The following is a 72,089-nucleotide window of genomic DNA, read 5'->3' as shown; positions in this document are numbered from 1 at the left end:
TCTCATCCAAAACTCGGCACCTCTGACAGTGCAGCACTCCCTCAGTACTGCACTGGAATGTCAAGGCTTTTTTTGTGCTCAAGTTCTGGAGTGAGGCTTGAACCTAGAACCTTATAACTCAGAGATGAGTGTTACCAATTGAACCACAGCTGACACTCAAATATAAATATTTTTAAAAATGTCATATTTCTTCTCCTCACTCAAAACTGGGAATGTTAAAGTACAGCATTGTTACCTATGGACCATTTCACATTGATACAATAATTAAAATGTAAAATGTAAATTGGGTACTAATGGCCCAATTGAATTTTTAAAAAATGAAAATGAACTTCTTCAGAGAGTTTCTTCTTGATGTCTTTTGCTAAGCTTTTGTGCCTGATTTTATGGCATTCCAGAATACAATTATCCAATTGTATCTTTAAATGCGCTAGCTGATTATCAGTGGTGCGTTTTCTTAACATCAGAATTCTTTGTATTCATTTAAAGAGAGCGTAGAGTCCATTGAGCCCATGCCAGCTTGCTGCACAGAAAAACAGTCAGTCCCTTTCCTGTGCTCTATCCCTATAGCCCAGCAAGGTTAATGCTTCAAGTGCCTATCCAATTTCCTTTTGAAGTCATTGATCATATTTGCTTTCACCACCCTCTTAGGCAATGACTTCTAGGTCAGTAGCACTCACTCTATAAAAAAAAGTTCTTCCTCACATGCCTCCTGCACCTCTTGCCTAAAACTTAAATTGATGACCCCCCAGCCCTTGTGTAGTCAGCTAATGGAACAGTTTTTCCTTGTCTACCACATCTAAACCTTTTTGTCTTTCATGGGACATGGGCACTGATGGCTAGGCCAACATTTTTATTGCCCTTGAGAAGGCGGTGGTGAGCTGCCTCCTTGAACCGCTGCAGTCCATATGGTATAGGTACACCCACAGTGCTGTTAGGAGGGGAGTTCCATGTTTTTGACCCAGCGACAGTGAAGAAATGGCGATATATTTCCAAGTCAGGATGGAGTTTGGCTTGGAGAGGAACTTCCAAGTGGTGGTGTTCCTAAGCATCTGCTGTCCTTGTCCTTCTAAGTGGTCGAAGTCGCGTGTTTGGAAGGTGTTGTCGAAGAAACATGGGTGAGTTGCTGCAGTGCATCTTGTAGATGGTATACACTGCTGCCACTACATGTCGATGGTGGAGGGGTTGGATGTTGAAGGTGATAGAGTGCCAATCAAGCGGGCTGCTTTGTCCTGGGTGGTGTTAAGCTTCTTGAGTGTTCTTGGAGCTGCACCTGATACAGGCAAGTAGGGGGTAATCCATCACACTCCTGACTTGTGCCTTGTAGGTGATGGACAGGCTTTGGGGAGTCAAGACTGAGCTACTCATCACAGGATTCCCAGCCTCTGACCTGCTCTTGTAACCATATTATTTATACGCTGATCCAGTTCAATTTCTGGTCAATGGTAACCCCCAGGATGTTGATAGTGGAGGATTCAGCGATAATAATGCCATTGAATATCAAGGGGAGATGGTTGGATTCTCCCTTGTTGGAGATTTTCATTGCCTGACACTTGTGTGGTGTGAATGTTACTTGCCACTTGTCAGCCCAAGCCTGGATATCATCCAGATCTTGCTGTATTTGAACATGGACTGCTTCAGTATCTGAGGGGTCACGAATAGTGCTGAAGATTGTGCAATCATCAGTGAACATCCCCACTCCTGACCTTATGATGGAAGGAAGGTCATTGATGAAGCAGCTGAAGATGGTTGGGCTTAGGACACTACCCTGAGGAACTCCTGCAGTGATGTACTGCGACTGAGATGACTGACCTCCAACAATCTTCCTTTGTGCTAGGTATGACTTCAACCAGTGGAGAGATTTCCCCCTGATTCCCATTGACTCCAGTTTTGCTAGGGCTCCTTGATGCCACATTTGGTCAAATGCTGCCTTGATGTCAAGGGCAGTCATTCTCACCTCTGGAATTCAGCTCTTTGGTCCATGTTTGGACTAAGGCTGTAATGAGGTCAGGAGCTGAGTCACCTTGGTGGAACCCAAACTGGCCATCAGCGAGCAGGTTATTGCTGAGGAAATGCCACTTGATAACACTGTCGACAACCCTTTCCATCAATTTGCTGATGATTCTGCATAGACTGATGGTGTGACAGTTGGCAGGTGGGATTTGTCCTGCTTTTTGTTGACAGGACACAACTGGGCAATTTTCCACATTTCTGAGTAGATGCCAGTGTTGTAGCTGTACTGGAACAGCTTGGCTAAGGGTGAAACTAGTTCTGGAGCACAAGTCTTCGGTACTATTGCTGGAATGTTGTCAGGGCCCATAACTTTTGTAGTATCCAGTGCCTTCAGCCGTTTCTTGATATCACTTGAAGTGAATTGAATTGGCTGACGACTGGCATCTGTGATGCTGTGGTCCTCAGGAGGAGGCCAAGATGGGTCATCCACTCGGCACTTCTGGCTGAGGATTGCTGCAAATGCTTCAGTCTTGTCTTTTGCACTGATGTGCTGGGCTCCTCCATCATTAGGATGGGGATATTTGTGGAGCCTCCTCCTCCAGTGAGTTGTTTTGTTGTCGACCACCATTCACGACTGGATGTGGCAGGACTGCAGAGCTTAGATCTGATCCGTTGGTTGTGGGGTCACTTAGCTCTGTTTATCGTATGCTGCTTTCTCTGTTTGCATGCAAGTAGTCCTATGTTGTACCTTCACCAGTTAACACCTCATTTTTAGGTATACTAGGTGCTGCTCTTGGCATGCCTTCTTGCACTCTTCATTGAACCAGAGTTGACCCCCTGGTTTGATGGTAATGGTAGACTGGGGATGTGCCAGGCCATGTGGTTGCAGATTGTGGTTGTATTCAATTCTGCTGCTGCAGATGTCCCACAGCGCCTCATGGATGTCCAGTTTTGAGTTGCTAGATCTGTTCAAAATCTATCCCATTTAGTAAGGCGGTAGTGCCATACAATATAATGGAGGGTGGAGACAGGACTTCGTCTCCACAAGGACTGTGCAGTGGTCACTCCTACCGATACTGTCAGAGACAGATGCATCTGCAACAGGTAGATTGGTGAGGCCAAGGCCAAGTAGGTATTTCCCTCTTGGATTCCTTCACCATCTGCCACAGAACCAGTCTAGCAGCTATGTCCTTTGGGACTCAGTCAGCTCGGTCAGTAGTGGTGCTACTGATCTGCTTGATTGGTGATGGATATTGAAGTCCCCCACCCAGTGTGCATTCTGTGCCTTAGCCACCCCCAGTTCTTCCTCCAAGTGATGTTCAACATGGAGGAGCACTGATTCATCAGCTGACAAGGGTGGTTGGCAGGAGATTTCCTTGTCAATGTTTGACCTGATGCCACGAGACTTCATAGGGTCCAGAGTCGACATTGAGAACTTCCAGGTCAACTCCCTCTGCCTGTATACCATTGTGCCACCACCTCCACTGGTGGCGATGGTGGTGCCTGTAAGGAATGATTCTGAGAGTATGACTATGTCAGGCTGTGGCTTGACTGGTCTGCGAGGCAGTTCTCCCAGTTTTGGTACAAGCCCCCAGATGTTATTAAGGAGGACTTTACAGGGTCGACATGGCTGGGTTTGTCTTTGTCATTTCTGGTGCCTACTTCGATGAGGGGTGATCTGTCTGGTTTCATTCCTTTTCGTAGGCTTTGCAGCAGTTTGATACAACTGAATAGTTTGTGGGTCTGCAGCCACCTGGCCACACCAGGATAAGGACAGACTTCCTTCCCTAAAGTGAGCCAGATGGGTTTTTAATGACTATCAACAATGGCTTTATGGTCACTATTACCAAGACTAGCCTTTTAATTTCATATTTATTAACTGAATTTAAATTCCACCAGCTGCCATGGTGGGATTCGAACTTATATCTCCAGAGCATTAGGCTGGGCCTTTGGATTACTAGGCCAGTGACATTATCACTATGCCAGCACCTCCCATATCACCTTCAACGTTATCATTACGCCAGCTGTCACACTCTTGTACAGCTCTATTGAATCTCCCTTGCTCCAAGGAGAACAACTCCAGTTTCCCCAACCTAACCTTGTTGCTAAAATCCCCACCCCAGCAATCATTCCGGTAAATCTCCTCTGACCCAGTCAAGGACATTCATTTCCTTTCTAAAGTGTGGCGACCAGAACTAGATGCAATACTCTATTTGTAACCTAACCTTTATAAAGATTCAGCATAATTTCCCTGCTTTTGTTCTCCATACCTCTATTTATGATACTCAATATGTTTTTCTAACCACTCTTTCAATATGTCCTGCCACCTTCACAGATCTATGCACATGCACCCCCAGATCCCTCTCTCCCTGCACGCTCTTTTGAACTGTGCCATTAAGCCTATATTGCTTTTCTGTACCCCTCTGCCAAAATGCATCACCTCATACTTCTCTCTAATAAATTCCATCTGTCACTTGGCTGCCTATTCAGCCTACCTTTGCTCTGTTCTTAAACTTTACATCCTTCTGCTCTCTGAAACAAACAGCTTTAAGTAGAACCTGCTTACCAATCTCCTCGTGCTTTTATTGGCAATTTTCTTTATCCCCACATTTCCTAGTCTTCCTAAAAGTATTAATTCTTGTAAGGGTTCAAGCTTACAGGCATCAGCTATGATCTGGCACCATGTTAATGTGACAATTTTTATTGCTGTACTTTGATACTGAGGGCTGAGTGGAGGTAGCATCACAGTTGAGCCCAATGTTCTTCTCATCCAGTATCCCGATAGAAAAATATTCTAAAGGGTACGTGGTCATGTTACTGGTTTAGTAATCCAGATGTCTCGATGAATGACCCAGAGACATGAGTCCAAATCCCACTTTGGGAGATGGAGAATTTAATTTCAGTTTTTTTTATATTTGTTCATGGGAAGTGAGCATCAATGGTAAGGCCAGCATTTATTGCCCATCCCTAATTGGTCTTGAGAATGTGGTGATGAACTTCACCTTGAATTGCTGCAGCCTCTGTGACGTGACTACACCAACAGTGTTGTTGGACCAGGAGACTCTAGGGCTTTGACCTACTGACCATGAAGAAACGGTGGTACATTTCCAAGGCAAAATAGTGTGTGACTTGGAGGGGAGCATGCAAGTGGTGGTGTTCCCATGCCCCTCTTGCCTTTGCTACTATAGGCAGTGGAGATTGCAGATTTGGAAGGTTTTGTGAAGAAGTTTTGGTGAGTTTCTGCAGCCCACTCCTGGAGGCACCTCCTTTGAGGAGGAAGAGAGGGCTAGAAGTGGGAGGAGGCTAGGTGTTCCTATTCAGCCTTCAGGGGAGCGACCTGTGGGAGGAGAGGCGCAGGCACAGGGGGCGCAAGGCCAACAGGAAGTGCAAGGCGGGAGGGGCCGCAAAAGACGCCGCTATCCTGCTGCCAGGGTTTACAGGCAGCGATGTAGCTACCTCAATATGCCTGAGGTGCAGCGCTGAAGGAGGCTGATGCTACCTCCACTCAGCCCTCAGTATCAAAGTACAGCAACAGTGACCTCCATCTGTCAGATGATCGGCCCTGAGATCAGCTCTGACTGTGTGGGTGGGCACCCCATGCCAGTGTCTCTTGTAAATGGTACACACTGTTGCCACTATGTGCTAGTGGTGGAGGGAGTGAATGTTTATGGTGCTGGATGGGGTTCCGATCAAGCGATCTGCTTTGTCTTGAATGGTATTGAACTTCTTGAATGCCTTTGGAGCTGCACAGCATCCTGGAAAGGGGACAATTTTCCATCACACTCCTGACTTGATGAAGGAAAGAGTTTGAGGAACCAGGAAGTGAGTTACTGACTGCAAAAAACCCAGCCTCTTCCTGCTCTTGCAGTAACAGTATTTACAAGGCTTGTCCATTTAAATTTCTGATCAATTATGACCCTCCGGGAAGTTGATGGTGGAGGATTCATAGAATCTTAGATTTGTAGAATGACTACCGTACAGAAAGAGGGCAATCGACTCTTGGGCCAGAATTTTACCATTAGCGTGCGGGTGCACGCTCAACACACTGGAACGTAAAATGACTCGCGATGATGTCGGGCGTGCATCCCAACGTCACCGCGCACCATGGCGATATTTCGTTAGGCAGGTGCACGATGAAAATGGAGGCGTGCCCGCCATTAGTTAACGGGCCAGTTAAAGCCCTTGAGGCACCAATTGTCTGTGATTTTACATAGCCCGAGCGATTTTCAGGGCGTCGCATGGGTGCAACAGGCAGGTGGGTAGGCCACAATTTTAAAAACCTCATCCACGGGCAGGATAAGAAGGGTGAGTGGGCTCGCTAATGCGAGTTGTTATAAGCTAACAACTTTAGCTTATAAGTTGCTGCTACATGCGTGTGTGAACAGGACAACTTCATTTCGCTTCAGTGCTGCTTTGACAGAAATAAGAGTTCAGGACTCTGGAGGAGTCATACCACTTGGGGCCTTCCAGCTATCAGACTGCCTTCTCATACCCTGGGAATGGGGATTGTGGTCTCCGCTGGAGGCACCTCCTTTGAGGAGGAAGAGAGGGCCAGAAGGGGGAGGAGACCAGGTGTCCCTATTCAGCCTTCAGGGGACCGACCTGTGGGAGCACAGGCGCAGGCACAAGGGGCGCAGGGACAACAGGAAGTGCAAGGCGGAAGGGGCCACAAAAGATGCCGCTATCCTGCTGCTACAATTCAACCTTTCTTCATCACACTCTCAGGCAGTGCATTTCAGATCCTAACCACTTGTTGCGTTTAAAAATAGCTTTTCCTCATGCTGCCTTTGGTTACATACGACAAACGAACTAGGAACAGGAGTAGGCCATTTGGCCCCTTGAGCCTGCTCCACCATTCAATAAGATCACGGCTGATCTGATTGTGGCTTCAACTGCACATTCCACCTACCTCTGATAACCTTTGACTCCCATGTTAGTCAAGGATCTATCTACCTCTGCCTTAAAAATATTCATCCTTCTTCCACTGCTCTCTGGGGAAGAGAGTTCCAAAGATTCACGACCGCCTGAGAGAAAAAATTCTCCTCACCTCTGTCTTCAGTGGGAGACCCCTTATTTTGAAACTGTGTCCCCTAGTTCTCGTCTCTTCCACAAGGGGAAACATCCATTCAGCATCCACCCTATCAAGTCCCCTCAGGATATTTTATGTTTCAATAGGATTGCCTCTCATTCTTCTGAACTCCAAAGGATACAGGTCCAGCCTGTCCAACCTGTCCTTGTAAGATAACCCTCCATCCCAGGTATCAGTCGAGTGAACCTTCTCGGGTTATTTTGCCCTTCGTCTTAAATCGGAAACCGTTGGTTCTCAACCCCTCTGCCAATGAGAATAGTTTCTCCCAGGTGTGTAGTGTTGCCAGAGCACTGCTCTGGCACATCCTATTTAAAGGCTTTAATATTCACCGCTGGATGGTAAACGCCCCTTTGCTGATTAACCATCCGTTATACACCCCGCTTGAATTTCCTTTCCACTGATCTCAGTGGAATCCATTCCATTAATTGTCTGACTGGGTTTTCAATCTGTAAGATTGGTGTTGATTTTAATCCTCGCTGCCTCCAATATTGAAGCTTGTTTCCAAGAGTAACACATGCAGGGGTATTTGGTTCATTGATGGCAACAATCAGAATTGGAGGGAAATCCTCTCGCAATCCACGGGGCTGCATGATATGTGACACAGGCAGCTGGCGCGGAGACCATGTTGAGTGATTTCTACCCGAGTTATTATGTGGGGCACAAGGGCAAGTTTGGTCACGAGTTCCTGGAGTTTGAGTTCAGGCTGGACGGTAAGAGTTGACTGGAATGTCCAGAGCTCGCGGTGTGGCTGTGAATCTGGAGCCTGAGGACGTTAAAAGGTCAGGGAGGGAAAGCTGGGCCCAGAGTCCAGGCCTCACGCTGCTGCTGCTGCTGAATGTCTCTGCGTCAATGTGCAGTAGCAGCAATAGCAGTAACCCTCCTGTACAGCTCCATGACTATAATTGTTCAACAGGTTTGAGATTCCCTCAGCTGGTTTGAATAAGAGTGGGGGCTGCAGGATGGATGAGCAAACTGACCATGGCACCGTGATACAGGAAGCCATCCAAGTGGGGGGAGCAAAAAGGAATGTAGTGGTAGTGGGTGTAGTGAAGGGGATTGAAGCTGTTCTCTGCAGCAAAGAGCGAGAGTCCAAAAGGTGGTGTTGCCTGCCTGGTGCCAGGATTCAGGATATCTGCTCAGGGCTGGAGAGGAACTTGCAGTGGGAGGGGGATGATCCAGTTGTCGTGGCCCACGTAGGTATCAACAACATAGGTAAAACTAGGAAAGAGGTTCTGCGTAGAGTATGAGGAGCTAGGCACTAAATTAGAAAGCAGAACCTCAAAGGTAATTATCTCTGGGTTATTACCTGAACCACATGCAAATAAGATTAGAGACATGAATGTGTGGTTCAAAGACCGGTGTGGGAAAAGTGAGTTCTGGTTCATGGGGCACTGGCATCAGTATTGGGGATAGTGGGATCTGTACCCACTGGAACAGTCTACACCTGAACCGTGCTGGGACTGATGCTCTAGTGAACGTCATAACTAGGGAAGTAGAAAAGGTATTAAACTAAACAGTAAGGGCAAGGGATTAAATTTGGGAAGATGTGGTAAACCAAAAAGTAGAGATGAGACAAGAGAGAAAGGTATTAATATGGGAAATGATAAACAGAATTTGACAGGAAGGTATGGAGAGTACAAAACTAAGAGTAAAACAGCAGTCAAAGCTAGAGGTTACAAAAATAATAAAAGGACAAATCTAAAGGCTCTGTATATGAATGCATGTAGCATTCGAAACAAAACAAATGAACTAATAGCGCACAGAAATAAATAAACACGATCTGATAGTCATTACAGAGACATTGCCGCAGGATGACATAGATTGGGACCTGAATATTGAAGGATACATGACTTTTAGGAAGGACAGGAAGCCAGGAGGGGTGGCTCTGTTAATTAGTTATGGTATTAGTGCATTACAAAGGCATGACCTAAGTTCAGGAAACCAGGACTCTGCTCCCGCTGCCTTTTGAGGAAGGGAGATCCAAAGAATCACTACCTTCTGAGATCAAGAAAAGCAATCATCCTAGTAATGACGCCTGAGGAACCTCAATGTATGTGTTTCTCCAGTCCTTAAAACAATCGTTCATCATTGCTCTCTGTTTCTAGTCACTCAACCAACTTTGTATCCATACTGCCACTGTCCATTTTATTCCTTGAGCTTTGGCTTTGCTGACAAGCCTGTTATGTAGCACTTTACTTGGACATTTGATACATACACATCAACCACATTACCCTTATCAACCCTCTCTGTTACCTCATCAAAACACTCAAATCCAGTTAGTTAAACACAATCTGCCTTCAACAAATCCATGCTGGCTTTCCTAAGTTAATCCACACTTGTCCAAGTGACTGTTAATTTTGTGCCAGACTATCATTTTTAAAAGATTTCCCACCACTGAGGTTAAAATAACTGGCCTGTGGTTGGTGGGCTAATCTTTACATCCATTTTTAAACAAGGCTGTAACTTTTGCAATTCTCCAGTCCTCCGCACAACCCCTGTAAGTAGAGTTGGAAGGTTATAGCCAGAGAGTCTGCAATTTCCACCCTATTTTTCTTAACAACTGATCCGGTCCTGGTGACTTATCAACTTCAAGCACAGCCAACCTTTGTAATACCTCCTCTTAATATCAATTACACCCTCTTTCACTGTGACTTTACCAAGGAAGAAGGCATTGCAAAAAAAAACCAGATGCAAAGTACTGATTTAGTACCTCACCCATGCTTCCTGCTTCCATGCATAAATCATCTTTATGGCCCCTAATCGCCCCCACCCCACCTTTTGCTCCTCTTTTATTATTTATATGCCGAGGGGACTTTTGGTATCCCACTTATATCAACTGCCTGTCTCTTCTCATACTCTTTGTCTCTCTTATTTCCTTTTTCACTTCCGCTTTGAATTTTCTATATTTAACTTGTCTCTGGCTTGTATAGCCATATATACTTATACTCATGTAAAAGTCAATCTTGTGTGAAAGTCAGCCCCATGGTTTTGGCCTAAAAGGCTTAATTTTTCAGGGACCTCAATAAAAGTCGACCCTAGTTTTTCAGGGATCAGACTATGTGATTATTAATTACTTACTGGTAATTACGATTGTTCATTAATTTCAAGGCACACGCAGGAACCTATAGGTTTTCACTACGCTCATTCTAGCAGCAATCTTCCAGCCAATCAGCAAGTTAAATGTATAACACATGATCTATCACGATGCCTTCAAGAAAGAAGAACAAGTACGCAGCTCAATTTAAACTGGAGCAAAAGGTGACAGAGTGTGTTTTTTTTATTCTTTCATGGGATGTGGGCTTCGCTGGCTGGGCCAGCATTTATTGCCCATCCCTAGTTGCCTTTGAGAAGGTGATGGGGAGCTGTGTTCTTGAACCACTGCTGTCCATGTGTTGTAGGAACACCCACAGTGCTGTTAGGAAGGGAGTTCCAGGATTTTGACCCAGCGACAGTGAAGGAAGGGCAATGTATTCCCAAGTCTGGATGGTGAGTGACTTGGAAGGAAACTTCCAGGTGGTGGTGTTCCCATCTATCTGCTGCCATTGTCCTTCTAGATGGTAGTGGTCTTGGGTTTGGAAGGTGCTTTCGAAGGAGCCTTGGTGAATTCCTGCAGTGTATCTTGTGTATGGTACACACTGCTGCTGCTGTATGTCAGTGGTGGAGGGAATGAATGTTTGTGGATGTAGTGCCAATCAAACAGGCTGCTTTGTCCTGGATGGTGTCAAGCTTCTTGAGCGTTGTTGAAGCTGCACTCATCCAGGCACGTGGGGAGTGTTCCATCATACTCCTGACTTGTGTTTTGTAGATGGTGGACAGGGTTTGGAGGGTCAGGAAGTGAGTTACTTATCGCAGCATTCCTAGCCTATGACCTGCTCTTGTAGCCGCAGTATTTATATGGCTAGTCCAGTTCAGTTTCTGATCAATGGTAACCCCAGGATGTTGATAGTGGGGGATTCAGTGATGGTAATGCCATTGAACATCAAGGGGTGATGGTTTTTTCTCTTTTGTTGGAGATGGTCATTGCCTGGCACTTGTGTGGCATGAATGTTACTTGCCACTTGTCAGCCCAAGCCTGGATATTGTCTAAGTCTTGCTGCATTTGAACATGGACTACTTTAGTATCTGAGGAGTTGCAAATGGTGTTGAACATTGTGCAATTATCAGTGAACATCCCCACTTCTGACCTTATGATGGAAGGAAGGTCATTGATGAAGCAACTGAAGATGGTGGGGCCGAGGACACTACCCTGAGGAACTCCTGCAGTGATGCCTGGAGCTGAGATGACTGACCTCCAACAACCACAACCATCTTCCTTTGTCCTACGTTTGACTCCAATCAGTGGAGAGTTTCCCCTGATTTTCCCTGCATTACTGAGCATTGGCAAAATGGTCATGTTATCACACATGGAGTCAACCCACTCTATACCCTCATAGAAGTGAAGAAAGGTAGGATCTCAGAATTCAAGGAATTGGAAGGCAAATCAATATTTACTAAAGGCAGAAATATGTGAGCACCCTCACTAGCAACATTGTGTCAATGGGCCATAGGCCTTTCAGCTAGCTGAACCTGCCTGAACTGCAACTCCTCCGTGAAGGAACCCTCACTGGACACTGACTTCCTGGACTCCAGCAATCATATGAACTGATATCCAAACCTCTGGTTCTTTTCTTTTAGGTTATTCACAGTTGTAAAATTCCTCTTTCCTATTTCCTTATTGTGTGCTTGTGTGTGTGTTTGAAGTTGCAACCATTCCTGGGTTTGAATGTGTGAATGTACAATATTTCTGATTTAACCTGAGAGTTTGCTGCGAGTCATTTAAAAAATTGACCTCACAAACTGAAGGTTTTGGGAAACGCCCCAGCCTATTTCAAAAGTTAAAACACTGTTGCTTATGGACAGATGATGAGAAAATGAAAGAGTTCAGTTTTGCCTCTCTCCGCTGTCAGTAACAATGTGAATTCTTTAGTGTTGTTCATTTTTACTCTATTCCATTGATGGACATCTTGTGGTGCAGTGGTAGCATCCCCTCCCTCTAGGCCAGAAATTTCAGGTTCAAGTCCAACACCAGGACTTGTTGGCCATGGTAGGAACATTCATGATGTGGTTCAATGGCTGATAATCAGCCTGAGAATCCTACCACCACCTCCCCACTATTCCCCAAAGAGGATAAAAGGTGTGAAGATATGCTCAAAAAAGTTTATTCCATTGTGATAGTCTTTTTTGGGCCCAAATCAGACATGCAGGTCAATCCCTCAAAAGAATTCTAGGGTACAAGTCAGCCCTGGGACTTTTGGCCCAAAAGATTTGTATCAAAAATTTGACTTTTATACAAGTATATATGGTATCAGCTTGACATCTGTCATATGTGCTCTTTTTCTGATTCCTCTTACTCTCTATCTTATTCATGATCCAGGGAGCTCTGCCTTTGTTTGTCCTTTTCCCCTCATGAGAATGTCCCTTCAATGTATTTGAACTATCTCCTCTTTAAAGGCAGCTCATTGTTCTGTTGTAGATTTACCTGGGCTAGATGCATTTCTCATCCCATTGAAATTGGTCCCTTCCGCAATGAATTATTTCTACTCTGAACTGCTCCTTCTCCTTTTCCATAGCTAACTTATACCTTTAAGATAAAATGCTCATTGTTCCCTAAATGACTCCCTGGTGACACTTAATCCACTTGACCCATTGCTTTACCCAGAACCAGGAACACACTAGTCAAGAAATTCCTCCTGATTACATTTCAGAAATGCTTGCCCCTTACTACCCTTTACATTATTACTATCCCTCTCCATATTTGGATAATTGAAGTCCCCCATTATAATTACCCTATAGTTCTTGCTCTTCTCTGTAATTCCCTCGTAAATTTGCTCTTCTGTATCTTCCCCACTAGTTGGTGACCTATAGAATACACCAATTGTGTACGGGTTCCTATGTTACGAACATATGAATTAGAAGCAGGAGTAGGCCATGTGGCCCTTCGAGCCTGCCCCACCATTCAAGGAGATCATGGCTGATCAGATTGTGACCTCAACTCAACATTCCCGCCAACCCCCAGTAATGTTTCACCCCTTACTTATCAAGAATCTATTTACCCCTGCCTCAAAAACATTCAAAGACTCTGCTTTCGCCACCTTTTGAGGAAGAGAGTTCCAGAGATTCTCAACCCTCTGAGAGAAAGAATTTCTCCTCATCTCTGTCCTAAATGGGCAGCCCCTTATTTTTAAACAGTGGCCCCTAGTACTAGATTCTCCCACATACATTGGAGGCGGTTCAAAGGAGGTTTACTAGATTGATACCTGAAATGAGGAAAGGTTGGACAGACTGGAGTTTAGAAGAGTGAGGGGTGATTTTATTGAAGTACACAAGGTCCTGAATGGCCTTGACAAGGTGGATGTTGAAAGGATGTTTCCTCTTGTTGGTGAATCCAGAGCTAGGGGGCACTGTTTTAAAATTAGGGGTCACCCTTTTAGACAGAGATGAGGAGATTTTTTTTCTCTCAGAGGGTTGTGCGACTTTGGAGCTCTCTGCCTCAGAAGGTGATGGAGGCGGGGTCATTGAATATTTTCAAGGCAGAGGTAGATACATTCTTGTCAAACAAGGGAATCCAAGGTAATCGAGGTTAGATGACAATGTGGAAATCGAAACACAAGAAGATCATGATCTTATTGAATGGCGGAGCAGGCTCAAGGGACCGAATGGTCTACTCCTGTTCCTATTTCTTATGTTCTTGAAAGGAAACATCCTCTCCAGATCGACCCTGTCAACATCCCACAAGATCATATATGTTTCAATCAAGTCACCTCTTACTCTTCTAAACTCCAGCAGATACAAGCCTAGCCTATCCAACCTTTCCTCATAAGACAACCCACCCAATCCAGGTATTAGTTTAGTAAACCTTCTCTGAACTGCTTCCAAAGCATATACATCTTTCCTTAAATAAGAAGTCCAATGCTGTACTCAGTACTCCAGATGTGTACTCACCAATGTTCTGTATAGCTGCAGCATAACCTGCCTACTTTTGTATTCAAATCCCCTCACAATAAATGATAACATTCTATTAGCTTTCCTAATTACTTGCTGTACCTATATACTAGCCTTTTGCGATTCATGCACTAAGACCCATAGATCACTCTGTGTCTCAAACCCTTTAATCTCTCACCATTTAGATAATGTGCTTCCTTTTTATTTTTCCTGCCAAAATGGAGAATTTCACACTTTCCGACATTATACTCCATGCCAGGTCTTTGCTCACTCAGTTAACCTATCTATATCCCATTGTAGTCTCCTTGTGTCCTCTTCATATCTTAGTATCCTAGCAATCTTTGTGTCATCAGCAAATTTAGCAACCATACCTTTGGTCCTTTCATCCAAGTCATTTATATAAATTGTAATCAGTTAAGGCCCCAGCACTGATCCCTGTGGCACATCACTCCTTACATCTTGCAAGCCAGAAAAAGACCCATTTATGCCTACCCTCTGTTTCCTGTTAGCGAGCTAATCTTCTATATGTTACCCCCTAAACCATGAGCTTTTATTTTTCGCAATAACTTTTGGTGTTGCATCTTATCAAATGTCTTCTGGAAACCTAAATAGAGTACACCCTTTATCCACAGCATATGTTACTTCTTCAAAGGACTTCATAAAATTGGTTAAACATGATTTCCTTTTCAAAAAACCATGTTGACTCTGCCTGATTACTCTGAATTTTTCAAAATGCCCTGCTATACCGTCTTTAACAATAGCTTCTAACATTTTCCCTATGACAAATGTTAAGCTAAGTAGCCTGTAGTTTCTTTGTTTCTGTCTACCTCCCTCTTTGGATAAAGGAGTTACCTTGACTATTTTCCAATCTAATGGAACCTTCCCCAAATCTAGGGAATTTTGGAAAATTAAAACCAATGCGCCAGTTATCTCACTAGCCACTTCTTTTAAGACCCTAGGATGAAGTCTATCCGGACCTGGGGATTTGACAGCTCGCAGCTCCAACAATTTTCTCAGTACCACTTCCCTGGTGATTGTAATTTTCCTGAGTTTCTCCCTACATCTATTTCTGAGATGTCACTTGTATCCTCTATAGTAAAGACCGATGCAAAATACCAGTTCAATTCATCTGCCATCTCCTTATTTTCCATTATTAATTCCCTAAACTCACTCTCTATAGGACCAATACTCACTCTGTTAATTCTTTTTTAAAAATAACTACAGAAACACTTACTATCTGTTCTAGCTAGCGTTCTCTCATGCTCTATTTTTTTTTCCCTTTATCAATGTGCTTCCTGAGAGGATGTTGGAGGCATATTCAATTGTGACTTTCAAAAGGGAAGTGGATAAGCACTTGAAGAAAATAAACTTGCAAGGTTATGGGGAATGGGCGAGGGGGTAGAACTAGATGAATTGCCATTATTGAGAGCTGGTGCAAACTTGATGAGCTAAATGGACTACTTCTGTACTGTAACCATTCTATAAGTGCACATTGAACTAAAAACCCACTAATCAACAAACTTTTCCCATCATTAACAAATATCCTATAATTGATCACAAAAGATCCTTATTTACCACAATTAGCTGTTTTTAATCCATTCTCAGGATGTTGGGATTTCTAACGAGGCTGGCATGTATTTTCCATACTTAGTTGGCCAGGTTTAACACAAATAAATGACTTACTAGGCCTTTTCAGAGGGTCTTTGGCATTGGACTGGGGTCATATATAAAGTAGACTGGCAGAGGTGGCAGGTTTTCATTTTTAAAGGGCATTATTGAACTAATTGGTGTTTTATGACTACTTGACAGCTCTGATAATAGCTTTTTAATTCTACTTTTTTTTGGAAAAATTGAATTAAAATTCTCTAACTGCGATGGTGAGATTAGATCTTGCAGGTTTAAAGAGGCAACTCTGTTAAACACAAGTATCTTCAAAGTAGAATATTGGTATAAATGGTCATGCCCTTATAAAGCAGTAGGCTAATGGTATAATGGTCCTTTTATTCTAAAATAGGATTCAACGTTATCCACAACCTATGTAATAGGGGAGGTGCTTGTGGTGTAATAGTATTTAAATAATAATAGCTTCATCCTAGTTAATCTTTGTTTAGTTAGTTGGCACCTAGCAGTGACTATAACCATGAAATGGCCCAGTAGAGATTTGTTCCATGAAATGTTGCCCACACAAAATGGAATGACTAAACTCCTCAAGCCAAAATCCAACCGGTAAGAGTCATGGAATCACAGAATGTTAACAGCATAGAAGGAGGCCATTCGGCCCATCGTGTCTGCACCAGCTCTCCAAGTGAGCATTCTGACCTAGTGCTATTGCCTTGCCTTTTCCCCGTACCCCTGCACATTGTTTCTATTCAAATAATCATCTAATGCCCTCTTGAATTCCTCAATTGAACCTGTCTCCACCACACTTCCAGGCAGTGCATTCCAGACCCGAACCACTTGTATGAAAAAGTTTTTTTCTCATGTCACATTTGCTTCTTTAAATCTGTGCCCTCTTGTTCTTGATCCTTTTATGAGAGAGAACAGCTTCTCCCTATCTACTCTATTCACCCCCTCATGATTTTGAACACCTCTATCAAATCTCCTCTTAGCCTTCTTCTCTCCAAGGAGAACAGTCCCAACCTCTCCAATCTATCCTCAAAGCTGAAGTTTCTCTTCCCTGGAACCATTCTTGTAAACCTCTTCTGCACTCTCTCCAATGTGTTTACATCCTTCCTATAATGTGGTGCCCAGAACTGTACGCAATACTCCAGTTGAGGTCTAATGAGTGTCTTATATAAATTCAGTGTAACCTCTTTGCTCTTGTACTCTATGCCCCTATTAATAAAGCCCAGGATACAATATACTTTATTAACTGCTCTCTTCACCTGTCCTGCCCCTTCAATGATCTATGCACATATACATCCAGTTCTTTCTGCTCCTGCACCCCCTTCAAAATTTCACCCCTTATTTTATATTATCTGTCCATGTTCTTCCTACCAAAATGCATCACCTCACACTTCTCTGCATTGAGCTTCATCTGCCACCTATCTTCCCACTCCACCAACTTGTCTATGTCCTTTTAAAATTCTACACTGTCCTCCTCACAGTTTACAACACTCCCAAGTTTCATATCATCTGCAAGTTTTGAAATTGTCCCCTGTCCACCAAGATCTAGATCATTAATATATATCAGGAAAAGCAAGGGTCCCCATACTGACCCCTGGGGAACTCCACTACAAACCTTCGCCAGCCTGCAAAATATCCATTGACCATTACTCTCTGCTTCCTATTTTTCAGCCAATTTTGTATCCACATTGCTACTGTCACTTTTATTCCATGAGCAATAACTTTTCTCACAAGTTTGTTGTGTGGCACTGTATCAAATGCTTTTTGAAAGTCCATGTACACCATATCAACAGTATTACCCTCATCGGCCTTTACTGTTACTGCTTCCAAACCCCCAGCAAGTTAATTAAACGTAGTTTCCCCTTTAGAAATCCATGCTGGCTTTTCCTTATCAACCCTACTTTTTTCCATGTGACTACTAATTTTATCCCGAATAATTGTTTCTAGAATCTTGCCCACCAGTGAAGTTAAACTGACTGGTCTGTAATTGTTGGGCTTAACCGTACAACCTTTTTTGAACAATGTTTGCAATTCTCCAGTCCTCTGGCATCTCTGCTGAGTCTAGGGAAGACTGAAAAATTATGGCCAGTGCCCCTACAATTTCTACTCTCACTTCCTTCAATATTCTTGGATGCATCTCATCCGGTCCCAGTGCCTTGTCAACTTTAAGTACCCACAGCCTATTCAATACTTTCTCCTTATCAATTTTGTACCCTTCTAGTGACAGAGCTTCCTCGTCTGTCACCATGGCCTGGGTAGCATCTTCCTCCTTGGTGAAGACGGATGCAAAGTATTCATTTAATACCTCAGCCATGGCCCCTTCATCCATGTGTAAATTTCCTTTTAGGTCCCTAATCGGCTCTACTCCTCCTTTTACCACCCTTTTACTACTTATATGCCTATAGAAGACTTTGGGATTCCCCTTTATGTTGGCTGCCAGTCTTTTCTCATATCCCTCTTGCTTCTTCAATATGCTTTTTCTCCTTCCCTCTGAACCTTCTGTATTCCTCTTGGTTCTCAATTGTATTTTCTGTCATAAGCACACCTTTTCTTCTTTATCTTAATATCTAACTCCTTTTTCATCCAGGGAGTTCTGGATTTCTTTGCCCTACCTTTCCCTTTTGATGGAATATACCTCAACTGTGCCTGAGCCAATTCTTTTTTGAAGGTAACTGCCATTCTTTCCTTTCAGTCTATCTGGCCCATGCAGTTCTTGCCCCATCGAAGTCGGATCTAGTCCAGTTAATTATTCTTACTCTGGATTGCCTATTGTCCTTTTCTATCATCATCCTAAAACGTACAATACAATGATCACTGTCTCCTAAATGTCCCCCCCACCCCACACCACCCGACACTCGGTTAGAATTTGATTAGACATAAAATCCTGGTCTTTGCAGTTTTGAATTTTCATTTTATACATGACCTGGAAACCCTGTAAATTCCTGGCATGCACCAAGCATTTGCATTAGATTGTTAGTTTTCAAAGTCCAGTGGAATACTGCACAGTACAGCTATCTGTGTTGGAAAATGTGACGTAGATTAAACCCTTTAAAATTAATGTAGCGTTTTTTATAGGGTTAGATGTGAAGTTACATCTTTTCAAACGAGAAGTGCCATAATTTTAGTGAAGTGAAAGTTAACGGGTTTGCATCTATATGGTGACATTTTGGGAGCTGGATTTTTTTGAAGGGCGGAGGCTTGATCGTGGTGAAGGGGGATCAAAAGTAGCCGCTTTGGTTTTAATTTGATGAGAAGATGAGCTGTCAAACTGGCCTGATGCTCATCCCTATCTCAGTACAAGAGAGGGCCTATGTGAGACACATTGGTTGACGGGCAAGCATTCCTTAGGATAAAGGTTCTGTGCTTTTTTGTTTTGGAATTTAAGCTTCCCAGCGTTCATCTCAGTGCTGCTAGGCTCCTGGGACTACCCGTAAGTATACTCCGCACAGTTTGAGGCGGTGACAGACAGCTGCACCTCTATCAGTGTTCCAAGCCTGTGTTGGGCTGAGAAACTGTCGTTTGCAGCTAATTTTAAGTTAAATGAAAATCCGGTTTGTGAAACCTGCAAATTGGGTCTTGGAAGCCAGAAAACAAAACAAACAGATTTAAAAACTCTAAGGTTGAAACTTATCTAATGCTATTCCAATTAAAACAAATAAGGTAGATCATTCAATTCGGATACAGTTCATATTCCAGAATATGAAACAGAGAATGGTTCATATTCATATGTGTTAAAAGAACAATAAAATTAAAGTGAATTCATTTAAAGTTGTTTTCGGTGCACACTTTAGAATCAGGATTAATATTTCAGTAATAAATTACTTCTAATCGAGTAATTTATTGCCGAAGCAGTGTTTCAAGATGAAAAGCAACACAAGCCAATCGACAACTTCTTTGGACTAGTCGGCAAAGGGTTACACAATCCCTATTCCGAAAAATAAATCATACAACCCAGTTAACAAAGCAGTTTATATAAAACAGTGAATAGGGATGTTGAAGAGATGGTTGTCCAAAACACGTGATAGTTTGAGTTTATTGGAACGCAACGTTTTGCTCTTTGGTGAATTACAGTCAGAAGGGTATAGATGAAAGTTTACTGTATTGTATAGGCGCTGTAAGAACGTTGGAGCGAATAAAACTCATGCCAAATCCTCTATGTGTTGGACAAGCAGTTCAGAGGCTTTCTTAACCTTGTGACCTCCCACTCAGTGTGAGACCGAACTGTAGCCTCTCCTCTGTACCCTGATGTCATATGTTGGAAAATGATTCAGAAGGAAGGTTAGAAGCGAAGAAGGACTGTGAAATGTCTCTTACAGCAGTCATTCAGACATCTGCAGAACCAAGTCATACCACTTGATGACGGCTCTGATTCACCACAACACCCCTCTGTCCGCAAACCGGATACAGACCCGTGAGACTTTACATTTCTGTAAATCACAAGCAGATTTATTGCAAGACTTGGATGCAATTAGCAGCCGATCTCCCCCGTTAAGATAAGATTAAAACTCCAAAGGTTTATTGAATAAAATGTTTCAAAAATCAGTGTAAAAGAGAAAGCACTTTGCGAATTAGGCGAACACGAGTCCGAGTTTATGTCCCATTCAGATTGTGCTAACAGGTGGGAATCGTCACCATTACAAAGTAACAAGGCCTGCGAGGAGTCGAGGGAAGATCATTACACCTCCTCCTCTCTCCTTCCCTCGGTTTTAAAAACATCAGTAATGGCTTTGAATGGATCGAAAGTATTAATCAATTTGTTTAGATGTCTGCCTCTTGCCCGAGCGCATTCGAACACACTATAAATAGCACGCTATCTGCCCCTGTTCAATCACTTCTTTTTCTTTTGATATAAATCTGCACGGGAGAACATGTTCAAATCTTAGCGGTGTTTCCCGAGCACAATCTCAGTTACAGTGCACGGAACAGTTTGGAGGTAGGTGTAAAACTTCATCTCCACAAAAAAGGTCGCTTGTGCTGCCCGTCACACATTCGGTTATTAAACAAGCTCGCTTTAAATAGTTGTCCGCCTTCCCCAGTGGCCCACGACCGGATGCGGAGAAACCTTTGGGACGGCAAATGGCCTATCAATTTCACGTGGATGACGCCATTTAGCCATTAGCTATAACCGGGCAAATCCCTGTACAACTGTGGAGAGTGTGGACCCGGGATGGGACTGTGTGCGCGGGGCTTTTTCTTCTGTTTCCTTTCGCCAACACAGCCTCTGCATTCGTGCATCTGAGTCACTAGCAGAACTGAGGGATTGGGGAAGGGTCTGTTTCTCCCTCTTTCCACCTCCTCACTGATCCCTGACAGCCCAGGACACGGCGCCCTTCACTCCAGGAGCTTGTCATTGATCGGACATAGTGGCTGCAGTTGAGGCAGAGCAGACAAGGTTACTGCTACAGTCTACCCAGCAGCATCGCTAAGGAACAGCTCCCATCTTCCGCGAGGTGAGCCACTATAGAATATGACCTGGTTTAATATATACATACCAGTGTGTATATCCATCCTATTCAATCGTGTCTATTATGCACTTAACTCGTGCCAGACTGGAGTTGGATATCTCTACAGGGTTAACGCTCATTTCAAGCAATTGCAAAAATCTTTCCGATCATTGATCACTCATCCCTCAACACCAAGGGACTGCATTAAACTAGACCCGGTTGCAGCATACTGTTACTGGTGTGAAGGGAGGGGGTGGGGAGGAGGAGATAATATTTAATATCGATCAAAACCCGAGTAGCCTCATTTTAATGTAACTCTCCTTGAGGAAACGGATCCAGCCACATCCATTAAAGAGTCTGTAAAGAGCCGAAAGGCAGTCGGTAAACTTCACTGACAGTGTTTAATGTGAGCACTGGCAACCTGCGGGACAACATCCTCACGTGAATTTTATGGTAAATGTTTAACTCTTTAACTGGGGGGAGGGGGGGAATAGAGAAATACCATTTTCTTTCTTAAATAACATTTATTCATTGTCTACTCTTGTTGCAGCTGCATTTCCATCTTTGTGTTTACAATATAATTTGAGATTAACCTTGTAGCCTTAATTTAAATGACATGTTAATCCCACAACCGGGGTGGGGATGAATGAACATGTTTTGTTAAGTGCTGCTCGAGTTGGGTGGGATTTGGGTTTTGGCGGGGGTTGTTTGGGGGGTGGGGTGGGGGTGAGCGAGGGGCTGGGGTCTCACTCTGCTCCATGTGGTCCCGTTAGTGGCGACTGGGGCCGTTGGTTTGATCTGTGTGTGTGTGTGTGTGTGTGGACGGCGGAGACTGATCAGTTCATGGCGCTGTCTAATGGCCCTGGTACAGTATTTGACTTTTCCATATGTAGTATCCATTTCAAGCCAGCTTGCTGTATCGGATTCAGCACATCCGGAATTGCAAACTCGCTGCCATTCAATAGCAATTGGAAGAGAGTGCTGCTCCTCCGGGTCCTACCGCCCGCCTGTCACTATCCTAACGCTTCAGCCTGACTGCCGAAGCAGACATCTCCTGTAATGAGAACAGAGAATGCTGGAGATACTCAGCAGGTCAGGCAGCATCTCCTGTATCTAGTATGGAAATGTCCGCAATTTGTGGTTCCAGATTTCATCTCTCCTTGAAAATAGAGCAATTGGGTGTATTGTGCTGAGACTATCTCCTTTAGAGTAGGCAATCTTTCTTACTTTTCCAGACTGACCTTGGTTCAGTTTTCATCATTCAGATTGTGCTCCAGAATATTACGAGTTTCGAATTATCGGGACTGACTCCTTTTTGACCTGTACCGGTGGGTGGCTTTCTTTGAACCGTGACCCTGGAGGCACATTTAGCGCCACCTCTGCTCCCAGCTCCCAGCTCACTGCCTTGGAGTCGCCTCAGATTGAAAGTGGGATTGGAGAAAGGACCCGGGGTCCAGGCACCGAGGGCGTGAATCGGGAACCCTTCAGTTATTCCAAGAACTGGGGGGAGGGGGGGGTATTAGAAGGACATTTCATTTCTTTGCGAGATGAACTGAAAGAATCACTCATTTTTCAGATTTTAGCTGAAATTAAAGACGTTCATTCAGTGCCACCTCATTCACAGCACTGATTTGAGTGAATGTGAAAACTATTTCATGCTTGCCCCTTTGAGTGGGAATATTGTTCCCGATAAGCGCAGGTTTTAGTACCCGTACAGCTCCGTGCCATTTGATGGTGCCAAGCTAATACCAGCCTTTCTTCACCTTTCTCAGCTCACACCTGACAATCTGATCTTCGTAAAGGTTAAACTCGGGATGCTGTGTGTGTGATAACCCGGGCTGACTCTGGATGCTGTGTGTGTGATAACCCGGGCTGACTCGGGATGCTGTGTGTGTGATAACCCGGGCTGACTCGGGATGCTGTGTGTGTGAACCCAGGCTGACTCGGGATGCTGTGTGTGTGAACCCGGGCTGACTCGGGATGCTGTGTGTGTGATAACCCGGGCTGACTCGGGATGCTGTGTGTGTGAACCCGGGCTGACTCTGGATGCTGTGTGTGTGATAACCCGGGCTGACTCGGGATGCTGTGTGTGTGATAACCCGGGCTGACTCGGGATGCTGTGTGTGTGATAACCCGGGCTGACTCGGGATGCTGTGTGTGTGATAACCCGGGCTGACTCGGGATGCTGTGTGTGTGAACCCGGGCTGACTCGGGATGCTGTGTGTGTGAACCCGGGCTGACTCGGGATGCTGTGTGTGTGAACCCGGGCTGACTCGGGATGCTGTGTGTGTGAACCCGGGCTGACTCGGGATGCTGTGTGTGTGATAACCCGGGCTGACTCGGGATGCTGTGTGTGTGAACCCGGGCTGACTCTGGATGCTGTGTGTGTGATAACCTGGGCTGACTCGGGATGCTGTGTGTGTGAACCCGGGCTGACTCTGGATGCTGTGTGTGTGAACCCGGGCTGACTCGGGATGCTGTGTGTGTGTGAACCCGGGCTGACTCTGGATGCTGTGTGTGTGAACCCGGGCTGACTCTGGATGCTGTGTGTGTGAACCCGGGCTGACTCGGGATGCTGTGTGTGTGAACCCGGGCTGACTCTGGATGCTGTGTGTGTGAACCCGGGCTGACTCGGGATGCTGTGTGTGTGAACCCGGGCTGACTCGGGATGCTGTGTGTGTGAACCCGGGCTGACTCTGGATGCTGTGTGTGTGATAACCCGGGCTGACTCTGGATGCTGTGTGTGTGATAACCTGGGCTGACTCGGGATGCTGTGTGTGTGATAACCCGGGCTGACTCGGGATGCTGTGTGTGTGAACCCGGGCTGACTCGGGATGCTGTGTGTGTGAACCCGGGCTGACTCGGGATGCTGTGTGTGTGTGAACCCGGGCTGACTCGGGATGCTGTGTGTGTGAACCCGGGCTGACTCGGGATGCTGTGTGTGTGAACCCGGGCTGACTCGGGATGCTGTGTGTGTGATAACCCGGGCTGACTCGGGATGCTGTGTGTGTGAACCCGGGCTGACTCGGGATGCTGTGTGTGTGATAACCCGGGCTGACTCGGGATGCTGTGTGTGTGAACCCGGGCTGACTCTGGATGCTGTGTGTGTGATAACCTGGGCTGACTCGGGATGCTGTGTGTGTGAACCCGGGCTGACTCTGGATGCTGTGTGTGTGAACCCGGGCTGACTCGGGATGCTGTGTGTGTGAACCCGGGCTGACTCTGGATGCTGTGTGTGTGATAACCCGGGCTGACTCTGGATGCTGTGTGTGTGATAACCTGGGCTGACTCGGGATGCTGTGTGTGTGATAACCCGGGCTGACTCGGGATGCTGTGTGTGTGATAACCTGGGCTGACTCGGGATGCTGTGTGTGTGATAACCCGGGCTGACTCGGGATGCTGTGTGTGTGATAACCCGGGCTGACTCGGGATGCTGTGTGTGTGATAACCTGGGCTGACTCGGGATGCTGTGTGTGTGATAACTCGGGCTGACTCGGGATGCTGTGTGTGTGATAACCCGGGCTGACTCTGGATGCTGTGTGTGTGATAACCCGGGCTGACTCTGGATGCTGTGTGTGTGATAACCCGGGCTGACTCTGGATGCTGTGTGTGTGATAACCCGGGCTGACTCTGGATGCTGTGTGTGTGATAACCCGGGCTGACTCTGGATGCTGTGTGTGTGATAACCCGGGCTGACTCGGGATGCTGTGTGTGTGATAACCCGGGCTGACTCTGGATGCTGTGTGTGTGATAACCCGGGCTGACTCGGGATGCTGTGTGTGTGATAACTCGGGCTGACTCGGGATGCTGTGTGTGTGATAACCCGGGCTGACTCGGGATGCTGTGTGTGTGATAACCCGGGCTGACTCTGGATGCTGTGTGTGTGATAACCCGGGCTGACTCGGGATGCTGTGTGTGTGATAACCCGGGCTGACTCGGGATGCTGTGTGTGTGAACCCGGGCTGACTCGGGATGCTGTGTGTGTGATAACTGTTGGCGGGCACCAGGTTGAACCGCGGGTTTAAGCACTGGGACCTCCTGTTTCAAATGATCCCGTGTCCGGAGTGACGGTTCTCTCCTGGGGGGTGGGGGGGGGGTGGGGGGTGGGGATGGTGGTGGCAGCGGCTGGCATCTGTCTGGGCAGGGCTGTTGGACACAGTATCTGAGGCTGCAGGATGATTGGATTGTGTGTTGCAGGCCAGTCTTCCGGCAATGCTTTCCCAAGCCCCCTTTCAATGTAGCAGAAGGGGGAGGGGGTTGCTGGGTAGAGGGGCAGTCACGAAGGGGCTGGGGTATGGGCGGTATTGTGTGCGGGGTGGAGCACTCCCCTTGAAGGAGGTTCCAGTGTAATGGGTGGGTTGGTATCGCCTCACTATCTTACTGACCCTTGTCTGTCTGTCTCTCTCTGTCCTGTCTCCACGCCAGGTCTGACCAATGTGCACTCAGCCCGCGGGCCTGCACCGATCACATTCAGATGGAGACTCCAGCGCCGCTCACTTCGCCTCTCTCTCTCCAACTGGCTCACGACAGGGGGCGGCAGCGGATTGATCCTGACCCCGGGGATATGCAGCAGGGGCCGGTGCTCTCTATAGATCAGATCCGGGCAATCCGAGCCAACAACGACTATGTGGAGCGCCCCCTGATCATCAGGGCAAAGATCAGCACGGGCAGCCCGTCCAGCTCGGGGCAGAAATGGGAAAGGGCGGCCGAGCAGAGCCTGGCTGTGCTGGAACAGCGCCCCTCAGCTCAGCTTCATCAACAGGTCCAACAACACTTGAGCAGGTCAACCAGTACGGTCAGCTCAGCCTCCAGGAGCAGCAGCACCTCCGAGCAGAGACTGCTTGTCAGTTTGATCTCGTCTCCTTCTGGCCAAGGGATTATCAGGGCGCAGCCCAAAGCTGACCTTAAAGGCGACTTGAACAAGCCTGCTGGCGCCGAGGACTGGAGCCAACACTCCCTGCGCTGCGAGCAATGTGGAAAGTGCAAATGCAGCGAGTGCACGGCTCCCAGGACGCTGCCTTCCTGCTGGCTCTGTGACCAGAGGTGCCTTTGCTCTTTCCAGAGCGCCCTGGAGTATGGCACTTGCGTGTGCTGTGTGAAGGGCCTCTTCTATCATTGCTCCAGCGATGATGAGGACAACTGTGCGGACAACCCGTGCTCCTGCAGCCAAGGCCATTGCTGCGCCCGCTGGACCGCCATGGGCTTCATCTCCATCCTCTTGCCCTGCTTGTGGTGCTATCTGCCGGCCAAAGGATGCCTCCGAATCTGCCAGGGATGTTATGACGGTGTCAAGCGACCGGGCTGCAGGTGCAAAAACTCAAATACCGTGTGCAGGAAGTTTTCCAATACACCCTGTCCTAAAACCTTGGAGAAACCTTTATGACCAAGACACTCTTGTTAAATCCGTGACCAATGTTAACCCTGTGGATGTTCAGAAGGCACATTCTCCAAAGCTTCCTTAACTCCTTAGTGAGATTTCCAAGGGAAGATTACATTTCTTCTCACGCCGAGACCCCAGGACATGCACAAGATGATCTGACAGGTGGGGGGTTTGCGGGGTGGTGGTGGGGTGGGGGGGGTGGGGGGGGGGGGAATGCGGTGGTGTGGTTGCTAAACTCTCAGTTGGATATTTGAATAGAGCGGTTTCCTAAACACCTGACGACTAGGTTCATATCTTGAAGTTTGAGCGTTTAGAATCTCCCCGGGGGAAAGGGACCATGCTCCATGTTAAGCACCTTTTTGTGGGTTCTTCCTGAGTTCATTACCGTCAGTTCCCTGTTGCTCACAAACTCCTGTAATTCCTATTGTCAAGGATGTCGTATGATATCCTCACCCCCTCACCAGTCTCAACGATCACTATCTGCACACAATGTGCTTTCTTCACTTGAGGCCCTGGGGCTTGGAGGCTATTTCTCTCTCTCTCTCTCTCTCTCTCCCCCCCCCCCCCCCACCCCACCCCCCGCCTCACCACCACCTCCATGCCCACTGTAACTCCCAGTGCAGGGACTTCGGAACAGCCATTGGCAGATGGTGTGTCCAGAGTGAGCCGCTCAGCTTATGGGAAAACCATGCAAATTGTCTTCACTATCGACGCATTAAATATTTATTGCTTGGCTTAGAAATGTGATATGGCCCACTGGAAATATATTCTCGTTCTCAATCACCAACACCGTTGTTATTTACATATTCGCATAGTTCAGTTGTAGAGAAAAAATTGAAACCGTTTTGATTCTTTGGTTCCTGGATTCTGAGAGCGATGGTTTTTGAAAGGTCGGGGCAGTGTTGGTGTGATTTATCCTGCTCGCCTGTGAGCACCTAAAGCTGATCCGTCTTCGCCTCTCCCTCTCGGATTAATGGTCATTACATTGCGGTTGAAAGCGAGGTTCATATTTGTTGGAAGCTGGGCACTCGGTATGTTTGCATGTAGAGGATCGGCAATGGGTGTGGGGCGGGGGGAGTACTGAAGGAGGTCACCTTCACCTATTCGAAAGTATTTTCGGCTGACATTGTTATTGGTGCGTTGAAATGCATAGTTGTACGATGCCAATACGGTGGTGAGAATGCCGTACCCTCCGCCTCCCTCCTGGAACAAGTGTTCTTCAGTCGAGGGAACCCGTGCGAAAAAGCTTCATTCCACTTCTGCCCTGATGTGCAGTTCGAGCCACAATGGCATTGCCCACGTTGAATCGTGCCATTCGTCATGTCCTGCCAAACGCTGGTATTGTCACTGCCCTCTCAATGGCAGCGGTATCTCTGCTGTATCACGCTTTGCCTTGACTTTCGCTCTCAAACTGGCAGAGGCGGGCAAGTGCGTCTTTGGTGACTACGTTATTTAAGTATCCTCAGGGGCAAGAGAGTCGCCATAATGCCGTATTTTAACAGAATTACTACAAATGGCTTCATTTAGCCATAACCACCCACTCACCGTAAAACTGGAATGACCGTTACACCCTATTCATTGTAAAAGATTATCAATTATACCCGCAATCCATTCTGAAGTTCAGCTTGTTGCGCTCCACTCATAAAGCTGTAGTCATGATAAAGCTCGGTTTACAGATATTCTTAGTGAACCTCATTCCGTATAACTCCCAAGTTGTAACAGTATATTACAGGACAACTGGACCTTGATTTGTCGAGGTTTTTTCTAAAGGATTCATTGTACTTACCCTGCAAAATAAGAGATTGACTCTTGAGCAGTGCTCCGCCGAGGTTGGAGCGTTTCAGGGGAGGTATTCCATGTTTAGCTTTATTTGATGCCTAATTCTACAATTAGTGAAAGTTTTGTGCTTTCAAATAAACTGAGGTGCCGGCAGCAGCAGGATTGTATTCATTAATTACATAGCCATGGCCTTCTGCCGGTTACTCAGATATGCATCAGCTTAATTTCATTGTCACTTTCCTTGCAAAGGACTCTTAATATTTCTTTAAAATGTAGCGTGCCGCTGTGTAGACTCGCTTCCTCCTGAGAGCAAGGTGCTGAGTTCATGTTTCAGGGCTGTTTATTAATCGGAACTACCTGACTCTGCAAAACTTTGTACGGCTAAGTGCATGTAAGCTGCAGAAATGTGAAGTGACATTGCTGTACAGTGTCCTGAATGGCCTTTCCTTCCCTCACCATTGCGTGCTACAGAAGGGAGCCCTGATGTCCAAGATCCACAGGCGGATGGCACACGGACAATGGGAGCGGTTTGCAGGAAGGGAACTCGTGTCAGGATAGTTTGTGTGGAGTTTTGGAATCGCTATCGTAGCCAAGTGGAGATTTGCTCATGGGGGCTATGGTTGTAGTTGAACACGTATGTGATTCTTCACAACTGGCTAATGTAGACAGGCCATTAAAAAAAGCAAACGACCAAATCTTTTCAGATGTCCCAAGGGGTGAACCGTCCTTTACAGTGTGAAGTCTGTGATAAGAATAGTAGGGGTAGATTTAAATCCCAACCTGCTCTCCGTGGAGGATCTTTAATCAAAACGGTTTCATGAATTATGTATTTGTATTTTTAAGCATGAACATTCTTGGAACAAATTCTGTCCTTTATGTAAAACTGAAACTGTAGTAATTTATAACACAAACTGGCCCACACTGAGTACAGTAGCCAGGGGGGCCGCTTTCTTTCAGCAGTGTCTTATGATTACATCGTGGATGGCAGGTCATGGTTTTCCTAGAAGTTGTTTGGCAGCCTGTAAAGCGAGGAGACGAACTGTTGTTTCTAATGGTCTGTGTTCCACATAATGCAATGAAGTGGATTCAGCCTTCTCCCCGTCTTTCTCTAACAATCATTACATGAAACGAGGATTGAAATCGGTTTGAATAAGCCATACAGATTCTGCGTGAGGATTCCGGAAGAGAACACCTTTTGAACTATAATGCAGTGACACTTTATTACCTGGATGTGTGGAGTAGCTATCGGATCATCAGTTCAGCGTACCATCCGGACCTTGATGCAGTATGAGGACGAAACACTGGGACGTTTTTGGAGAGATCTGACCAGACGTTACGTTCACGGGCATTTTCTTGCTTTCTTTGGGCTGTGAACATAGCAAGAGCCTGCCTCCTTATTAGAGTTACTTTGATATATTTTTGTATATACGACATTAATACTGTGAATGGTGCCATATGAAGGAAGGACTCCAGTTATTGGTACATTGTACATTCAGGTGAATGTCCGACTCCGTCTCCTGCTAACATCAGGCTGTATTACCCTATATACAAATTCCAATTATTGCATTGCTTAGGTACAATTGGCATCCTGTATATCAATCACAAAAGTTACTGATTCTTTTTCTATTTTTGCCAATATGTTGATTAGTCTAAATATTTATTTGAAGTTTTATTTTATAAGATATTTATTTAAACACAACACCCTTTAGAGATGGAAACTGTACAGAACTTGCTGCAAAACTGTAAGGGTGGCACTACAGAGCTGAATAAAGTATAAAATAGAAATATATTAATTTTGAAAATAAATTGCTTTGTTGGTTTTATTCTCTGGTCTGCAGTGAAAGGAAAAGTTTGGTCTTCCAACTTAATCTAGGATTGCTTACCTTTCTTTGGCAAACTGTAGTGTCAGTGATTGGAAAATACCATGATATTTATTTATTTATATAAAATAAATACTGCAGGTGCTGGAAATCTGAAATGAAAATAGAAAATGCTGGAAAAAATTCAGCAGGCCTGACAGCATCTGTGCAGAGAGAAACAGAGTTAACATTTTGATTCCAATATGACTCCTCCCCAACTGGCATGAACTACCATGATTTTTTCCCCTGTTTCAAAACTGATCTTTCAATATCATGGTGTCCAGGGAGATGCAGTGTAGAGTCCCAAAGCTGGTGCACAGATGAAAACTGAAAAGCAGGCATGGCTGATGCCCTTTACTCACTTTTTACAGCAATTGGTTGCAATAATGAGGGAGATCAAATTGCGCTAGAAGAAGAAAGGGTGTTCTTACTAGATAGGTTGATGAATAAGCTGGCCAGTTATTAAAGTTTGTTGGGGGAGCTAGTGGGGTTCTGGGGCAGCATGACGATGAATGTCAAGACCACATGTACCGCGACTTGCACCAAAAGTGGTGAGCCTTCCACTTGAACTAAGCAGTTCTGGTGGTGATGGTGCTCTCAGTTTTAAATTTGAGGCAGTGATGAAGGGATCAAAATATTAGGATGGTGAGTGATTTGCATATGATGGTATTCCTATGACTTCGCTGACCTCATTCTTTTCACTGGTAGAGGTTGTGGGCTGTGGGGCACTGTTAAAGTTGGCATGTTTGATTATTGCAGTACGCCCTGTAGGTAATACATACAGGTGCCACTAGTGGAGCAGGTCAACTTGGAGTCCAGTATCAAGGCAATGACCAAGTCATGATTCAATTTGGCAATATCTGTAACTAAATAGCCATTTCAGAAGTTAACTTCTGGACCAGTTCAGTTTGCTTTTTGGGAGGACTTTTTTGTTGTTGAATATATTTTGTGTGGGGGGCATCAAATGAAAGTGGAATTTCTTTTAGTGCACATCAGTTTCCAGGTCCTAACACTTAGCTGCACCTCAGCATCAGCTCTCTTAACCCTCCACTGAAATAACTGTCAACATGTTTGCCCCACATCCAGTAGAGGTGAGCAGAAATTTTCTCTAATTAAATATTGGGAAGACTGAAGCCATTGTCTTTGGTCCCCATTACAAACTTTACTCCCTGGCCACCAACTCTGTCCCTCTTCCTGACAATTGTCTGAGGCTGAATTGGACTGTTCGCAACCTTGGTGTCATATTTGTCCCAGCCATATGCATCACTAAGACTACTTATTTTCATCTCTGTAAGGTCACCTGACTCCACCTCTGCCTCAGCTCACCTGCTTCTGAAACCCTCATGCACTCCTTTGTTACCTCTAGGGTTTGATTATTCTAATGCACTCCTGGCTGGCTGCCTACATTCTAGCCTCTGTAAATTTGAGGTCATCCAAAACTACTGCCTATGTCCTAACTCTCACCAAATCCGATATACCCATCATCCTTGTACACACTGACCTACATTGGCTCCTGGTTAAGCAATGTCTCTATTTTAAAATTGTGGTCCTTGTTTTCAAATCCCTTCATTGTCCCTCCTCTTTATCTCTGTAATCTCCTCCACCTCCCAAACCTCTGAGATTTTTGTGCTCCTCTAATTGTGGTCTCCTGAAAATCCCCAAATTTAATTGTTCTACCATTGATGGCTGTGCCTTCAGCTACCAAGCCCCTAAACCGTGGAATTCCCTCCCTAAATCTTTGTGATGCTCTACCTCTCTATCCACCTTTAAGAAACTCCTTAAAACGTATCCCTTTGACCAAGCCTTTGGTCATCTGCCTTAATGCATATATCATTCAGTGCCTCAGTGTTGCATTTTGTTTTGTAATGCCTTGTGAAGTGCCTTGGGTTATTTTGCTATGGTAAAGGTGCTTTAAGTACAAATTGTTGTGCTTTGAGTCTAGTACTACTGTTAAGGACTCTCACATCTGACACGAGAACATGTACTGCTTTTATAATAATACTTTTTTTGACTGGATTTTAGAAGTTCTTAGCAAGAAGCATGTATGCTGCTGAAGTGATGTCCTCTTCCTGGTGATAAAACTGTACATACTCATACACACTTTTTTCATACCAATCTGCCATCAGGGATGGTGGACCTAGAAAATGCCTAATGCTGAATCACTGGTTATTTTTTCAATTAAGATTAAAATGGCACTAACATAAAAATGGCTTTAGATCCACAGTAAAGCTCCCTCTTCATTGCTCTGACAATGTGTTCTGAACTCTCACGTTCAGCAGAGATCTTCTTATCACATGAACTCATTTGTTTGGAATTGATAGTGCCAATTTATCTCACCAGTAGTTTTATGTTATGGACTTGAGATCTGAGAATGAGCTGAAAAAGGCTCAAAACTCCTGAAATCCCACTTTAATGGGAGCTATTTAGGAAAGGATGTCGTCACAGTGAGGTCCTGCATTGATTTGTTTGATCATTCATCAGATTTTGATTTCTTGATCTTATCCAGAGGTTGTTTAACATTGTAATTGACATTTCTTTCCCATTCTTATAGTAACCAGAAGTACTACCATGCCCCTCCTAGCAACTGGGTTAACCGCAGGGTCAGCACTGTGCTGATGACTTGTTGCCAATTAGAAGGAGGCAGTGGGTTTTTCTCAGGAAGTTTCATTTAGTTAGTGTTTTCCTAATATATCTGGGATAAATGAACATACAGCTGCCCAATCAGGTAGCACTCGAGCAAGCTTGGATTTACTTTGAAACAATATCCGCCTTCATTTGTCTAAAATCCCCGATTATTGCAGGCCTATAATGATTAGGTGTTAAATGTACAGGAAAGGAACTGGATCTCTAATTTATTAATACAAAGAACCAACTAAGTATGTTGCTAGCACATATGAACTCTCAGATAAAGTCTTTGGCACAGTAGCAAGGTATCCACAGAGATATAATTCAGTGTCTGGAGCTCAATTGCAGTTCTCTTGTCAAATTGTAACAGTAACTCCAAGGCACCAGATATGAACTTGGAACTGACCTCAACCAAGCACTCAGCCTGTTGGCAAGGCAGAAGATGGACCATATCAATGTAACTTTATCTCTGAATGGCCTACAAAACAACTGGTGTCGGAAATTGAGGATTGAGGGAATCTTGCCTTGATTTTTTTCTCATTTCCTACATTGATATACAGGAACCACTGTAAATGGTTGGGAAGATGATACCTTTCTGACTAATTAGGCTTTTGTTACACCATTGGTCAAGTGGAGCGAAGGGCTTCTGTGGATTTGTGTCATTTTGGAGCAGGTGAGGGGTATGTAGAAACAGTTAGGCAGGAAAAATAGCCCTGTCAGATTTCTCCATGCTACTGAACAAACGTATTTGCACAATAAAGTTGCCAGTGAAAAAGCAGCCTGTGTAGGCAGCTGTTCACTTCTCAGAGGGAGCAGATGAAGGATCGGATCTTGTCCTAAACTGTGCCCTTATTTCAAAGATAAAGCAAGGGGAGTTTTAAGTTCCAAATTCCATGTAACTTTCCATCATCCCCCTTAATCTTCTCCCTTATTCTCCTGAAGACTGAGATTCAAGGTTGGGTAAGGCTCCATGGATGCTAGCAGTGCTGTAATAAATAGCCACTTGGTAGTACAGAACTCTTGAGTATTGCTGGCAAAAGAGACATGCTGTCAAAGCTTTTCACCTTGCACTCAGGGCAGATTCACAAGAATATCAATTGTAAAGGGAACAACAATTTATACTGCATGAGAAGAGAATGATGATTGGTTGGCAAGTGCAGTCTGGTAGAGGCCTTGCCATGGAGAATGCACCAGGGAACAGTTAACTACCAAGCTCTTGTTTAAATTCAAAACAGGCAGGTTGACTCTGGGCAAGGCATTGCACAGGGAATTGAACTAGGGAATGTCCACCCCAATGCTTTTATTTAGCTGAAAAAGGCCTAATGTGTGGACATGCTCCTTCTGTCTGCAAAGGACAGAGCCATTTATGGAAGTTTTCTTTTAGCATAGGCAAACTGACACAAAATTGTAGCAAGCATTTGATACCCTGGTTGAGATAACCTAACTCAGCATAGAAAGTGAATCAAGCCTTAACAATTCCATATGGCTGAGTACCACACACACAACTGTTTGCTGCACTAGCAGGGTGTTTAATTTATAGTCTGAACCTTTTGATTGCACTTGATCATCTCATATATCCTTCTGGACCTCACCTACCAAATCATTTCACCTCTTCCCTCCCTGCCTTGAAGAATATTCATGAAGAAAATGAAATGTTTGAGCATGCCTTTGGTTATAACCTTAAATTTTCTAACTCTTCTTCAGTGTCTTCCTTTCTTATTTATAAAGTGCTCTGAGATATTTGTTATGCAGGAATGCCATATAAAACTGTAAACCACACAAGCCAAAAATAGTAACCAGTACCAGCTGTGTAACCATTGTTATTTTATATGTAAACCATCTGAAGCCTTTGATTAGATTCCAGCCAATAACTCACTCCTGGTTATCTACTGTTTTGTACAATATCGATCCCCCGTGGTGATGCTCATAGTGAATTAGAGGCTGCACTGTTTTATTTCATATAACATTCAACATATTAGGCTGATTGAGTTACAATATTTGAACAAGTCAAATAGCATTTTTATTGTACAACACTGTTGGATTGTTATTGGTAATTATAGGCATGAAATCCATTATCACATCCATGTTTGCATGAACATTTTTAAATAGTGGTCCTGACCTTTATTAAAAGTTCATTCAAAGCTAATTTCGTCTTTTTTTTTAATGCCCAGGATACATGGGAGAATTTTTCATCCTTTTCTTCAACCGAGGATTCCTCTCTGCTGTGGTTGACAGGATCCTCTACTGTGTCTGCTCCATTTCCAGCACGTCTGCTCTCACTAGAACCAAGATAGGGTTCCCCTTGTCCTCATCAACCACCTGATCTGTCTCCACATTCAATGGATCATCCTCGACCATTTTTAGCACCTCCAACATGATGCCACCACTAAGCACATTTTCCCCCCCTCCCCAACTGAAATGCCTCTCAGCAGTCTGACGGCACCATTCGCTCTGCAGCACCTGGCCATCTTCAGTCACCCTAACACTCCACCCCTTGAACACAGTGATGCAACATCTGCCATTTCACCTTCTCCCTTTCCACTTTCGAAGGTCCCAAACACTCTTACCAGGTGACAAAGCGATTTACATGTACTTCTTTCAATTCTGTGTACTGTATTTGTTGCTGATGCAGTCTCCTCTTCAATGGGGAGATCAAATACAGATTGGGTGATCAGTTTGAAGAACACCTCCATTTAGAATGTAAGTGTGGCTCTGAATTTCTGATCACTTTTAATTCTCTGCCCCACATCCTTTCTGATCTCTGCTCTTGGCCTCCTTCACTGTTCGAATGGAGCTCAAGACAAACTCAAGGGACAGCACCTCACCTTTTGATTAGGCACTGTAGAGTCTTTGTACTGAACATTAGGTTTAACAATGTCAGATTTTAACCATTGCTTTCATTTTTTCAGACTGAAAATATTGGTAATGATTCTGTTATTGTCATTTACCCCTGCTCTAGATGCATCTTTTGTTCCTTTACTTGTCTCACTATCATCCCCTTTTGCCTTGCACCATCATCCATTTTGTCATCTAATCTCTCCCACCTTTCCTTTTGTTCTTTCCTCCCCACACCCCACCCACATTTTCTACCTTTGTACTTATTAAAAACTCAAATTCTGATGAAAGATCATCAACCTGAAATGTTCGTTCTGTTTCTCTCTCCAGTCTGTCCTGTTGAGTGTTTTCAGTCCTTTCTGTCATTTCCTACTTTGTTTTTATACAGAGGAAGATTGTAAGGAAGAGGTTCCAAGTTTCTGATAGGTAGGCATTTTGTATCACCGGGAAATGCAAAGTGCACTATGTGGTTTGATAGTGTTGGAAGATTACTTCTTGGGTCTGGCAGCATTGGGAGAATTGTTAGGTATGGCAAATGTATGGTTATTGAGGTTTGGAAAGACTGAAGGGAGGGTTCATGGTTACTAATATTGATTCTGGAACTAGAGAGAATGGAATGTCATGGTCTGGCAGTGATGGGATAGGAATTCTGGTATTGTTGGAAGGGTGGCTCTGTGGTGCGATCTTGGGATTTGGAAATATTGGGAGGAGGTCCTGGATGTTGTACTTTGCGAGATACTGGAATCTGGGAGTGTTAGGAGCAGAGGTTATGAGGTTTGGGATGAGTGAGGAGGTGCGATGGTATGGGAATACTGACAGGTGGTATTGTCTACTTTGAGATGTTTAGGAAAGTAGCGCTAGGATCCAATGGGAATAGTAGTATGATTTCAATATGTGAGAAAACTGGGAAGGGGAGCCCTGCGGTCCAGAAGATGGATAAGAAGAGTCCTGGCATATGTGGACACTAGAAAGGGACTGTCAGACTGTGGAAGTGTTGACAAGGGAGGGTCCAATGTTCTGGAAGTATTTGGTGGCGGCAATGGAGTCAGCGCATTGGATAGGAGAATCCATGCCTCTGAGAGGAGAATTCTAGGGTGTGTGGGTATCGGGGTGCTCTTTAAATGGGTTAGTAATTCATGAGAGTACTGAGGTCTTTAAGTAATGGCAGGAGTTCATGAGATCTGGGTGCTTTTGAGAGTGACTCTTAAGTGTGCAGATTCAGTTATCCCAGGAATGAGGAGCAAGAAGAGAGTTGTGGAGAGCACTAATGTAGGGGATCAGGATTTGGTAGCCTTGGATTATGGTTGGGGTCTGGTAGTGTTAAGGGAGGGGCCAGGCAAGACTGGGATGGAAGATGGCTGTTGGAGAATGTGATATGACCTTCTCTGGCCCTTTTTGAGGTTTCCCTCCATGCCATCACTAGCATTGCTCTACTTGTTCAACCTCTCTCCATTACTGGCATTGAAATGAGTCATAGAAATGGGCCAAATCATGGTGTAACTGATTTCTACATCAAATTCTCATATATGGTGAGAGACTTCAGGAACTTAACTGGCAAAGACACCTAGTGGCAAAAGCTTCCAATGAAATTGTGACAGTTGACAAAGCGAAATTAAGTGGGAAATGTTAACAGAGTAATTTACAATGTGAAATGCTGACAGAAAAGCTGACAAGAACCATGCCAAGTAGGAGTAAGATTTGTTGACAATATTATATAGATCTATGAACCATCTGAAAACCTTAATTAAATTGCAGTCTGTAAATCACTATTCAGTACAGGAAGCCCGCAGTTAACATCACAACAACACAAGAACAAAAGAAATAGGAACGGGAGTAGACCACATGGTCCGCCAAACCTGCTCCGCAATTCAATACGATCATGGCTGATCTTGGGTTTCAACTTCACTTTCCTGCCTTCTCCCCATATCCCTTAATTCCCTGAGAGACCAAAAATCTGTCTATCCCTGCCTTCAATATATTCAATGATGGTGCATCCACAACCCTCTGGGGTAGAGAATTCCAAAGATTCACAACCTTTTGAGTGAAGTAATTTCTCCTTATCTTAATCCTAAGTGATTGGCCCCTTATCCTGAGACCGTACACTGTGTTTTAGATTCCCTGACCAGCAGAAACAATCTCTCAGCATCCACCCTATCAAGCCCCTTCAGAGTTTTATAGGTTTCAGGGAGATCACCTCTCATTCTTCTAAAGTCCAGAGAATCTAAGCTCAAGTTACTTATCCTCTCATCATATGGTAACCCCGTCAACTGAGGGACCAATCTAGTGAACCTTCGCTGTACTGCCTCCAAAGCAAGTATATCCTTTTTAAATGTGGAGACCAAAACTGCACCAGATGTGGTCTCACCAAAACCCTGCACAATCGTAGCAAGACTTCAGTATTCTTATATTGCAACCCCAATAATGGCTGACACGTTATTTGTCTTCCTAATTGCTTGCTGTACCTGAATGCTAACTTTCTGCGTTACTTGTAGGAGCACACCCAAGTCTCTTTGAACATCAAAACTTAGAAGTTGCACATCTTTTAAAAAATATTCTTCTTTTCTATTCTTATGACCAAAGTTAATAACTTCACACTTCCCTGCAATATACTCCATCTGCCATCTTGTTTGCCCACTCACTTAACCTGTCTATATCTCTTTGCAGTCTTTCCATGTTACATTCCCATCTAGTTTTGTATCATCAGCAAACTTAGTTACGTTACTCTCTGCCTCTTCATCTAGGCCATTTAATATATTTTGTAAATAGCTGAGGCTTCAGCAATGATTCTTGTGGCACTCCACTATTCACTGCGTTAGGGTTAGGGTTAGACTGCCAACTTGAAAATGCTCCATTTATGCCCACTCTCTGTTTCCTGTCTGTTAACGAATCCATGCTAATATATTACCCCCAACTCCATAAGCCCTTCTCTTGCCTATTCACCTTTTATGTGGCATCTTAACAAAGGTCTTTCAGAAATCCAGGTATACTACATCTATCTCTTTATTTACCCTACCAGTTACATCCTCAAAAAAACTCTAATAAATTTGCCAAGCAGGATTTCTCTTTCGTAAAGTCATGTTGACTTGCTCTGATCGTGCAAAGCTTTAAACAGTGAATTGTTAAGATTTCCTTAACAATAGATTCCAGCATTTTCCCAATGACTGATGTTAGGCTAACTGGCCTGGAGTTCACTGCTTTCTTTCTCCATCCTTTCTTGAAAAGTAGTGTAACCTTTCCCAACTTCCAATCTAATGGAACCATTCCTGAATCTATGGAATTTTGGAAAATCATAGCTAGCGCATGCAGTGTCTCTGCAGCTATCTCTTTTAGAACCCCCTGATGAGGACTGAACTAGCAATTGAGTTAAGTGGAGCTCTTGCCTCCTCTCTCTCTCCATAACTTGCAAGCTTCGAGCCCTGCCTGCTGTTGTTGAATCTCTTTCCATGTGTAGCAGACAGAGATTTTAAAGAAATAACTAAATTCCACAGCTGTGTCTCCAGGAGAACAACCCACCCAATCATCTTCATCATTAAATTGGAAGCATCAAGACCATCGAATTCAGCTGGAAGCCAGCCGAGTCACCAAACTGTGAACTGTATACTCTTTTATCTTTTTAGTGGACTCTAATTTGGCCAATCTATCCTCCCCTACTCTGCAATCTATATTTGTGTGTGTGGACTTCAAGTGTGTGTGCAGAAGTCAGAGTGTAATTTATTACTTTACAGAGACCTGTTTAAATAGAATAAAACTAACCTCTTTCTTAAACTCAAGAAAACTTGTTCAATTGTTTTCTTTTATGATCACAGTGCATTAACAGTTAAGTACACATTGAATTGGCAAGTGCAACCTTTTTTAAACAGAAAACCTGTTGCGGTGAAACGAGGAGAGGGAAAAGAGAGGAGCCATTCGACCCTTCTTTATCTTTCCGTAACAACTCACTCACTCACTCACTCACTCACTCACTCACTCACTCACTCACTCACTCACTCACTCACTCACTCACTCACTCAATCACTCACTCACTCACTCACTCACTCACTCACTCACTCACTCACTCACTCACTCACTCACTCACTCTTCCAGGTCTGAATCACCTCTTGATTATTGTATTAAGATTGTCTAATGTTATAGATAAACAGTCAGTTACTGATAGATAAGCTTACTGGAGTTTTGTATTTCAGTAGATCCCAATTTGAGCTGAAGTGGCGTGGAATACTCTGGTCACTATCCATAACAACATTCTTAAGTACCTTCAAAATCAGCATGTTCCTGATTTTGCTGTACGTCAGACCAAGGTAATTCTTTCTCCTCTATGGTTACGGTGGAGTAGGATAAGAGAGTAAAAATATGTTTCAGACTTGGAGAATTTTGCTTGATTATTTATTTGCTGGTTTACATGTACTTGTTTCATTGCTATAGAACATTGGATGGCACATTTTTAACCAAACAATTTTTACTCCTTGGATGTAAGATAACGGAGTCAAGAGACCTGGGCTGCTGTATCATGAAGGCCTGCCAAGGATATCTCTTTATTGATTGTCGTTGCCGAGATCATCTTCACAGCAGTGCAGAGAAGCATTGAGCTTGCTAAGCGAGGCATTTTATTCAACAGGAAGGAAGCAGCCAGCATTGTTATTGTCTGTCAACCAGGCAATATACAATCACACATTTATAGGGAAAAAAAAAAAAGCAAAAAAAAAACTTCATTCAGGAGGCCAGGGGCTAGCTAGACTTCTGAGAGGTTACCAGAAGCTGAAACTTTATGCAGATTGTACCTTAACACAGTTCTGAGGCAAACTTCAACTTCGAACCAGTTAGTTCTCTTTGTAGTTCTTCAATGAAAAAAGTTTAATTGAGTCTGCATGACCTAGAAAAAAAACCCTGTTATATTTCAAAGGAACTTAGAAAAGCAAAAGAAAAAACACCATTTATAAATTTAGGTACTTACTGTGAACTGCACTGTATAATGCACCTTCACATACAAACAGCTTGCAGGTTACAGTGGAATCATACTGCCAAGGTAATTCCACAGTGACAACTGAAATTTAATGTGATGTCTTCCAGGCTATATAGGATTTCACTGTACAGCACATTTGAAATTAATCTGTAATTCCAGTTTAAAAATTATATTTCATGGCAGGAATTTTTTTGGTGTTTTAGTTTCTAATCTATCAGGTTTTTATTATTTGATCCTCTCCCTCCCTGCCCCTTCTTGCCTGACAGCCATCTATACTTTCAGCTGTTCATGTTGCAACATTTCTCTTACACCTCTCTCTGCATGTCCCTTAAAGCAAGGACACTTGCCCGTGAAATTGCGTTCCGGACCCGATTGCGGCGGTGGTCGACTTCCCGACTGCCCCGCCCGCCCCTGCTGAGCCCGCATGCCAAAGGCAAAATTCTGCCCATAAATGCATTAGAAGCAGAGAAAGTTTACTAGATGAATACCAGAAATGGGCAGGTTATCTTATGAGGAAGGTTGGACAGGTTAGGCTTGTATCCGCTAGAGTTTAGAAGGGCAAGAGGTGACTTGTTTGAAACCTTTAAGATCCTGAGGGGTCTTGACAGAGTGGATGTGGTGAGGATGTTTCCTCTTGTGGGAGAATCTAGAATTAGGGGTCACAGTTTAAAAACAAGGCTTCATTCATCTAAGACAGAGACGAGGAGAATCATTTTCTCTCAGAGGGTCGTGAGTCTTTGGAACTCTCTTCCTCAAAAGGCAGTGGAAGCAAAGTCTTTGAATATTTTTAAGGCAGAGCTAGATAAATCCTTGATTAACAAGAGGGTGAAAGGTTATCAGGGATAGGTGGGAGGTTACAATCAGATCAGCCATGATCTTATTGAATGGCAGAGCAGGCTTGAGGGGCCGAGTAGCCTACTCCTGCTCCATGGTCAGATGTTCGTATGTTGCCACAGCACCTAAGACTCCATGGAGAGCTGGTTGGCTCAGTTGGCCAGTGTGGATCAGATTGGTGCAAACAGCATGGGGTTCGACCCTCATTTTGGCTGGGGTAGATTCATGACCTGACTCCTTACCCTGCTTGTGATGGAGATTGCGGTGAAGTGATGGAATGCATGGTTGGCTATGGGAAATTTTATTTAATTGCCAAGATGTTGAGTTCCTTAAGAATTCTGACTTTTGTAGAAAAACTGCAAATTTCATTTTCCTTCCATCCCTTTCAAAGCTAGGCCCTTTTATTGCTTTTGCAAACTTGGTTGAGAATGTGGGATTTTCATTGTCACTGCTTCATACTGTCATGGGGTAGGTTTCAGAAATTTGAATTGAAATCCAAATTATTGGAGCATAAATGGAATATAAGTCAGAGAAAGTCATAATCAAACTGCAGAATGTTGTACTCTGACTGCACCTTTAATATAGCATCCAGTTCTGGTCATAAGGGAGACATTTCAGGGGTGGAGGCAATACAGAGAATAGCCAGAAGACCAATCCTTAGTGCGAAATGTTATGAGAAAGGACAGGAAGGGGATGGAGTAAAGGGACACACAGAGAGGAGACTATGCCGGAGCGAAACATAGACAGAGTGTGTAGTTGGAAATTGGGTTCAGGTGGGAATTCGGTGCAGAGGGGCAAAGAGGTGCTCCTTTATCTACTATTTTTCAACCTCCAGTAGCTGGTGAGTTTTCTTCCTTTGTCTCCAAGCTAGGTGAGTGCAACTTTCTATTACTTTACCTGTGTAAATTATTAACTAATTGACTAATTAAATAAAGAAGGTTGGACAGAAATGGCAGGGCAGGAGGTGTGCCCTGACTGCAGCATGTGGGAACCTGTGGAATGTGCTGCAACCTCGAACAACCATACCTGAAGTTAGTGTCTACAGCTTAGGAAACTTCGGTTCAGAGTTGCTGAGATGGAGTTTGAGCCGCAGACATTGTGGGGCATCGGGGAGGAGAAGAGTTAACTGGACATTTTGTTTCAGGGGGCAGTCATAACCCTTAGGTTAGGCAGAACTTTAGAGTTGGTCAGTGGTCAAGGACGGGAGGTTGTTACTGCGAGTCAGGCAGGTCTGGGGAATCAGCATGTAGTGATGGAGGAGCCTCAGCTTCTGACTTTGTCCAGCAGGTATGAGGTGCTTGCTATCTGTGTGGATGAGGAGAAGGACTGGAAAGGTGGATGAGCGAATTGACCATGGCACAGTGGTGAACAATGAATTCAAGTGGGGGGAGTGAAGAGGAATGTAGTAAAGGAGACAGTATAGTCAGGGGGAATAGGTACTGTTCCCTGCAGCCGTGACCAGGAGCTCTGAAGATTGTGTTGCCTGCCTGGTGCCAGGTTTAAGAACATTTCCTTGAGGCTGGAGAGGAACTTGAAGTGGGAGGGGGAGGATCCAGTTGTCATGGTCCATATGAGAATCAACGACATAGGTAGAACCAGGAATGATGTTCTGCTAAGAGGATTTGAGGAGTTAAGGTCCAAATTAAAATGCAGAACATGAAAGGTAATCATCACTGGATTGTCACCTGAGCCATGCACCAATTGGCATAGGGTCAAACAGACTAGAGAATTAAAATGAAAATTGATATTCAAAGAGTGTTGTGGGAAGAAGGGGAACTGGCATCAGGAGTCAGGGAAGAGTGAGCTATCCTGTTGGGGTGGGCTCCACTTGGACTAGGCTGGGACCAGTGTCCTGGCAAATTGTATAACTAAGGCTGCGGACAGGACTTTAAACTAAATAGGGGATGTTAGGGAGGTTCATTTGAAAGGCCAAGACATCAGAACAGTGTAGCAAGGCGGGTAAGGACAAGTAGAGTGGGATAGGAGGGTCAGAGAGTTTAACAAAAATTGTACATTGACAAATAAGGTCATTGTAGGGAATAGAGGTAAAAAATGAAATTTAATGTTCCTTATCTGAAAGCACAGAGCATCTACAGTAAGATGGATGAACTAGTGGGACAAAAAGAGGTAAATGATTTAGATATAATTGCCATTACAGAGACATGGGGCAGAATATTATGGCCCAATCACAGCAGGGCCAGGGCAGGGGCCATAAAATGCGGCCACTCAAAAGTCCATTGACTTAGACAGGGCTGTAAAATCCTATTGGCATAAAATTTCACCCATGGTTACAAGGCGATCAAGGTTGGGAAATAAATATTCCAGAGCAAACAATATTTCAGAAAGGCAGACAGAATTGAAAAGGAGGAGGGGTGACCCTGATAGTAATTGATGACACAAGGCCATTAGTGAGAAAGGATCTGGCCTCAGAAGATGATGAAGTAGATTCAGTAAGGGTGGAAATTAGAAATAACAAGTGTCAGAACACATTGGTGGGAGTTGTTTATAGGCCCCCTAACAGTAGTTATACCACTGGGCAGAGTATTAAACGCGAAATTGTTTTAGCTTCCAACAAATGAAAGATAATAGTTGGTGGGGGACTTTAATCTTCATATAGACTGGGACAATCAAATTGGCAAGAGTGGTCTAGAAGATGAGTTTGTAGAATATTTTCATGACAGTTTCTTGGAGCAATACATTGCGGAACCAACTAGGGATAAACCTATCTTAGATCTAATATTGTGGAACGAAGCAGGGTTAATTTGTAATGTTGTAGCAAAAGATCCACTGGGCAATAGTGATCATAATATCATTGAATTCCATGTTGAGTTTGAAAGTGACATAACTCCAATCGCAAAAAAGAATCGCAAACTTAAACAAAGCCAATTAAATAGATATGAGGGGAGAATTGTCTAAAGTTAATTTGGTAAACAGACATCAAGGTATGAACGTAAATAAATAGTGGAAAAGATTTGAAGAAACAATTCAAAATGTTTCAACTAAGTTCCATTCCATTGAAAAATAAAAACTCGGCAAGAAAAACCCATTCGTGGCTCATTTAAGAAATGAAGGATAATATTAGATTCAAAGAAGAGGCTTATAATGTTGTAAAAAGCAGGAGCAAACCTGAGGATTGGAGGTGTTTTAGGAACCAGAAGATGTCCACCATAAAGTTGATAAAAAGGGAAAAAAAAAATAAGAGAATAAACCAGCCAGAAATATAAAAACTGATTGTAAGAGCTTTTATAAGTTGTTCCGAGGGTTTGCTTCTTTAAAAAAAAGTTACAATTGCTAACTTTGTCTTCTGGATGGATTAAAAAAAGCTGTAATTCTATTAAGACAATGGAGGGCTGCCAGCCAGCCACAATATACAATTTGCACACTGCCCAAGTGGGAAACCTTCCTGGGGAGCATGAAAGACCCCATCTGCTGTTGGCTTTCACACTATTCTAAAACTCTTCAAAGGTTCTTAGATGAGACGTCAAATTGAACAATTATGCATTTTCTAAAACAATGATTACAGCAGACATGGTAATCAAATTCCTCTGGAATATACAGCCAGTCAGTGTTTACCAAGTCAGAGAGATCAGTTGGGAGATCAGGAGGCTGTATTGAAAGGCTGTAAAGAAACTCTCTCTCTAAAGCATAGCGCATGGATTTGCAAAGTAACCATTCTGCAAAGAGAAATTCACTGCAAGCTGAGATATTTTGGGAATAAAACATAGTCCTGAATTTCATGCTTGGTGTGCACTCCAAGTGGGCTGGCCCAGAAGCGGACGTATAATCCGTTGATGGGGGAGCTCACATTTCCAACGTGATTTCATGCTGGTTGGCCAATTAAGGGTCGCCCAGCATGAAACGCGTCTGCTCAAACATTGGAAGGGCATGGCAGGGGCAGGACCAATGGTGACCCAGTAGAGGATTTAAAAGCAGCAGAGGCAGCTGCCTGAAGGCTGCCAGGTGACAATTTGTAGCTTTGGAGTTGTTTGATGAAACATTTTTTTTTTGAGCTGCAATGGCATCTGCACGCTGGGCATGCCAGGCTGGAGGGCAAGTCCTAACAGCACTCAGCCTCCCCTGGTTCTTGGATGAGTGCCTGGAATCCTCGTGGAGGAGATCAGTGCCAGGCGTGAAATCCTCAACCGCAGGGGTGACAAGAGAAGACCACCGCACCTGACCAAGAAAGCATGGGCAGAGGTGGCAGCCCTGGCCAGCAGCCATGATGTTGTGCAGCGCACATGGGTGCAGAGCTACAAAAGGTTCAATGACCTGTTGCTCTTGGCAAAGCTGAGTACCAAGTTGGCATGGATCTGTGTGGGGAATGTTAATGACTAGCCGTCCTCCCATGGTGCTCAGGGATGTAAGAGTCCGAGTGCCAACTGTCACTGACATTGGCTTTGGCCAAAGCGGTGAGCTCTGGCTGCTTGGCCTGATTACTTTGTGGGTTGAGTGCCATGGTTTGGGTGTGCCCTGCAAGGTGTTCCTCAGGTGGGATTGGCCAGGCTGCAATGGCACTGCAGTAGAGAGTGGACTAATCAATGCTCCTCTGTCTTGTCAGGACAGCAGAAGTCATAACAACATCGAGAGGTCACGGATGGGTGGAGGCCCCACAAACCTGTTCATATTGATGAGGTATGAGATAGATGCCTCAGAGATGGTGTGCCGGCGCCCAGCTTGGTCCACTGGTTGTGGAGAGGCAGGGGTCTCTGACAAAGGTTTGTATGCAGTGCACAGATGCGAGAATGTCAGAGTGAATAAACATTGTTGCGCTGACGCATCTGTAATGGAAACCTCAAACCTGACCTGAGTCCCCATTGTTCATTGAAAGACGTTAGCACCATGATGCAGATCTCCATTGTCTCACCAGTTGGCCTAGCATGCACGATGACACGGTGATGACTAATACTGATGACATGTCATTTCTCTCCCCTAGAATTGCCAACCAGCCAACAAATGCAGGACCCTGATGAACACCCCTTCTTGTTGGAGGACCAGTGGTCGTCAGATGCAACTGTGTCACACCCCCTCTCTGCAACAGGCACCAACACAGATACCAGAACCTCGGTGGGCATTAGATCATCAGCTACAATGTTGGTGCATAGTGGGGAGAGCATGGCACATTGGCATGAGGAGCAGGCGGAGGCAGAGAATATTCAGGGCACTGGCAGTCAGAGGACTACTGGAGACCAGGACCATGCTGAGTCTGAGGCAGATGATGAGCCTCTTGAGTAGTCCATTAGGCAGCAGATGCTGGATGTCCAGTGGGATGCATGGGAGGATTTGGCAGAGATTCCTGAGGGTTTGCGTGCCAATATCCATGTGGAGTATGAGTACTGCTTTGACCCTCAGCACTGAGTGCACTGCCTCTGTCATTGAGAGAGTGGTGACACTCATGGAGAGGCAGCTCCAGGAACAGAGTCAGATGTTCCTGGGGTTGAGCTTGGACCTGCAAGCCCTCACACAGACAATGACCTCAGAAGGTCTCTGCCATGTGGGAGATGGATGAGGCACTTAGTATTTCTGCTAGCTGCCCGTCCATCAATGGTGAGCAGGGAGCTGCAGACTGACATCACGGTGGTGCACAAGCTGCTTGTCATCTCTGCGGGCTCCTCTCAGGGCGCTCTGGATGACGGCAGCAGTGCCTCCGCCCCTCTGCCAGTGACTGTGGCATCTGATGAGGCCATGATGACTAAGGAGTGCCCAGCCGTGGCACTGGACTCTTCCTCCCAGACAGGGCCTTCACAGGCTCCACTGGGCAGAGGACGAGCGCCAAAGTCATCAAGGCCAACAGGACAGCAGGGTCAGCAGGCTGCCTCCAATGCTGGTGCCTGCGAAGGGGGGTGCACCAAGACGTGAAAATGTAATTATACGGCACCATGAGCACAAGAAGGACTGTTCACGGGTGATCTTCTGTTCTGCCATGTTTTGTTAATTTGTTTGCTGGTGTGACCATTAACACCTTATATTGTCATGTTCGTTTTCTGTGAATGTCAACATTATATAAATTTTGCTTTTGTGTTAATGGCCTGAGTATGCTTCACTTGTTTTGTAGGCACACGGCAAACCAGTATCTCATGCTGGACGTGAGGGGTTCTAAACTTTATTGCACTGGTGCTGAGTGGACTTTGGGTTCAATGGAATGGGTCATTTCAAACATTCGGTAAGGAGGCAGTGCCCCTGGCTTGAGATGAAAGCATTGCCTTAGCAGCCTAGCTGAAGGTGTGTTGAATCAAGGCCTCCCTAGTGTCCCTGCCTCCCTGAAGGTTCCAAAGTTCTGCCTCAACGTCCTCACTGTGTTATTTCCCAGGCTCCTCTTCTGGTCCACCACTGGAGTCATCATCTGTGGCCTGTGGAGCTGCCTCAAGTTCCTCTTCCTCCAGTGGCTCTCTGCTTGCCAGGACCAGATTGTGGAGAGCACAGCATTTAGTCTCGATCAGTGACACACATTCTGGTGGATATTGTAGACCTCCCCCTGAATTTTTCAGGCATCTAAATCTCATCTTCAGCAGAACTAAGGTCCCCTCAATCACTGCCCTTGTGGATGCACAACTCCTATTATAACACTGCTCTGCTTCTGTTCTTGGGTGTCAGAGAGGCAACATAATCAACCTTTTCAATGAATAGCCCTTGTCACCCAGCAGCCATCCATCCAGTCGAGCTGGAGACATGAACAACCTTGGCACCTGGGAGTGTCTCAGGATGTAAGCGTCATGGAAGCTGCCAGGGTACCTTGCACAGACTTGCAGAATCTGCATCTTTTGGTCACAAACTATCTGCACGTTCATGGAGTGGAAGCCCTTTGTGTTGGCGAAGGCACCTGGCTGACTCACTAGTGCCTTGATGGCCACACGTGTGCAGTCTACGGCATCCTGGACGTGGGGGAACCCAGCAATTGCAGCAGAGCCTCTGGCTCACTCAGCCTGGCTGGCCTCGTCCATCTGGAAATGAACAGATGTTACGACCCGCCTGAACAGAGCATCAGTCACCAGCTTGATGCAACTTTGGATAGCTGATTGGGACATTCTAGACAGATTCCCCACCGACTGCTGGAAAGAGCCGGAGGCATAGAAGTTGAGGGCAACTGTGACCTTCAGAGCCACTGGCATGGGGTGTCCACCACACAGTTGGATGTGATCACAACCCAATCATCTGACAATTGGAGGTCACTGTCTCCCTGGAGAGGCAAAGCCTCCATCGGCACTGCACCTCTGACATGTTGAGGTAGCTGCATTGCTGCCTGTACACTTTGGCAGCAGGATAATGGCGTCTTCTGTGGCCCTTTCTGCCTTGGACTACCTGCTGGCCCTGCGTCCCTGGTGTCAGTGCCTCTCCTTCTACAGGTCGCTCCGTTGGACACAGCCTATGGACACCAGGCCTCCTCTCCCTTCTGCCCCTCTCTTCTTCCTTAGCGGAGGTGCCACCAGTTCTGTAGACAATCACCATCACCAAGGTAACAGAAGGTTGTCTGGTGGCTGGAAAGGTCCACAAGGTATAAATCCTCGAGGGGTCTTGGAGCCACCAATGAGTCCTGAAATGAAGGCTGGCAATGCAAAGACTGAAGCTCAAAACAGAGATAAAGCTGTTAAGTTTCACTAAGCAACCAGCATCAAACTATCTCCTAAACCCCTCACTACTAACAATGGCAATGCTCCAGACCCTTTTTTATCCTGCCCTTGGATAACAATTCACTAAAAATGGGCGGCCTGCCTGCCTGTTTTGCGCCCATGTGATGAGCGTGAAATCGCACAGGCAACTTAAAATCGAGTGCAATTGGCTTGTTAATGGCCTTTATTCCCCCTATAATTGTCAGCAGGCACGGCTCCGACTCCCACGTGGCCTGCTGACCTCAATATTGCGCACGCAATTTCACGTGCGTTCAGGTCGGGTGAGCTTCCAACCTTGGAATGTAAAATTCAGGCCATAGAAATCTGCTCTGTACAACTGTACCCAGGAAGCCAACTGAACAAAGTGACTACAACATGGACTCACCACCTCATGTTGGGCCAGATGACAGTTAAGCATATATTCCTTTATTTGTTTATCTTCTTCACGAACTCTTAAAAAAAACTTTAAGCCCATCCTCTTATTCTACCATGCGTACTGGCGGTGTGTGTATGGGTGGGCCCAGGGAATGTGTGTGATATTGGTGACTGGTGGTTGTTTGAATGATGGTTGTGATTTACCTAGTTTTCTTTTTAATTCGGGAAGTACTTTCAATAAACTTATCTTGCCCTTTGTTTTAACTCAGAAAACCTGCCTGGCTAATTCTTTATAATCTGAAAGCAGATATATTGGGACTCCTGAAGTATTAGAAAGCATATCCTCTACAAATTCACAAAAAAACCATTCTGTGCTCCGACCTGGAGTGGTAGGATAGGGGGTCATGTTTTACCCCTCCTCACAGGGTCGTAACAGAAATTTGGAAGCTAACGTCCAGGATAGGTCCCACAGATAATGGGAAAATTGGAGTGGAGAAAGTAAATTGTTCCTTGGAAGCAACTTTTTAAAAAAAATAGAAACAAGCTGCTACAGGTTTTCTTGGGTTTATAATACTAACATGAAAAAATGTCCTCATTCAAAGCCAGTGCCTTTCTAGAACAGGTAGAAATCACTTTTGATAATTTAGAGGTTTTGTTCCTCGAGGAGTTAGCTAAGGAGCTGGTGTTAGAGTTTTACCTAAAAGCCAGGAAACCTGAACTTCTAGACTTGTGGCCAGACAGATCCAGGTTTGAGACCCTGGAGAAATTGCAACAGACAGCCTAATGTTAGCAAAATTACAGCTAGAACAGAAACCGCTAGAGCTAGAATTCCTAGCAAGGGAAAGCGAAAAAAAAAGAAAGAGAGAGAGAGAGAGGAAAGAGAAAGCGAAAAAGACAGAGAGAGGAAAAGGAGAAGGAACGAGGTTTGCAAAGGGAGGCGAGAATGCTTGGACTGCATAGGGACAGGTCCCCTTTTCCCACTGAAGGCAGCTCCAGCTCAGGTCTGAGTAAAGAGTTATTCAAGTTCACCCATTTAATTCCTCAGTTTGATGAGGAAGAGGTGGAAACCTTCTTTATCTCTTTTCAGAGAGTAGCACGGCAAGTAAGGTGGCCATGAGAATGCTAGACCCTGCTACTGAAAAGCAAGCTAATGGGCAAGGCTCACTTTATTCCCTGTTGCCTGATGAGAGTTTGGCAAATGATGAGGTGTCAAAGAAGCCTATTTTAAGTGCGTATGGACTTATGCTGGAGGCATACCATCAGAAAATTCTGTATCCTCCAAAAACGGCAGGACCAGACTGACATCGAATTTGAACGGCTCACGTTTAATCGGTGGATACGAGTGCTTAAGGTTGAGGCCACATATGAAAGCCTACAAGAAATAATGCTCCTCGAAGGATAAATGCTCTCTCTCCCGATAAAAACACACATAGAGGAACAGATCCTGACCTCATTCCAGCCTTAGTTCAAACATGGACAAAAGAGCTGAACTCCTGAGGTGAGGTGAGAAGGACAGGCCTTGACATCAAGGCAGCATTTGACCAAGTGTGGCATCAAAGAGCCCTAGCAAAACTGGAGTAAATGGGAATCAGGGGAAATCTCTCGGCTGGTTGGAGTCATAACCAGCACAAAGGAAAATGCTTGTGGTTGTTGGAGGTCAGTCATGACAGCTTCAGGATATCACTGCAGGAGTTCCTCAGCAAAGTGTCCTCGGCCCAACCATCTTCAACTGCTTCATCAATGACCTTCCTTCCATCATAAGGTCAGAAGTGGGAATGTTCGCTGATGATTGCACAATGCTCAGCACTATTCATGACTCCTCAGATACTGAAGCAGTCCATGTCCAAATGCAGCAAGACCCGGTCAATATCCAGGCTTGGGCTGACAAACGGCAACTAACATTCGCGCCATGAGTGTCAGGCAATGACCATCTCCAGCAAGAGAGAATCCAACCTTTGCCCCTTGATGTTCAATGGCATCATTGAATCCCCCACTTTCAACATTCTGGGGGTTACCATTGACCCAAAACTGAACTGGACTAGCCATATAAATACTGTGGCTTTAAGAGAAGGTCACAGGCTAGGAATCCTGCGACGAGTAACTAACCTCCTGACTCCCCAAAGCCTGTCCACCATCTACAAGGCACAAGTCAGGAGTGTGATGGAATATTCCCCATTTGCCTGGATGAGTGCAGTTCCCACAATACTCAAGAAGCTTGACACCGTCCAGGACAAAGAAGCCCACTTGATTGGCACCACATCCACGAGCATTCACTCCCTCCACCACCAATGCACAGTAGCAGCAGTGTGTACCATCTACAAAACTGCAAGAATTCACCAAGGCTCCTTCAACAGCACCTTCCAAACCCATGGCCACTACCATCCAGAAGGACAAGGGCAGCAGATAGATGGGAAGACCACCACCTGGAAGTTCCCTCCCAGTCACTCACCATCCTGACTTGGAAATATATCGTCGTTCCTTCACTGTCGCTGGGTCAAAATCCTGGAACTCCCTTCCTAACAGCAATGTGGGTGTACCTACACCACATGGACTGCAGTGGCTCAAGAAGGCAGCTCACCACCACCTTCTCAAGGGCAACTAGGGATGGGCAATAAATGCTGGTCTAGCCAGCGAAGCCCATGACTGAATAAAAAAAAACTGGAAATTGCAAAGCCAGGCAGGCAGCAACTCTGGCTGATGATTATGAGCTTGTCCACAAACTCTCATCCCAAAGGAAACTCTTCCCCAAACACCCCCAACAACCTGAAAAGGATAAGAGGTGGGCGTGTTATAGGAAGCTGAGCACCCATGGGCGAGAAGGGACAGCTGGAAACACAGGGACCACTGTTCAGACCAGAAAGGGTGGAGTTGAGAAAAGGAGTGATGCTCGGAAGCCTGTCTGTTTTTTATTGGCAAAAGGCTGAGCAACCTCTTGCTGGCTGCTGGAGGTTACTGAGAAAGCCCATAGGATTTATTGGGGCACACAGGCCCTGTGCAGAGAGAGAGAGTAAGGCAGGGAACATATCAGACCAGGCTGTGGCTCTGACCACACCCTGTAAACGCACTCCTGTATGTGTATGTGTGACTAACAAAGTACTTGAGAGTTACAAGGATTTTGTATCAGAAGGAAAGGTGTCCCCATTTCCCCAGAGCAAGGCCAGTAATACCTTAGTCATACTGAGGGATACTGGGGCCAGACAACCTCTACTTCCTCTAGAGAGTGCAGTACAGGCCAACGCATTGGTAAAGGGTATCAAGGGAGAGTACAGGCCCATATCTTTATGCTGGGTGCAACTGGAGTATGACCTTATTTCAGGACTAGTGACCGTGGGAGTCGTCCCCCGTTTACCTGTGGAAGGGGTCAACCTGATCCTCAGCAATGCCCTGTTAGGATCAAAGGTAGTTGAGTCCCACGTGGCTTTAGAGAAGTCGAGTGAGGTCAGGGAGACAGAGCAGCTACAGGAGAAAGTCTCTCGCATTCTTCCTGAATGTGTGGTAACCTGGCCTAAGGCCAAACCAGTCCCGTTAGAGGAGGCTAAACTGGCACTGCAGACAGATGACCCTGCCGTCTAGTTATCCAAAACTTGTTTTGGGAGTTTCGGGGACCATAAGGATGTTATGAGTAGGTCTTCCTCAACAAGCCGACCCAGTGCTAAAAAGGTTAGCACAGACTGCCCAAACTGAAGCTGAAGCAGAGGGATACACAGAGAGCTATTATTTTAAAAATTAGGTGCTGATGAGGAAGTGGAGACCTCCTTACAGACAAGAAGTGGGCAGTGATCCACCAGGTAGTGGTGCTGCCGAGGCACCAAGGGAAATATTGCAGCTAGTCCACAAACTCTCGCTGGCTGGGCACGTCGGTATACAAAAAACCCAAGCCCACATAAGCCAGCATTTATACTAGCCTCACCTCCACAAAGATGTGGTGAGCTTCTACAGAACTTGCCACACCTGTCCAGTCATGGGCATCTGCAGCCTGCAGTTAAAGCTACACCTATACTCACCTTTGGGGAACCCTTCAGCAAGGTGCTAGTGGAGTGTGGGACCCCTGCTGAAAACAAAAGCGGGCTACCAGTATATTCTTACTATTATGGGTGTGGCTACCCGATTCGCAAAGGCCTTTCCCCTGAGGACTATCTCTGCCAGGGTGGTGGTGGAGGGATTAACACAATTCATTACCCAATATGGGCTGCACACCGAGACCCAGCTGGATCAGGGCTCAAATTTCATGTCCAGAATGTTCCAGGAGGTCATGGGTAACCTAGATGTAAACCAGCTAATGTCCTCAGCACACCAACCACAGTCACAAGGAGCTTTAGAACGGTATCACCAGACTTGAAAACAACAATCAGAACATATTATGAGTATCCCCACGATTGGGGTAAAGGATTGCGTTTTCTTCTGTCCGCCACAAGGGACTCACCTAATGACTCCACCCGATTTACCCCTTTAGAATTGGGTTTATAGACACCAAGTGAGGGGTCCCTTGAAACTACTCAAGGAGAAATTTTTAGAACAGAAGAAAGAGGTGTCCATGTTAGACTATGGGGAAAATTTTCCCCTCATCGGGTGGGCGTAATGGGCAGGCCTGGGAGTGGCCGCGAAACTAACTATCGCCTGCAATTGGGCCCCGACCGCAGTTTCACGCTGGCTGGCCAATTAATGGCGGGCCTGGGTGGGCGGGGAGGAGGAGGCCGAGCGCGGAAATCAGCGCGCTCACAGAAAGCTCCCTGAAGGCACAGAGTTGCCTCAGGGAGTTGAAGATTTTTAACTTTACATATAAAGATTTTAAAATTAAGGAAAACATGTCCCCTCATATGACACTGTCACATGAACAGGGACATGTTAAAAATGAGTTTTAAACGTTTTTATTGTTTTTTTTAATCAGTGGTTGAAACCTCATCCCGCCCATGGATGAGGTTTCGCAAAACATGCAAAGGCTGCTTGGCCTTTTTGCCTGCCCGCCGTCTGTAAGGTTGGATGGGCAGTGAAAAGTTCAATTCGATGAATTGATTAAAGGCCTTAATAGGCCTTTTAATTGGCGGCGGGCACACCAGTCGCCCGATGTCATCGCGCACTATTTTTCTCCCGTATGGGGCACGTGCCCGACCAGCAAGGGAAAAATCCTGCCCATATCTCTGTGCCCTGTGAGCAGCTCATGAAAGCCTGCGATGTGGCTCAGGGGAACTTAAAATCTTCCCAGACAGCTGTGGAAAAGTGGGCAGGCAGACATTCCAAAGCCCCAACCCTTCAGCCAGGAGACTACGTGCGAATGCTCTTAGTGATACAGGGTGAATCCCTGAAAGTCCGGTTCAGTGGTCCGTACAGGGTAACAAAGAGAATTGGCGAGGTAAACCCTTTAATCAACACCCCAGGCTGTAGGAGGAAACAGCAGCTGTGCCATGTCAACATGTTAAATCAGTAGCACAGCCGGGAAGGGGACAAGCAGGTAACGGTCTGTCAGATAGCAAAAGAACTGGAGGACAAAAGGGACAGTGAGCATGAATTAGAGGGAGGCCTGGCTGAGGCCCAAATTTAACCCCTACCATCTGGTTAGCAAACACGGAAATTTTAGAGAAATTAGACACCATATCATTCACTTAAATGCGGAACAAAGCAATCTGGTAAGGCTGCTCACCGCATTTAGCAGCATCTATAGAGACAAACCAGGCTGCATCGCTTTAGCTCTACATGGTGTGGATGTGGGAGAGAACCTTCCCATTAAGCAGAATCCCTACAGTCTAGGCCCAGAGAAACTGACCCAGATCTGGGAGATCAAATATATGCTGGAGTACAAACTAATTGAGCCAAGTAACCACAGCTGGAGTTCCCCAGTTGTGCTTTTGCCTAAACCAGATGGCTACACAGGGTCTGCATTGATTACTGAAAAATTAATGCAGTAACCAAAGTTGACTCCTACCTGATCCCCCACCTGAATGTTGCATTGACCATCTTATCCAACATATGACCCATGGGCCGAGTGAAGCCAATGAAACCCCTCAATGTGGCCCTCGGAGCCAGTTTCCAAAATGCCAGTAGGCGGAGTGGAAGATTGTGAAAGGAACTGCTCCTCCAATCACAGACTGTTCCTCTCCCATCACCAGTGAGCCTATCAGCAGCAAATGTGGAAGAGAAACAGTCTATGATTGGAGGAGAAGCAAACATCACTGGCTGCGACTGTACTGGGGGAAAAGAGAGGATTTCAGGGATTGGGGGAGACAGAGGGAGAAAGAGAGAGAGAGGCTATGGGGGAGAGAAAAAGTTGGTGGGGCCTGGGTGAGAGAAAAGGCTGCAGGGCCCAGGGGAGATAAGAGGCTGTGGGGCCCAGGAGAGATAAGAGGCTGTGGGGCACGGATGAGCGAAGAAGCTGCAGGGCCTGGGGAGAAGAAGCTGCGGGTCCCAGGGAGGTGTGTTGTGGAGGCTGCGGGGCCTGGGGGAAAAGAGACGTTGTGGGGCCCTGGGGGTGAGAGATGCTGCAAGGCCTGGTGGGGAGGGAGAGAGGTTCCCAGGCCCAGGGATGGGTAGGAGTGGTAGGGAGAGACTGCAGGGCCCAGGTGGAGGGGTTGGGTAGAGAGGCTGCTGATGTATATGTGTGTGTGTGTGTGAGAGAGAGAAAGAGAGAGAGAGAGAGAGAGAGTGTGTGTGTGAGAAAGAGAGCGAGAGAGAGAGTGTGTGAGAGAGAGTGTGTGTGAGAGAGAGAGAGAGAGAGAGTGTGTGTGTGTGTGAGAGAGAAAGAGAGAGAGACAGAGAGAGAGTGTGTGAGAGAGAGAGAGTGTGTGAGAAAGAGTGTGTGTGAGAGAGAGAGTGTGTGTGTGTGTGTATGTGAGAGACAAAGAGAGAGAGCGTGTGGGTGAGAGAGAGAAAGAGTGTGTGTGTGAGAGAAAGAGAGGGAGTGTGTGTGTGAGAGAGAGAGTGTGTGTGTGAGAGAGAGTGTGTGTGTGTGAGAGAGAGTGTGAGAGAGTGTGTGTGTGTGTGAGAGAGTGTGTGTGAGTGTGAGAGAGAGTGTGAGTGTGAGAGAGAGAGTGTGAGTGTGAGAGAGAGAGTGTGTGTGTGAGAGAGAGAGTGTGTGTGTGAGAGAGAGTGTGTGTGTGTGAGAGAGAGTGTGAGAGAGTGTGTGTGTGTGAGAGAGTGTGTGTGAGTGTGAGAGAGAGTGTGTGTGAGTGTGAGAGAGAGTGTGTGTGAGTGTGAGAGAGAGTGAGTGTGAGAGAGTGTGAGTGTGAGAGTGTGTGTGAGTGTGAGAGAGTGTGTGAGTGTGAGAGAGAGAGAGAGTGTGTGCGAGTGTGAGAGAGAGTGTGTGAGAGAGAGAGAGTGTGTGAGAGAGACAATGTGAGAGAGGGAGTGTGTCTGTGAGAGAGAGAAAGGGTGTGAGAGAGAGAAAGTGCATGCGAGAGAGTGGGTGTGAGCTTATGTGAGAATGTACATGAGAGAGACAGAGAAAGACAGTGGGTGTCTGAGTGAGAGCGAGAGTGTGTGTGAGTGAGAGTATGAGGGAGAGGGAGATAGAGAGCAAGTGTGTGTGTGTGAGTGAGAGGGAGAGAATGTGTGCGAGTGAGAGGGAGAGAATGTGTGCGAGTGAGAGGGAGAGAATGTGTGCGAGTGAAAGGGAGAGAATGTGTGTGAGTGAGAGGGGGAGAATGTGTGCGAGTGAGAGGGAGAGAATGTGTGCGAGTGAGAGGGAGAGAATGTGTGTGAGTGAGAGGGGGAGAATGTGTGCGAGTGAGAGGGAGAGAGTGTGTGCGAGTGAGAGGGAGAGAGTGTGTGCGGGTGAGAGGGAGAGAGTGTGCGAGTGAGAGGGAGAGAGTGTGTGCGAGTGAGAGGGAGAGAGTGTGTGCGAGTGAGAGGGAGAGAGTGTGTGCGAGTGAGAGGGAGAGAGTGTGTGCGAGTGAGAGGGAGAGAGTGTGTGCGAGTGAGAGGGAGAGAGTGTGTGCGAGTGAGAGGGAGAGAGTGTGTGCGAGTGAGAGGGAGAGAGTGTGTGCGAGTGAGAGGGAGAGAGTGTGTGCGAGTGAGAGGGAGAGAGTGTGTGCGAGTGAGAGGGAGAGAGTGTGTGCGAGTGAGAGGGAGAGAGTGTGTGCGAGTGAGAGGGAGAGAGTGTGTACGAGTGAGAGGGAGAGAGTGTGTGCGAGTGAGAGGGAGGGAGAGAGTGCGTGCGAGTGAGAGGGAGGGAGAGAGTGCGTGCGAGTGAGAGGGAGGGAGAGAGTGCGTGCGAGTGAGAGGGAGGGAGAGAGTGCGTGCGAGTGAGAGGGAGGGAGAGAGTGCGTGCGAGTGAGAGGGAGGGAGGGAGTGCGTGCGAGTGAGAGGGAGGGAGAGCGTGCGAGTGAGAGGGAGGGAGAGAGTGCGTGCGAGTGAGAGGGAGGGAGAGAGTGTGTGCGAGTGAGAGGGAGGGAGGGAGTGCGTGCGAGTGAGAGGGAGGGAGTGCGTGCAAGTGAGAGGGAGGGAGAGAGTGCGTGCGAGTGAGAGGGAGGGAGAGAGTGCGTGCGAGTGAGAGGGAGGGAGAGAGCCTGTGTATAAGTGAGAGGGACAGAGAGAGCGCGAGTATGTGTGCAAGTGAGAGGAAGAGAGCGCGTGTGTGCATGAGTAAGAGGGAGAGAGAAAGCATGTGTGTGAGGAAGAGGGAGAGAGGAAGTGTGCATGAGTAAGAGCGAGGGAGTGTGCTCGTGTGTGTGTTTGTCTGTGTGTGTGTCTGGCTAACTCCCAGTCTTAGGGTTCTCACTCACCCTCAACTCCCTCATACCAACACATACCCTCACCCACTTTATGAGTGGCTGTGAGTAAGTGAGTGAGGACCCTGAGACTGGAAGTGAGCTGGACACACATGTTCTGACCCTCTCTCAATCTAATGATCATCCTTATGAATTACTCCTTTTTAAAATTATCAATTTATTGCTTTGACATTGCTTTATTTTTGCTCAGAAAGTTGCTTCTTTTCTTCATATCTCAACTGTTTTTGAAATTCATGTTTGATGTTATGCCACACCTTATCTTTATGAAATTTGCTCATTGGCCTCTTGAGTGAGAAATAAATGTAAATGTGGCTTTCCGCTCAAAAAATGTTGGACAAGCTTGGCATGGACAGAATAGGTAACACAGTCTACTTCACCGAGATACACTTATTAAAGGGATACTGGAAAATACCTTTGACCGCCTGAACGAAGGAGATCCAGAAGGATTATTCCAATATTGAGTAGTGTCGTTTGGATTCAGAAATGCCCCAGCCATCTTCCAAAGGCTGATAAACCAGGTAATGATGGACCTACCCAACTGTCTAGTACCCAGATGACCTACTGGTTTAGAGTGACACCTGGGAAAGTTACAGGAAGCCCTCTTCCAAAGGTGACAGTCAGCTGACCTAGTGGTCACCCTCACAAAAAGTAAGTTCGCTAAGACTCAGGCTACCTACTGAGGACATGTGGTAGGGGGAGGCCAAGTGCTTCCCAGAGCTGCGAAGGTACAGGCAGTGGTGAATTTCCCATCCCCACAACAAAATGGGAAATAATGAGATTCCTAGGGACGTGCGGTTTCTACTGCATATTTGTCCTATCTTCAGTACTATCACTGCCCCACTAACAGACCTATTACAGAAAAAAGCAATGGTAGTATGGACAGAGAGATACCAAAGAGCTTTTGAAAAGGTGAAAGCTGTTCTAGCAAACAAACCAGCGTTAGCAGCTCCAGACTTCAACAAAGCATTTAAAGTAGCCATCGATGTTGTGACCTTGGGTTGGGGCTGACCTACTCCAGGAGGATGAATCAGCTATAGGGAGACCAATGCAGTAGACTAAATTGAGGGACGTGCAAGTGAAGTGCTGCTTCACTTGAAAGGAGTGTTTGGGCCCTTGGACGGTGAGGAGGGGCGAAGTAAAGGGGCAGGTGCTGCACCTTCTGCGGTTGCATGGGAAGGTGTTGTGGGAGGGGGTTGAGGTGTAGGGGGTGATGGAAGAGTGGACTAGTGTGTCCTGGAGGGAACTGCATTCGTTGCTCCCAATGCGGTCTCCTCTACGTTGGAGAGACCAAACGCAGACTGGGTGACCGCTTTGCGGAACACCTTCGGTCTGTCCGCAAGCATGAACCAGACCTCCTTGTCACTTGCCATTTCAACACGCCATCCTGCTCTCATGCCCACATGTCCGTCCTTGGCCTGCTGCAATGTTCCAGTGAAGCTCAACGCAAACTGGAGGAACAGCACCTCATCTTCCGATTAGGCACTTTACAGCCTTCCGGACTTAACATAGAGTTCAACAATTTCAGATCATGAACTCTCTCCTCCATCCCCACCCCCTTTCCGATCCCCCTTTTTCCAATAATTTATGTATATATATATATTTTTTTTCTATATATTTTTCTTTTCCCACCTATTTCTATCATTTTTAAATGTATTTCCATTCATTGTTTTATTTCCACTTTTTAGCCCATTTCGATCCCTTCTCCCTACCCCACCCCCACTAGGGCTATCTGTCACTTGTTCGTCCTGCTTTCTACCCTTAATGTCACCATTTGCACATGCCATAGCTAATATCACCACCGTCAACACCCCTTTGTCCTTTTGTCTATGACATTTTTGGCAATCTCTTCTTTGCCTCCACTTACCACTGGCCCTCTATCCAGCTCTACCTGTCCCACCCCCCTCAACCAGTTTATATTTAATCTCATTTCTATTTTCCCTTAGTTCTGATGAAGAGTCATACGGACGCGAAATGTTAACTGTATTCGTCTCCACAGATGCTGCCAGACCTGCCGAGTTTTTCGTACTATTTCATTGAAGTTTGTTCCTCCAACCAAATCACTTAAAAATTACCCACAATGCAAGGAAATATGAAGTGATTGTGAATGCTTTGTCCAGAGTTCAAAACCCACAGAGGAACAACAACTCAAACCTCAGCAGAACAGAACCATCACGGTAAAACGGAAGATGTGAGAGTGTGGATGATTGTATATGCATTGGTTCTGTTTATTTTTTTATTATTATTTATGCTTTTTCCCAATCTTGTAATGAAATGTGAGTGAATCTCATTTAATTCTGTGTGGTGCGGAAGTGTTAAAAAGGATATGCTCTTTTTAAAAAAAGATGCAATTTTAAATTTTTTTTTTTCTGGCTGGATTTTAAAAGACTAATAAACTATAATTCTATTAAGACAATGGAGGACTGCCAGCCAAACACAATGTACAACTTGCATTACACACAACCCGTGTTGTGTGGCACTACCACCGTGCTAAATGGGGTAGATTTCAAAAAGATCTAGCAACTCAAGACTGGGCATCTATGAGGCATTTGGTCCATTAGCAGCAGCTGAATTGTACCCAATCACAACCTGTAAGCTCACGGCCTGGCATATCTCCCACTCTACCATTACCACCAAGCCAGGGGATCAAACCTGCTTCAAAGAAGATCTCAGGAGGGCATGCCAAGAACAGCACCAGGCATACATAAAAATGAGGTGTCAACCTGGTGAAGCTACAGCACAGGACTACTTGCATGCCAAACAGCATAAGCAGCAAGTGATAGACAGGGCTAAGCGATTCCACAACCAGTGGATCAGATCTAAGCTCTGCAGTCCTGCCACATCCAGTCACCAATGGTGGTGGACAATTAAGCAACTCACTAGAGGAGGGGGCTGCACAAATGTCCCCATCCTCAATGATGGGGGAGCCCAGCAGATAAGTGCAAAAGATAAGGCCGAAGCATTTGCAACAACCTTCAGCCAGAAGTGCCCAGTGGATGATCCATCTCAGCCTCCTCTGGAGGTCCCCAACATCACAGAAGCCAGTTTTTAGCCAATCCAATTCACTCCACTTCATATCAAGAAACAGCTGAAGGCACTGGATAGTGCAAAGGCTATGGGCCCTGACAATAGTGCTGAGGACTTGTGCTCCAGAACTTGCTGCTCCCCACCCCGGCAGCACTGAGATTCTCAGCGTGTCTTTCACGCCGGTTGGCCGTTAATTGCCCAGCCAGCGTGAAATTGCGGTCGGGTGCCAAACACGGGTGGCAGACCATTTCCTGGCCGCTCCTGGGACTGCCCACCACACCCTCCTGATGACCCAATAATCCTGCCCATGGCTTTACTAAAGAGAAACATTGTTTGACAAATTTATTAGAATTTTTGAGGATGTAACTAGTAGGGTAGATAAAGGGGAACAAGTAGTACCCCTGGATTTCAAAAAGGCATTTGATAAGGTGCCACACAAAAAGTTAATATGCAGGATTAGGGCTCAGGGAATTGGGGGTAATAATTTAGTATGGATGGAAAGCAGCAGTGGCCATAAATGGGGCTTTTTCAAGCTGGCATGCAGTGAATAGTGGAGTGCCAAAAGGATCAGTGCTGGGGCCTTAGCTATTTACAATCTATAATGGTGACTTAGATAAAGATTCAGAGAGTAATTTATCCAAGTTTGTTGATAACAAGCTAGGTGGGGAGATAAGCTGTGGGGTGGGCACAGAGAGGCTGTAAAGAAATATAGACAGGTTAAGTGAGTGGGCAAAAAGAGGGCAGATGGAGTATAATGTAGGGAAGTGTGAAATTTTTCACTTTGATCATAGAATAGAAAAGCAGAATATTTTTAAAAGGTGTGAAACTTCTAAGTGTTGATGTTCAAAGAGATTTGCGTGTGCTTGTTCAAGGAACAAGGAAAGTTAGAATGCAGGTGCAGCAAACAATTAAGAAGGCAAATAGCATGTTGGCTGTTACTGAAAGGAATTGGAGTACAAGAATACAGAAGTCTTGCTACAATTGTACAGGGTTTTGGGGAGACCATATCTGGTTAACTGTGTACAGTTTTGGTCTCCACATTTAAGAAAGGATATACTTGCATTGGAGGCAGTACAATGAAGGTTCATTAGATTGATCCCTCAGATAAGGGAGTTGCCCTATGCTGAGAGGCTGAGTAACGTGGACTTATGTTGCCTGGAGTTTAGGAGGATGAGAGGCGATCTCACTGAAACCAACAAAATTCTGAAGGTGCTTGATAGGGTGTACACAGAGAAATTGTTTCTGCTGGTCAGAGAATCTAAAACACTGGGCACAGTCTCTGGATAAAGGGCCGATCGTTTAGGATTGAGGTAAGCAAAGGTTACTTCACGCAAAGGGTTGCGAATCTTTGGAATTTTCTACCCCAGAGGATTGTGGATGTACCATCATTGAATACATTTAAGGCTAGGGTAGAGAAATTTGTGGTCTCTCACGGAATTAAGAGATATGGGGAGCGTGCAAATAGAAAATGGAGTTGAAGCCCAATGACAGAGGAGGCTCGACAGGCCATATCAGCTACTCCTGCTCCTATTTCTTATTTTCTTGCGTTTTTTTGGAGAAACCTGGATTTTCAAGCCTGTGGAGAAGGCAAATGAATCTTATAAATTTACATAAGGTATTTAAGGGAGTGGGAAAGGTAAATACAATGTAAGATTTAAAATTAAATTTCTAAAGTAGGCCAAAGGCTCAAATGAGTTATAGATAAATATAGGACCAATATCAGGAATATTTTTCCAAGTACAAGCCAATTCTAATTTCACAAGAGAAAAGAAAAACTGCAAATACAAAAATCTGAAATAAAAACAAAACATACACAGCATTTTTAAAAAGACGTTATAATATTTCAAGTTTTCATCGGTTCGATGATGGATATACACACACAGATGTCATAATATAATATACAATATGGTGAGCAGTGCACTTCTGGCTTGCACTGAGTGCATGCTTTCTGCCCTGCCCTATTGGAAGCTAAGTAGGTTATTTGGAGCCCAAAAAACAGGTGCTGCATGCCCAAATTGTTAGACTGTTTCTCTGAAGCCATTGAGGAAATCAGCAATGGGAAAAAAATAGTCCTCTAATTCTCTACTGTTGCTGCAAGTGCTCAGGAGCTGGAGAAGGAACCTTGGCCAGGAGGCTGCTAACTGTCCTTTTTTGGACTGGACAGTTTATTGTTCAGTGAGCCGTTTGAAAATTTGTAACAATAAACCATTCATGAAAATTGTTATTTTAAAAGTAGAACGACTTGCATTTATACAGGGCTCTAAATGCAGGAAGATATTCTAAGATGCCTCAAAGAAGTTTAAGTAGATCAAAATCAACGCTAAGTGAAAGAATGGGTGACTAAAGACTTAATCAAAAAGGATTTTAAAGAGTCTTAAATGAAAAGAGCTGGTTGAAGAAGCAGACAGGTTTAGGAAGGGAATTCCAGAGTGTAGGGCCTAAACAGCTGAAGCCCAGCTGCCAGTGGTGGGACAAAGGGAGTGGGGGATGCATAAGTGATCAGAGTTAGAGAAATGTAGAGTTCAAAAGCCCATTTTCCACTTACTCCATTATCTCATGCAGTGGAGATATTAATCATTGAGGTTACTAAAGGTTGCAATGAATTTTTATCATCAGCAAAATGAATCTGGGAATTCAAGCCATAATCCTTCAAGTCTTGCCCCCTGTCTGAATTTGGATTTGTTAGAAGTCAGTGAATATAGCTTTTGTAAGGATTTTGGGAAGTTAGTATAGTGAAGAGGAGCCCATCTAATCTGTTGTTGGCATCCTTCCATCTGGGTAAGATGATAGACGTGCAGCAAATCAAATACATTGGGATGGGATAGCTTCATATGGCACACATTTGCTGATGGCTGAAGACACCAATTTATGAGAGGCAGGTTCTGCCACAAGTGTTGCACATGAAGTGGTTATCAGGGGCTGCATTTTCACTGAGTAGGGATGACTTTGGGGCTCTTTAAAAATGGCAGGCTGGTTCCGATTCCAGGGGCAGAATCTTCAGACGTGCAAAATGATGCGGGGTGATGTTGGGCATGCGTCCTGACGTCACCGCTCGTCATTCCGATCTTGAGTTCGGCGGGTGCGCACCGGAGTCGGCTGCGTGCCCGCCGAACTGTCAAAGGCCTGTTAAGGCCATTTAAATTCCAATTCAAATAATTTACATAGCTGCCCGCCAACCTCAATGTTGGCGGGCAGGCAAAGAGCCCAGGCGGCCTTTGCATTTATCATGAAGCCTCACCCACGGGCGGGATGAGGTTTCATGGGGGCTTTTAAACTTTAATAAAATTTTTCAAAAAAATTCATAGACATGTCCCAGCTCATGTAACACTGTCACATGAGGGGACATGCCTTAAACATTTTTTTTCTTCCTTTATTTAAATTTCTACATATCAAACTGATCTCCCTGAGGCAGCTCTGTGCCTCAGGGAGATTTATGCACACGTGAAAAAGCGCAGGCCCCAACTTGGCCTACCCCCCCTGCCCACACAGGGAGCGCTCAGCGCTTCCGGGTGCGCGTCACACTGGGCGGGCCATAAAATGGCGGCGCGCAGCTGATTGCTGGTGGCGATAGGCTGCGCACCCAACTACACCCGCTCCTGCCCAACCCCCACAATGGGGAAAAAATTCTCCCCCAGGATTCCCAACCCCGTTCCCAGGCTGTTTGATTTTCAGGCGTGCCTTTAAAGGGTGTGGGCTGGTTCTTGTCAAAAGCCCACATCCGGCACTCTCGACCTGGCTGTCTCCATGTCGGGGATAGGCATGTCCTGCTCCTTAGCAATTTCCATGGAGTTGGGCCAGGTTTTTAAAGAATCGTGGTCCACGGCACCTCAGAAGAGTCACGTTTATTAGTCTGCATGAGAGGACCTTTTAAAATATAAGTTCCAAATGTCCTTCTCATGCCCCCTATGCCAAGATCAGGCCCCCCACCCACCCCCCCATGGCCCCTCATCCCCCTATGCCAATCAATGGCATTCCACCCACCGCCCAAACATTGCTCTCTCATCCCTGCTGTCAGTTTCACAATGTTTATTTACATAAGGTTTCAAGGGTTTGTGGTTTCTGCTATTGACACTTTAAAGGGTCTGAATGATTGACACTTTCATTGCCTTGTAGTGAAATTACTTTTTTTTAACATAGTGGAAAGTAATAAATGAATGACTTTTTAAAAGCTTTTTTTTACACATTCTACTATCACTGTAGTGTTCATTGGTTCTATACAATATATTGTGGGTCAATGGGCATGGAAGAGTCATAGTTTGGCATAGGGGGTATGAGGGGCCATAAGGGGTGGATAGGCGGCTTGAGGTAGCATAGATGGGGCATGGGAATTGTGTGGAGGGTGAGGGATGACAGCTGGAGGGCCTTTGTGTTTTCATTTTAATTGAGATGAAGTCCCTCAGCACCAAGGTAGGCCTTTTAAAAAGCCCGCCTCAGCACCCAGCAGCCCCTGTGGCTGCCTCTGAATTTCTTCCTGAGTCAGTTAGCCTGACTCCAGCCTCCACCTGGTCCCTGGCAGTGAAAATCCCGCCTTTGAGGGCACTTTCTCCTGAGGCGGGCGGGCCAAGCCAGGAATTTTCATGACTCCTGCTACCCACCACAAAGATGAAAATTCAGGCCTAGGTATGGTTGTGTGTTGTTGTTTTTGGTGTTGGTACCTGTTGCCAAGCTGCTGTTACCACTGATCATCATGGTGGCGCACACCGATCCACAGGTGATATTGTCATTTTCATCTGTCATCGGCTAGTGACTCCCAGATGTGAAAATCGATGCCTGGGGCCTTCATGTCATGCTGGCAAGCACCCTTGAAGCAGAGCTCAGGGCCTCCTATGGTCATCTGGCTCCAGCTACCTCGCCATACAGAAAATCCTTAAGCACGCGACTATAACCAATCAATGAACTAAGCATTAACTGTTTAGACTAAATATTGTTCCGATTGCTTTGGCCAGGATCTGGCATTGGAGGTTGGCATTTTCATTGCATTGTGAATAAAATCACTAATGCACTCAGATGATTGAGCTGCCTCATGAAAAAGGAAATATCGCACAGTGCATTAAACCTACACTAAACGTGTTGCAGTTAAAACTGTATGTGTTAAAATATAGGTAGAGATGAGGGGAAGAGCTTACTTTGAGCTGGTGCGCAGTAATGTGGAGTCAAACTTCACATTTGACATTTTATTCCGGCTTCATGGTTCTTTAATTTTAATGCTGGAGGATGCAATTGTGCAGATTCCTTCCTTAAACTGCAATGCCCCATCGAGGAAAAGCAGTTCATTTTGTGCTCAGTGGAAGTTTTGAAGCTGGCTTATTGCACCTGAGCAGGAATCCTAGCCTTGAATGGGAGTAAGGCAGAGATTCATATATTTTGAACAGGGACACAAAGGTCTACCACATTGGACTGACTGCCTTGTCTGGCTCAATGTTATAACCTAACAAACTCACAGATCTCCAGTGTGATCAGTCTTTGGCCCCCATTGGATTAACTCTTCAGAACTGGCCCTTTCATAATCCTGCAAAATGAATGCTAAAACAAAACCCCCAATTTGATACCCTGCCTTTGTGAAACCAGCTCTAAATGGTGTAAAAACAAAAAGCTAAAAGCTACTGCGGATGCTGGAAATCCAAAACAAAAACAGAATTACCTGGAAAAACTCAGCAGGTCTGGCAGCATCTGCCGAAGGGTCATGAAGACTCGAAACGTTAACTGATTTCTTCTCCACCGATGCTGCCAGACCTGCTGAGTTTTTCCAGGTAATTCTGTTTTTGTTCTAAATGGTGTGTTTGGCTCAAAGGCAGAGGTACAAAGAGTGAAACTCGCTAAACTATACTAGTTTCTGATAATCTTAATGTTAAAAATGCTTTAGTATGAATTGAAATGGATTATTGCAGAATTCAAACTAAAATAGTGGCTTCATCATTTACAGTAATCGATGCCTTTGTAGTAGTAAAGCCATACATAACATTAAGTCATTGCAAAGATCCTTCCCTCTACCTTATTACAAATACTCTGCTGTGTCTGAGCTGTGAATAGCAGACAATTGAAATTTGATCAGTCAAAACATGCAGAGGAGTAAAAGCAGACTCTGATTCATCTCATGTGGGTCAACTGTAGCTCAGTTTACATCCTGTGGAATAGCATCACTAATGTTCTCAATAAATAGGATATCTCTCTGCAGAAAATTACTTCTGATAATGTCACACACAAAAGTGTCATTTATTCTTCATATAGCACCAGCCCTTGTACTTGAATCTGACTTAGAAAATGGAGTTGATAGACTTATCTCTCTGAAGAAGGACCGATTTGGAGGGGTACAGGGGTTAAGGGAGTGCAGGAGGTTTTAGTTTCCATCTAGGGCTGTCTGGCAGCCACCTTGTTAGCCTCATTTGCAGCAGCTTCTGACATCCAAGTGTGAGAGGCTCATTCCAGAGCCACCTCACTAACTATAGACAAAATGCAAAGTAAAATTGTGTAAAATATAAAATGAGCAGCTAATCTAATCCTCTGCTTCCTGATTGGTGGGTTAGGTTAAAATTGCCCCCTGAGTCACAGAGTTGCCTTGCATCCTCATTCCAGGGCTCATTCATATTTGAAACTGCCAAATAACAGCATGTCATGTTGACTAAGGAAAGATTGATCGTAATATCCCCTTACTGGCAAAAATGCAAAAGCTCAGTCTATTAATTTGCCTTTGTGTGCTTCAGTGAAAATTCCTATATGCAGTTCATTGTCCCCATTTTTAATCAGGGGCCAGATTTTTTGTGGGTGCTTTTTAATGTCAGTTCAAAATTCTCTGTCACCAGAAGAAGAAACTTGAGGTATTTTAACTCTCAGGCCTCATTTGAAAGCTGCCCACCATTTTCACCTCCTTTCCAGATGGGAAACATAACAAATTCATGCCATCACATGGTGAGCAAGTAAATCTGTGAAATTGTCTACAGAGCTATCTCATGTTGTTCCTGAGATAGATAGGGTGAGATCATGGCTATGGGGAGGTCTAAGATTTATTTCTGGGACGTAGAGAATATTCCTGCTCATTTTTGTCGTAATACGAGTTCTTTAGATGTCTTGATGATGAGATCTTGAGACTTGTATATTTGAACTATTTATTGTTAGTCTTTTTTACAGATTAGCTATTTACAGATCCCAGGTTACTGACATGCATGGTGCTGTTATCTCCACACAGGTTGGCTGCAGAGTATTCTTTCTAGACTGTTCTCTTAGACTACTACCATATGACTCCATACATCAAACTATGGGCAGTGCTATTCTCCAGTCCCATATTAATCATTGCTCTGGTGACCACCTTTACACACAATAGCATGCAGGAGGTGGCGTAGTGGGATTGTCACTGGACTGGTAATTCAGACATGCTCTGGGGACCTGGGTTTGAATCCCATGGCAGATGGTGGAATTTGAAATCAATAAAAATCTGGAATTAAAAGTCTAATGATGACCTTGAAACCATTGTCGATTGTCGTATTAACCCATCTGGTTCACTAATGTCCTTTAGGGAAGTAAATCTGTAGTCCTTACCTGGCCTGGCCTACATGCAACTCCAGATCTACAGTAATATGGTTGACTCTTAAATGCCCCATGAAATGGCCTAGCAAGCCACTCAGTTGCATGAAACCACTAAAAAGTCAACAAAAAGGAATGAAACAGGATGGACCACCTGGCATCGACCTAGGCATCGGAAACAACAACAGCAAACCCAGCTGTTTTGACCCTGCAAAGTCCTCCTTATTAACATCTGGGGGCTAGTGCCAAAATTGGGAGAGCTGTCTCACAGACTAGTCAAGCCTGACATAATAATACTCATGGAATCATGCCTTACAGATATTGTCCCAGGCACCACCATCACCATCCCTGAGTGTGTCCTGTCCCACTTACAGGACCCAGCAGACATGGTGGCACAGCGGTACACAGTCGGGATGGAATTCCTCTGGGAGTCCTCAACATTGACTCCGGTCCCCATGAAGTCTCATAGCATCAGGTCAAACATGGGCAAGGAAAACTCCTGCTGATTATCATGTACCGTCCTCCCTCAGCTGATGAGTCAGTGCTCCTCCATGTTGAACACCACTAAGAGGAAGCACTAAGGATGGAAAGGGCGCAGAATATACTCTGGGTGGTGGACTTCAATGTCCATCACCAAGAGTGGCTCAGTATCACCACTACTGACCGAGTTGGCCGAATTCTAAAGGACATAGCTGCTAGACTAAGTCTGCGGCAGGTGGTGATGAAACCAACAAGGGGGAAAAACATCCTCACCAATCTTCCTGCTGCAGATGCATCTCTCCATGACAGTATCGGTAGAAGTGACTACCACACAGTCCTTGTAGAGATTAAGTCCTGCCTTCACATTGATGATACCCTCCATCGTGTCATCTAGCACTACCATGGTGCTAAATGGGATAGATTTCGAACAGGTCTAGCAACTCAAGGCTGGGCATCCATGAGGCGCTGTGGGCCATCAGCAGCAGCGGAATTGTACTCGAACACTATCTTTAACCTCATGGCCTGGCATATCCCCCACTCTACCATTACCACCAAGCCACGGGATCAACCCTGGTTCACTGAAGAGTGCAGGAGGGCATGCCAGGAGCAGCACCAGACATAACTAAACATGAGGTGTCAACCTGGTGAAGCTATAACACAGGGCTATTTGCATGCCAAACAGCATAAGCAGCAAGTGATAGACAGAGCTAAGCAATCCCACAACCAATGGATCAGATCTAAGCTCTGCAGTCGTGCCATGTCCAGTTGTGAATGGTGGTGGACAATTAAACAACTCACTGGAGGAGGAGTCTTTACAAATATTCCCATCCTCAATGATGGGGGAGCCCGGCACATCAGTGCAAAAGACAGGGCTGAAGCATTTGCAACAATCTTCAGCCAGAAGCGCTGAGTGGATGATCTGTCTCGGCCTCCTCCGGAGGTCCCCAGCATCACAGATGCCAGTCTTCAACCAATTTGATTCACTCCACGTGATATCAAGAAATGGCTGAAGGCACTGGATACTACAAAGGCTATGGGCCCTGACAATATTCCAGCAATAGTACTGAAGACTTGTGCACCAGAACTTGCTGCGCCCCTAGCCAAGCTGTTCCAGTATAGCTACAAAACTGGCATCTACCCAGCAATGTGGAAAATTGCCCAAGAATGTCCTGTACACAAAAAGCAGGACAAATCCCACCTGGCCAGTTACCGTCCTATCAGTCTACTCTCGATCATCAGTAAAGTGATGGGAGGGGTCATCAACAATGCTATCAAGTGGCACTTGCTCGTTGATGCTCAGTTTGGATTCCGCCAGGACTGCTCATTACAGCCTTGGTTCAAACATGGACAAAAGAGCTGAACTCCAGGGGTGAGGTGAGATTGACTGCCCTTGACATCAAGGAAGCATTTGACCGAGTGTGGTATAAAGGAGCCCTAGCAAAACTGGAGTCAATGGGAATCAGAGAAAACTCTCCACTGGTTGGAGTCATACCTAGCCCAAAAGAAGATGGTTGTGGTTGTTGGAGGTCAATCATCTCGGTTCCAGGACATCACTGCAGGAGTTCCTCAGGGTAATGTCCTAGACCCAACCATCTTCAGCTGATTCATCAATGATCTTCCCCCCATCATGAGGTCAGAAGTGGTGATGCTTGCACAATGTTCAACACCATTCTTGACTCCTCAGATACTGATTCAGTCCATGTTCAAATGCAGCAAGAGCTGGACAAATCCCAGGCTTGGACTAACAAGTGGCAAGTAACGCTCGCACCACACAAGTGTCAGGCAATGACCATTTCCAACAAGAGAGAATCTAACCATCACCCCTTGACATTCATGGTATTACCATCGCTGAATCCCCCACTATCAATAACCTGGGGGTTACCATTGACCAGAAACTGAACTGGGCTAGCCATATAAATACTGTGGCTACAAGAGCAGGTCAGAGTAACTCACCTCCTGACTTCCCAAAGCCTGTCCACCAACTACAAGGCAGAAGTCAGGAGTGTGATGGAATACTCCCCGTTTGCCTGGATGAGTGCATTTCCATCAACACTCAAGAAGTTTGGCACCATCCAGGACATAGCAACCTTTTTTCATTTTAATCCCATCCACAAACATTCATTCCCTCCACCACCGATGCACAGTGGCAGCAGTGTGTGCCATTTACAAGATGCACTGCAGAAAGTCACTAAGGCTCCTTAGGCAGCACCCTCCAAACCCAAGGCTGCTACGTCTAGAAGGACAAGGGCAGCAGATAAATGGGAATACCATCACCTGGAAGTTCCCCTCCAAGCCACTCACCATCCTGACTTGGAAATATATTGCCGTTCCTTCACTGTCGCTGGGTCAAAATCCTGGAACACCCTCCCTAACAGCACTGTGGGTGTACCTACACCACATGGACTGCAGCAATTCAAGAAGGCAGCTCACTACCACCTTCTCGAGGGTATTTAGAGATGGGCAATAAATGCTAGCCTGGCCAGCTTTGCCTATAACCCGTAAATGAATAAAAAATATATATATCATATGGCCTGAAACATCATAATCAGTCTTTTCTCTTTACAGATCTGACTGACCTGCAATGTATTTCCAGAATTTTCTATTTTTATTTCAGATTTTCAGTTTGCAGCTAAACGGTGGAAACAACATGCTATAGACAGAGCTAAGCAGTCCTACAGGCAACCGATCAGATCTAAGCTCTGTAGATCTGCCACATCCAGTCATGAATGGTTGTGATCAATTAAATAACTAACAGAAGGAAGAGATTCCATGAGGACCCCCCTCCTAAATGGTGTGGGAGCCCAGCATGTGAGTGAAAAAGACAAGACTGAAGCATTTGCAACCATCTTCAGTCAGAAGTGCAGAGTGGATGATCCAGCTCAGACTCGAGATCTCTACCGTTACAGATGCCGGTCTTCAACCAATTCGATTCACTCCATGTGATACCAAGAAATGGCTGAGTGCACTGAGCACACGAGAAGCCATGGACCCCGATAACATTCTGGCAGG

At 45.4% G+C, this 72,089-nt stretch overlaps 1 protein-coding gene across 6 annotated transcripts; it reads left to right on the top strand.

The window, feature by feature from the left end:
- Nucleotides 1-18,602: 18,602 nt before the first annotated feature.
- On the top strand, nucleotides 18,603-46,714 carry LOC144683765 (protein sprouty homolog 2). Of its 6 annotated transcripts, none has more exons than XM_078547139.1 (2): nucleotides 18,603-19,076; nucleotides 25,516-26,630. In XM_078547139.1, the coding sequence occupies exon 2, from the start codon at nucleotides 25,565-25,567 to the stop codon at nucleotides 26,471-26,473; it is 909 nt and encodes a 302-aa protein (XP_078403265.1). In that variant the 5' UTR covers nucleotides 18,603-19,076; nucleotides 25,516-25,564; the 3' UTR covers nucleotides 26,474-26,630. The 6 variants fall into 6 exon arrangements, 5 of the variants coding, with proteins under 5 accessions (XP_078403265.1, XP_078403261.1, XP_078403263.1 ...); XM_078547135.1 differs by lacking the exon at nucleotides 18,603-19,076 and adding an exon at nucleotides 20,062-20,264; XR_013577333.1 differs by lacking the exons at nucleotides 18,603-19,076; nucleotides 25,516-26,630 and adding exons at nucleotides 20,277-21,096; nucleotides 46,293-46,714.
- The last annotated feature ends 25,375 nt before the right edge of the window (nucleotides 46,715-72,089 follow it).

The sequence above is a fragment of the Cetorhinus maximus genome, chromosome 8 (genome assembly GCF_964194155.1).
Source record: "Cetorhinus maximus chromosome 8, sCetMax3.hap1.1, whole genome shotgun sequence".
Lineage (NCBI taxonomy): Eukaryota > Metazoa > Chordata > Chondrichthyes > Lamniformes > Cetorhinidae > Cetorhinus > Cetorhinus maximus.
The sequence above is the reverse complement of the archived record's forward strand: the minus strand, read 5'-3'. Positions and strand labels throughout refer to the sequence as shown.

Coding starts and splice junctions, on each gene's coding strand:
- LOC144683765 (XM_078547135.1), top strand. CDS start 20,239: ATGTCCCATTCAGATTGTGCTAACAG. Junction 20,265..25,515: donor CATTCAGATTGTGCTAACAG/GTGGGAATCGTC, acceptor TCTCCACGCCAG/GTCTGACCAATGTGCACTCA.